Source organism: Schistocerca americana, chromosome 1, assembly GCF_021461395.2.
Source record: "Schistocerca americana isolate TAMUIC-IGC-003095 chromosome 1, iqSchAmer2.1, whole genome shotgun sequence".
NCBI lineage: Eukaryota > Metazoa > Arthropoda > Insecta > Orthoptera > Acrididae > Schistocerca > Schistocerca americana.
In genome coordinates this window covers 13326513-13398601 of record NC_060119.1, presented here as the reverse complement: position 1 = coordinate 13398601, position 72089 = coordinate 13326513, and positions in this window count along the sequence as shown.

Genomic DNA, 72089 nt, shown 5'->3' with positions numbered 1-72089 from the left:
GAGTCAGTCCTATAGTACTTAAGTCGGCATTGTGACTTTTGTATTTGATTCCGATGCCATTTCTGTGTTTCATCGTGAATAAGAAGGTCCAAGGGATACAGTAAACCTGAAGTAAAGCATCGGAATGTAAAACTGGTCTCACAGGAACGGTTCAACGCATAGACAGTAAGAAGAGTCAGTCTTCTTGTAGTTGAGTCGGCATTGTGCCTTTTGTATTTAATTCCGATGCAATATCTGTGTTTCATCGACAATAAGAAGGTCCAAAGGATACAGTAAACCTGAAATGAAGCATCGGAATCTAGAACTGGTCTCACATGAAAGGTTTCTAATTATAGAATGTAAGAAGAGTAAGTCGTCTTGTACGAAAGTCGGCATTGTGCCTTTTGCATTTAATTCCAATGCAATATCTGTGTTTCATCGTCAATAAGAAGGTCCAAGGGATACAGTAAACCTGAAGTAAAGCATCGGAATCTAAAACTGGTCTCACAGGAAACGTTCAAAACATAGACAGTAAGAAGAGTCAGTCTTCATGTATTTAGGTCGGCATTGTGCCTTTTGTATTTAATTCCGATGCAATTTCTGTATTTCATCGTCAATAAGAAGGTCCAAGGGATACAGTAAACCTGAAGTAAAGCATCTGAATCTAAAACTGGTCTCATGGGAAAGGTTCAAACCATAGACATTAAGAAGAGTCAGTCGTCTTGTTTTTATGTGGGCATTGTGCCTTTTGTATTTAATTCCGATGCAATTTCTGTGTTTCATCGTCAATAAGAAGGTCCAAGGGACACAGTAAACCTGAAATGAAACATCGGAATGTAAAACTGGTCTCACAGGAAAGGTTCAAAACGTAGACAGTAAGAAGAGTCAGTCATCTTGTATTTAAGTCGGCATCGTGCCTTTTGTATTTAACTCCGACGCTATATCTGTGTTTCATCGTCAATAAGAAGGTCCAAGGGGTACAGTATACCTGAAATGAAGCATAAGAATCTAAAACTGGTCTCACAGGAAAGGTTCAAATCATAGACAGTAAGCAGATTTAGTCATCTTGTACTTAAGTCGGCATTGTGCCTTTTGTATTTAGTTCCGATGCAATTTGTGTGGTGTCACCGCCAGACACCACACTTGCTAGGTGGTAGCTTAAATCGGCCGCGGTCCTTTTAGTACATGTCGGACCCGCGTGTCGCCACTGTGTGATCGCAGACCTAGCGCCACCACAAGGCAGGTCTCGATATACGATAGAGCACTCGCCCCAGTTGTACGACGACATTGCTAGCGACAATACGGACGAAGCCTTCCTCTCATTTGCCGAGAGACAGTTAGAATAGCCTTCTGCTAAGTCCATGGCTACGACCTAGCAAGGCGCCAATTGTAACAGTGCATGTATCTTACGAGTCGCATTTGTATAGTCGAGAGAGATGTATCACCAGGAGTGAATAAAGTTAAGTATATTCCAGCTACGTACCTTTCTTGCTACCATTCAATAGTTATCCTGTTCCAGACTTCACGCCCGTCTGCGATAGATAGCGTGCCTATCGGCCCCTTCAAAATAACACTGTGTCGGCACTTCCTGTCGACACATCAATTTGTGTGTTTCACCGTCAACATGAAGGTCCAAGGGATACAGTAAACCTGAAGTGAAGCATCGGAAGCTAAAACTGGTCTCACAGGAAAGGTTCAAAATATAGACAGCAAGAAGAGTCAGTCTTCTAGTTCTAAAGTCGGCATAGTGCCTTTGGTATTTAATTCCAATTCAGTTTCTGTGTTTCATCGTCAGTAAGAAGGTCCAAGGGATACAGTAAACCTGAAGTGAAGCATCGTAATCTAAAAATGGTCTCACAGGAAAGGTTCAAATCATAGTCAGTAAGAAGAAACAATCCCGTCGTACATAAGTCGGCATTGTTCCTTTTGTATTTAATTCGGATGCAATTACTGTGTTTCATCGTCAGAAGGAAGGTCCAAGGGATACAGTAAACCTGAAGTGAAGCTTCGGAAACTAGAACTGGTCTCACACGAAAGGTTTAAATCATCGAATGTAAGAAGAGTCAGTCCTCTTGTACTTAAGTCGGCATTGTAACTTTTGTATTTAATTCCGATGCCATTTCTGTGTTTTGTCGTGAATAAGAATGTCCAAGGGATACAGTAAAAATGAAGTAAAGCATCGGAATGTAAAACTGGTCTCACAGGAAAGGTTCAAAGCATAGACAGTAAGAAGAGTCAGTCTTCTTGCACTTAAGTCGGCATTGCGCCTTTTGTATTTAATTCCGATGCAATTCCTGTGTTTCATCGTCAATAAGAAGGTCCAAGGGATACAGTAAACCTGAAATGAAGCATCGGAATCTAAAACTGGTCTCACAGGAAAGGTTCAAAACATAGACAGTAAGAAGAGTCAGTCTTCATGTACTGAAGTCGGCATTCTGCCTTTTGTATTTAATTCCGATGCAATATCTGTGTTTCATCGTCAATAAGAAGGTCCAAGGGATACAGTAAACCTGAAAGGAAACGTAGGAATCTGAGGCTGGTCTCACAGGAAAGGTTAAAATCATTGACAGTAAGAAGAGTCAGTCTCCTTGTACTTAAGTCGGCATTGTGGCTTTTGTATTTAATTTCGATGTAATGTTTGTGTTTCACGTCAATAAGAAGGTCCAAGGGATACAGTAAACTTGACGTGAAGCACCGGAATCAAAACTGGTCTCACAGGAAAGCTTCAAAACGTAGACAGTAAGAAGAGTCAGACTTCTTGTACTTAAGTCGGAATTGTGCATTTTGTATTAAACTCCGATGTAATTTCTGTGTTCCATCGTCAATAAGCAGGTCCAAGGGATACAGTAAACTTGAAGTGAAGCATCGGAATCTAAAACTGGTCTCACAGGAAAGGTTCAAATCACGGAATGTAAGTAGAGTCAGTCCTTTTGTACTTAAGTCAGCATTGTGCCTTTTGTATTTACTTCCGCTGCAATTTCTGTGTTTCATCGTCAATAAGAAGTTCCAAGGAACACAGTATACCTGAAGCAAAGCATCCGAATCTAAAACTGGTCCACAGGAAAGGTTCAAATCATACACAGAAAGAAGAGTCAGTCTTCTTGTGTTTAAGTGGCCATTGTGCCTTTTGTATTTAATTCCGAAGCAATTTCTGTGTTTCATCGTCAGTAACAAAGTCCAAGGGATACAGAAAACCTGAAGTGAAGCATCGGAATCAAAACTGGTCTCACAGGGATGGTTCAAAACATTGACAGTAAGAGGAGTCAGTCTTCTTGTACTTAAGTCGGCATTGTGCCTTTTGTATTTAATTCCGATGCTATTTCTGTGTTTCAACGTCAATAAAAAGGTCCAAGGGATACAGTAAACCTAAAGTGAAGCATCGGAATCTAAAACTGGTCTCACTTAAAGATTCAAAACATAGACAGTAAGAAGAGTCAGTCTTCTTGTACTTAAGTCGGCTTTTTGACTTTTGTATTTAATTCCGATGCAATTTCTGTGTTTCATCGTCAATAAGAAGGTCCAAGGGATACAGTAAACCTGAAGTGAAGCATCGAAAACTAAAACTGGTCTTACAGGAAAGGTTCAAAACATAGACAGTAAGAAGAGACAGTCTTCTTGTACTAAAGTCGGCATTGTGCATTGTGTAATAAATTCCGACACAATTTCTGTGTTTCATCGTCAATGAGAAGGTCCAAGGGACACAGTAAACCTGAACTGAAGCATCGGAATCTAAAACTGGTGTCACAGGACACGTTCAAATCATGGAATGTAAGAAGAGTCAGTCCTCTTGTACTTAAGTCGGCATTGTGCTATTTGTATTTAAGTCCGATGCACTCTCTGTGTTTCATCGTCAATAAGAAGGTCCAAGGGATACAGTAAACCTGAAGTAAAGCATCGGAATCTAAAACTGATCTCACAGGAAAGGTTCAAAACATAGACAGTAAGTGGAGTCGGTCTTCTTGTTTTTGAGTCAGCATTGTGCATTTTGTATTTAGTACCGACGCAATTTCTGTGTTTCATCGTCAATAAGAAGGTCCAAGGGATACAGTAAACCTGAAGTGAAGCATCAGAATCTAAACTGGTCTCACAAGAAAGGTTCAAAATATAGACCGTAAGAAGAGTCAGTCTTCTTGTACTTATGTCGGCATTGTGCCTTTTTTATATAACTACGATGCAATTTCTGTGTTTTATCGTCAATATGAAGGTCCAAGGGATACAGTAAACCTAAAATGAAACATTGGATTCTAAAACTGGTCACACAGGAAAGGTTTAAATCATAGACAGTAAGAAGAATCAGACCTCTTGTACTTAGGTCGCTATGTGCCTTTTGTATTTAAATCCGATGCAATTTCTGTGTTTCATCGTCAATAAGAAAGTCCAAGGGATACAGTAAACCTGAAATGAAACATCGGATTCTTAAACTGGTCACACAGGAAAGGTTTAAAACATACACAGTAAGAAGAGTCAGTGTTCTTGTACTTAAGTCGGCATTCTGCCTTTTGTATTTAATTCCGATACAATTTCTGTGTTTCATCGTCAATAAGAAGGTACAAGGGATACAGTAAATCTGAAATGAAACATCGGATTCTGAAACTGGTCAGACAGGAAAGGTTTAAAACATACACAGTAAGAAGAGTCAGAGTTCTTGTACTTAAGTCGGCATTCTGCCTTTTGTATTTAATTCCGATGCAATTTCTGTGTTTCATCGTCAATAAGAAGGTACAAGGGATACAGTAAACCTGAAATGAAGCATAGGATTCTGAAACTGGTCTCACATTAAGGGTTCAAATCATAGACAGTAAGAAGACTGAGTCTTCTTGCACGTAAGTCGGTATTGTGCCTTTTGTATGTAATTCCGATGCAATTTCTGTGTTTCATCGACAATATGAAGGTCCAAGGGATACAGTAAACCAAAGTGAAGCATCGGAATCTAAAACGGGTCTCACAGGAAAGGTTCAAATAAAGACAGTAGGATCGGTCAGTCTTCATGTACTTAAGTCGCCATTTTGAATTTTGTATTTTATTCCGATGCAATTTCTGTGTTTCATCGTCAATAAGATGGGCCAAGGGATACATTAAACCTTAAGTCAGGCATCGGTAACTAAAACTGGGCTCACAGGAAAGGTTCAAATCGTAGAAAGTAAGAAGAGTCAGTCCTCTTGTACTTAAGTTGGCATTGTGCCTTTTGAATTTAATTCCGATGCAATTTCTGAGTTTCATCGTCAATAAGAAGGTCCAAGGGATACAGTAAACCTGAAGTGAAGCATCGGAATCAAAACTGGTCTCACAGGGATGGTTCAAAACATTGACAGTAAGAGGAGTCAGTCTTCTTGTACTTAAGTCGGCATTGTGCCTTTTGTATTTAATTCCGATGCTATTTCTGTGTTTCAACGTCAATAAAAAGGTCCAAGGGATACAGTAAACCTGAAGTGAAGCATCGGAATCTAAAACTGGTCTCACTTAAAGATTCAAAACATAGACAGTAAGAAGAGTCAGTCTTCTTGTACATAAGTCGGCTTTTTGACTTTTGTATTTAATTCCGATGCAATTTCTGTGTTTCATCGTCAATAAGAAGGTCCAAGGGACACAGTAAACCTGAAGTGAAGCATCGAAAACTAAAACTGGTCTCACAGGAAAGGTTCAATACATAGACAGTAAGAAGAGACAGTCTTCTTGTACTTAAGTCGGCATTGTGCCATTTGTATTTAATTCCGATGCACTCTCTGTGTTTCATCGTCAATAAGAAGGTCCAAGGGATACAGTAAACCTAAAGTAAAGCATCGGAATCTAAAACTGATCTCACAGGAAAGGTTCAAAACATAGACAGTAAGTGGAGTCAGTCTTCTTGTTTTTGAGTCAGCATTGTGCATTTTGTATTTAGTACCGACGCAATTTCTGTGTTTCATCGTCAATAAGAAGGTCCAAGGGATACAGTAAACCTGAACTGAAGCATCAGAATCTAAACTGGTCTCACAAGAAAGGTTCAAAATATAGACTGTAAGAAGAGTCAGTCTTCTTGTACTTATGTCGGCATTGTGCCTTTTTTATATAACTACGATGCAATTTCTGTGTTTTATCGTCAATATGAAGGTCCAAGGGACACAGCTAACCTGAAGTGAAGCATCGGAACCTAAACTGGTCTCACAGGAAAGGTTCAAAACATAGACAGTAAGAAGAGTCAGTCTTCTTGTACTTAAGTCGGCATTGTGCCTTTTGTATTTAATTCCGATGCAATTTCTGTGTTTCATCGTCAATAAGAAGGTCCAAGGGATACAGTAAACCTGAAGTGAAGCATCGGAAACTAAAACTGGTGTCATAGGAAAGGTTCAAAACATAGACAGTAAGAAGAGTCAGTCCTCTTGTACTTAAGTCGGCATTGTGCATTTTGTATTTAATTCCGATGCACTTTCTGTGTTTCATCGTCAATAAGAAGGTCCAAGGCATACAGTAAACCTGAAGTAAAGCGTCGGAATCTAAAACTGGTCACACAGGAAAGGTTCAAAACAATGACAGTGAGAAGAGTCAGTGTTCTTGTCTTTAAGTCGGCATTGTGCCTTTTGTATTTATTTCCGATGCAATTTCTGTGTTACACCGTCAATACGAAGGTCTAAGGCATACACTAAACCTGAAATGAAACATCGGAATCTAAAACTGGTCTCACAGGTATAGGTTCAAACATAGACCGTAAGAAGAGTCAGTCTTCTTGTACTTATGTCGGCATTGTGCCTTTTTCACATAACTACGATGCAATTTCTGTGTTTCATCGTCAATATGAAGGTCCAAGGGACACAGCAAACATGAAGTGAAGCATCAGAATCTAAACTGGTCTCAAAGGAAAGGTTCCAAGCATAGACAGTAAGAAGAGTCAGTCCTCTTGTACTTAAGTGGCTCTGTGCCTTTTGTATTTAATTCCGATGCAGTTTACGTGTTTCATCGTAAATAAGCAGGTCCAAGGGATACAGTAAACCTGAAGAGAAGCATCGGAATCTAAAACTGGTCTAACAGGAAAGGTTCAAAACATAGACAGTAAGAAGAGTCAGTCTTCTTGTTTATAAGTGGGCATTGTGCCATTTGTATTTAATTCCGTCTCAATTTCTGTGTTTCATCGTCAATAAGAGAGTCCAAGGGATCCAGTAAACCTGCAGTGAAGCATCGGAATCTAAACTGGTCTCACAGGAATGGTTCAAAACAGAGACTGTAAGAGGAGTTAGTCTTCTTGTACTAAAGTCGGCATTGTGCCTTCTGTATTTAATTCCGATGCAATTTCTGTGTATCATTGTCAATAAGCAGGTCCAAGGGATACAGTGAACCTGAAGTGAAACATCGGAATCTAAAACTGGTCTCACAGGAAAGGTTTAAATCATGGTATGTAAGAAGAGTCAGTCCTCTTGTACTTAAGACGGCATTGTGCCTTTTGTAATTAATTCCGATGCAATTTCTGTGTTCCATCGTCTATAAGAAGGTCCAAGGGATACAGCGAAACCTGAAATGAAACATCGGATTCTAAAACTGGTCTCACAGGAAAGGTTTAAATCATAGACTGTAAGAAGAATCAGTCCTCTTGTACTTAGGTCGCAATGTTCCTTTTGTATTTAATTCCGATGCAATTTCTGTGTTTCATCGTCAATAAGAAGGTCCAAGGGATACAGTAAACCTGAAATGAAACATCGGATTCTCAAACTGGTCACACAGAAAAGGTTTAAAACATACACAGTAAGAAGAGTCAGTGTTCTTGTACTTAAGTCGGCATTCTGCCTTTTGTATTTAATTCCGATGCAATTTCTGTGTTTCATCGTCAACAAGAAGGTACAAGGGATACAGTAAACCTGAAATGAAGCATAGGACTTTGAAACTGGTCTCACAGGAAAGGTTCAAATCATAGACAGTAAGAGGAGTCAGTCTTCTTGTACTTAAGTCGGCATTGTGCCTTTTGTATTTAATTCCGATGCTATTTCTGTGTTTCAACGTCAATAAAAAGGTCCAAGGGATACAGTAAACCTGAAGTGAAGCATCGGAATCTAAAACTGGTCTCACTTAAAGATTCAAAACATAGACAGTAAGAAGAGTCAGTCTTCTTGTACTTAAGTCGGCTTCTTGACTTTTGTATTTGATTCCGATGCAATTTCTGTGTTTCATCGTCAATAAGAAGGTCCAAGGGATACAGTAAACCTGAAGTGAAGCATCGAAAACTAAAACTGGTCTCACAGGAAAGGTTCAAAACATAGACAGTAAGAAGAGACAGTCTTCTTGTACTAAAGTCGGCATTGTGCATTTTGTAATTAATTCCGACACAATTTCTGTGTTTCATCGTCAATGAGAAGGTCCAAGGGATACAGTGAACCTGAACTGAAGCATCGGAATCTAAAACTGGTGTAACAGGAAAGGTTCAAATCATGGAATGTAAGAAGAGTCAGTCCTCTTGTACTTAAGTCGGCATTGTGCCATTTGTATTTAATTCCGATGCACTCTCTGTGTTTCATCGTCAATAAGAAGGTCCAAGGGATACAGTAAACCTGAAGTAAAGCATCGGAATCTAAAACTGATCTCACAGGAAAGTTATAAAACTTAGACAGTAAGTGGCGTCAGTCTTCTTGTTTTTGAGTCAGCATTGTGCGTTTTGTATTTAGTACTGACGCAATTTCTGTGTTTCATCGCCAATAAGAAGGTCCAAGGGATACAGTAAACGTGAAGTGAAGCATCAGAATCTAAACTGGTCGCACTAGAAAGGTTCAAAATATAGACCGTAAGAAGAGTCAGTCTTCTTGTACTTATGTCGGCATTGTGCCTTTTTTATATAACTACTATGCAATTTCTGTGTTTTATCGTCAATATGAAGGTCCAAGGGACACAGCAAACCTGAAGTGAAGCATCGGAATCTAAACTGGTCTCACAGTAAAGGTTCAAAACATAGACAGTAAGAAGAGTCAGTCTTCTTGTACTTAAGTCGGCATTGTGCCTTTTGTATTTAATTCCGATGCAATTTCTGTATTTCATCGTCAATACGAAGGTCCAAGGGATACAGTAAACCTGAAATAAAGCATAGGAATCTAAAACTGGTCTCACAGGAAAGATTCAAATCATAGACAGTAAGAGGAGTCAGTCTTCTTGTTTTTCAGTCTACATTGTGCCTTTTGTATTTAATTCCGATGAACTTTCTGTGTTTCATCGTCAATAAAATGGTCCAAGGCATACAGTAAACCTGAAGTGAAGCATCGGAATTTAAAACTGTTCACAGAGAAAAGTTCATAACATAGACAGTAAGGAGAGTCGGTCTTCTTGTCTTTAAGTCGGCATTCTGCCTTTTGTATTTAATTTCGATGCAATTTCTGTGTTTCATCGTCAATAACTAAGTCTGTGGGATTCAGTAAACCTGAAGTCAAGCATCGGAATCAAAAATGGTTTCACAGGAAAGTTCAAATCACAGACAGTAAGAACAGTCAGTCTTCTTGTTTTTATGTTTTCATTGTGCCTTTTGTATTTCATTCCGACGCAATTTCTGTGTTTCATCGACACTAAGAAGGTCCAAGGGGTACAGTAAACCAGAAGTGAAGCACTGGAATCTAAACTGGTCTCACAGGAAAGCTTCAAAACATAGGGAGTAAGAAGAGTCAGTCTTCTTGTACTTAAGTCGGCATTGTGCCTTTTGTATTTAATTCCGATGCAATTTCTGTGTTTCATCGTCAATAAGAAGGTCCAAGGGATACATTAAACCTGAAGTGAAGCATCGGAAACTAGAACTGGTGTCATAGGAAAGGTTCAAAACATAGACAGTAAGAAGAGTCAGTCCTCTTGTACTGAAGTCGGCATTGTGCATTTTGTATTTAATTCCGATGCACTTTCTGTGTTTCATCGTCAATAAGAAGGTCCAAGGCATACAGTAAACCTGAAGTAAAGCGTCGGAATCTAAAACTGGTCACACAGGAAAGGTTCAAAACAATGACAGTGAGAAGAGTCAGTGTTCTTGTCTTTAAGTCGGCATTGTGCCTTTTGTATTTATTTCCGATGCAATTTCTGTGTTTCATCGTCAATTAGAAGGTGCAAGGGATACAAGGAACCTGAAGTTGACCATAGGAATCTAAAACCGGTCTCACAGTAAAGGTTCAAAACATAGACGGTAAGAAGGATCAGTCTTCTTGTACTAAAGTCGGCATTGTGCCTTTTGTATTTAATTCCGATGCAATTTCTGTGTTTCATCGTCAATACGAAAGTCCAAGGGATACAGTAAAACTTAAATGAAACATAGGAATCTAAAACAGGTCTCATAGGGAAGGTTCAAAACATAGACAGTAAGATGAGTCAGACATCATGTACTTAAGTCGGCATTGTGCCTTTTGTATTTAATTCCGATGCTATTTCTGTGTTTCAACGTCAATAAAAAGGTCCAAGGGATACAGTAAACCTGAAGTGAAGCATCGGAATCTAAAACTGGTCTCACTTAAAGATTCAAAACATAGACAGTAAGAAGAGTCAGTCTTCTTGTACTTAAGTCGGCTTTTTGACTTTTGTATTTAATTCCGATGCAATTTCTGTGTTTCATCGTCAATAAGAAGGTCCAAGGGATACAGTAAACCTGAAGTGAAGCATCGAAAACTGAAACTGGTCTCACAGAAAGGTTCAAAACATAGACAGTAAGAAGAGACAGTCTTCTTGTACTAAAGTCGGCATTGTGCCTTTTGTAATTAGTTCCGACACAATTTCTGTGTTTCATCGTCAATGAGAAAGTCCAAGGGATACAGTAAACCTGAACTGAAGCATCGGAATCTAAAACTGGTGTCACAGGAAAGGTTCAAATCATGGAATGTAAGAAGAGTCAGTCCCCTTGTACTTTAGTCGGTATTGTGCCTTTTGTATATAACTACAATGCAATTTCTGTGTTTCATCGTAAAGAAGAAGGTCCAAGGCATACAGTAAACCTGAAGTGAAGCATCGGAATCTAAAACTGGTCTCACACGAAAGGTTCAAAGCATAGACAGTAAGAAGAGTCAGTCATCTTGTTTTTAAGTCGGCATTGTGCCTTTTGTATTTAATTCCGATGCAATTTCTGTGTTTCATCGTCAATAAGAAGGTCCTAGGCATACAGTAAACCTGAAGTAAAGCATCGGAATCTAAAACTGGTCTAACAGGAAAGGTTCCAAGCATAGACAGTAAGAAGAGTCAGTCCTCTTGTACTTAAGTGGCTTTGTGCCTTTTGTATTTAATTCCGATGCAGTTTATGTGTTTCATCGTCAATAAGCAGGTCCAAGGGATACAGTAAACCTGAAGTGAAGCATCGGAATCTAAAAGTGGTCTAACAGGAAAGGTTCAAAACATAGACAGTAAGAAGAGTCAGTCTTCTTGTTTATAAGTGGGCATTGTGCCATTTGTATTTAATTCCGACGCAATTTCTGTGTTTCATCGTCGATAAGAAAGAGCAAGGGATCCAGTAAACCTGCAGTGAAGCATCGGAATCTAAACTGGTCTCACAGGAATGGTTCAAAACAGAGACAGTAAGAGGAGTTAGTCTTCTTGTACTTAAGTCGGCATTGTTCCTTTTGTATTTAATTCCGATGCAATTTCTGTGTTTCATCGTCAATAAGAAGGTCCAAGGGATACATTAACCCTGAAGTGAAGCATCGGAAACTAAAACTGGTCTCACAGGAAAGGTTCAATTCATAGAATGTAAGAAGAGTCAGTCTTCTTGTAAGTAAGTCGGCATTTTGACTTTTGTATTTAATTACGATGCAATTTCTCTGTTTCGTCGTCAATAAGAAGGTCAGAGGGATACATTAACCATGAAGTGAAGCATCGGAATCTAATACTGGTCTCACAGTAAAGGTCAAAACATAGACAGCAAGAAGAGTCAGTCTTCTTGTACTTAAGTCGGCATTGTGCCTTTTGTATTTAATTCCGATGCAATTTCTGTGTTTCATCGTCAATAAGAAGGTCCAAGGGATACATTAACCCTGAAGTGAAGCATCGGAAACTAAAACTGGTCTCACAGAAAAGGTTCAATTCATAGAATGTAAGAAGAGTCAGTCCTCTTGTACTTAAGTCGGCATTGTGCCTTTTGTATTTAGTTCCGATGCAATTTCTATGTTCCATCGTCAATACGAAGGTCCAAGGGATACAGTAAACATGAAGTAAAGCATCGGCATCTAAAACTGGTCTCACAGGATAGGTTCAATACATAGACAGTAAGAAGAGTCATTCTTCTTGTTTTTAAGTGGGCATTGTGGCTTTTGTATTTAATTCCGACGCAATATCTGTGTTTCATCGGCAATAAGAAAGTCCAAGGGAAACAGTAAACCTGAAGTGAAGCATCGAAATCAAAACTGGTCTCACAGGAATGGTTCAAAACATAGACAGTAAGAGGAGTTAGTTTTCTTGTTCTTAAGTCGGCATTGTTCCTTTTGTATTTAATTCCAATGCAACTTCTGTGGTTCATCGTCAGTCAGAAGGTCCAAGGGATACTGTAAACCTGAAGTGAAGCATCGTAATCTAAAACAGGTCTCGTAGGAAAGGTTCAAAACATAGACAGTAAGAAGAGTCAGTCTTCTTGTACTTAAGTCTGCATTGTGCCTTTTGTATTTAATTCCGATGCAATTTCTGTGTTTTATCGTCAATAAGAAGGTCCGAGGGATACACTAAACCTGAAGTGAGGCATCGGAAACTAAAACTGGTCTCACAGGAAAGGTTCAATTCGTAGAATGTAAGAAGAGTCAGTCTTCAGGTTTTTAAGTCGGCATTGTGCCTTTTGCATTTAATACCGACGCAACTTCTGTGGTTCATCGTCAGTCAGAAGGTCCAAGGGATACTGTAAACCTGAAGTGAAGCATCGTAATCTAAAACAGGTCTCACAGGAAAGGTCCAAATCATAGGCAGTGAGAAGAGTCAGTCTTCTTGATATTAAGTCGCCATTTTGCCTTTTGCATTTAATTCCGATGTAATTTCGGTGGATCATCGTCAATAAGAAGGTCCAAGACATACAGTATACTTGTTGTGAAGCATCGTAATCAAAACTGGTCCCACAGGAAAGGTTCAAAACATAGAGAGTAAGACGAGTCAGTCGTCTTGTACTTAGGTCGGCATTGTGACTTTTATATTAATTTCCAATAAAATTTCTGTGTTTCATCGTCAATAAGAAGTTCCAAGGGATACAGTAAGCCTGAAATGAAGCATAGGAATCTAAAATTGGTCTCACAGGAAAGGTTCAAAATATAGACAGTAAGAAGAGTCAGTCTTCTTGTACCTATGTCGGCATTGTGCGTCTTGTATTTAATTCCGATGCAATTTCTGTGTATCATCGTCAATAAGCAGGTCCAAGGGATACAGTGAGCCTGAATTGAAGCATCGGAATCTAAAACTGATCTCACAGGAATGATTCAATTCATGGAATGTAAGAAGAGTCAGTCCTCTTGTACTTAAGTCGGCATTGTGATTTTTGTATTCAATCCCGATGCAATTTCTGTGTTTCATGGTCAATGTGAAGGTCGAAGGAATACAGTAAACCCTCACTGGTGCATTGGAATCTAATACTGGTCTCCCAGGAGCAGCTCAATGCACAAACTCTTAGAGGTTTAACTCTTCTTGTCCTTAAGTCGGCATTGTGCCTTTTGCATTCAATCCCAATGCGATTTCTGTGTTTCATGGTCAATGCGAAGATCCAAGGTATACATTAAACCTGCCTGGTGCATCGGAATCTAATATTGGTCTCCCAGGAGCCGCACAAAGCACAAATTCTTAGAAGATTCTTTCTTCTAGTACTAAAGTCAGCATTGTGCCTTTGGTATTCAATCCCGATGCAGTTTTTGAATTTAATGGTAATTGTGAAGGTCCAAGAGATACAGGAAACCTGCACTGGTGTATTGGAATCTAATACTGGACTCCCAGTAGCCGCTGTAAGCACAAATTCTTCGAAGATTCACTCTTCTTGTACTTAAGGCGGCATTGTGCCTTTTGTATTCAATCCCGATGCAATTTCTGTGTCTCATGGTCAATGTGAGTGTCCAAGGGATTTACTAAACCTGTACTGGTGCATCGGAATCTAATACTGGTCTCCCAGGAGCCGGTCAAAGCACAAGCTCTTAGAAGATTCACTCTTCTTGTACTTAAGTTGGCATTGTCCCTTTTGTATTCAATCCCGATGGAATTTCTGTGTTTCATGGTCAATGTGAAGGTCCAAGGGATACAGTAAACCTGTACTGGTGCATCGGAATCTAATACTGGTTTCACAGGAGCCGCCCAAAGCAGAAACTCCTAGATGATTCTTTCTTCTTGTACTTAAGTCGGCATTGTGCCTTTTGTATTCAATCACAATGCAATTTCTGTGTTTCATGGTCAATGTGAAGGTCCAAGGGATTCACTGAACCTCCACTGGTGCATCGGAATCGAATGTTGGTCTCTCAGGAGCCGCTCAAATCACAAAGTTTTAGAAGATTCACTCTTCTTGTACTTAAGTCGGCATTGTGCCTGTTGTATTCAATCCCGATGCTTTTTCTGTGTTTCATGGTCAATGTGAAAGTCCATGGGATACAGTAAACCTGCACTGGTGCATCGATTTCTAATACTGGTCTCCCAGGAGCCGCTGAAATCAGAAACTCTTAGAAGATTCGTTCTTCTTGTACTTAATTTATTTATATATTTATTTATTGATTTATTTAACCTGGCAAGATTAGGGCCATCAGGCCCTCTCTTACATCTAACCACGCATCCTACTTTTATTACATACATATGTTTAAGTAGGCATGTTAAACTACATTTCAACAAAAAGTTAAATAAACAATTAGAAAGGTACACCTGGAAAAATATATACATATAGAGTTTATATTCGTAGATCATAAGTACTGTTATAATTAGACATTATTGAAGAGACAAATTTTAGATAGGAGTGCTGGCAGCAGGGAGTATGAGGGACACTCATTGTGAACGGAGGAGAAGAATACACATGATGAAACATAATTAAGGAAATATAAAGGAAAAGAAGATTGCCTGGCTAATAGAGATAGATGAATGGGAAGGCATCTCAGGAGCAAGATGGGAGACGCTAGCTTTGCTATTTGACAGATGAGAGGATTGGCCTGGTACATTAATTTTGTGGAGAACTTTATGAGGATGATAGTAGGAAATGCTTCAACTTCTTCTTAAAAGCAGCTGGAGATTGAATTTTGCGCAAGGTAAGGGGCAGTTTGTTCCGGATGCTGACGGCGGCAACTGAGAAGGAGTTTGCAAAAGTTTTTGTTTTGTGAGTGGGCACAGTTAGGATACCAAATAAGAGTGACCTCGTGTTTCGATTATGATGGCACGACAGGTTTTTAATCTCTGAAGCAAGGTACTGGGGTGCTTGCGCGACGAAGAGTTTGTGAAGTAGACATAGAGTGTGGTAGTAACGCAATTTGTCCGGCCGCAGCCACTTTGCTCGGAGTATGAAGCACTAACATGATCATATCGGCGAATGTTGCAGGTGTAATGCACACAGGCATTCATGGTTATCTCTAGCCGTATTTTCTTTTCACTACCCGTGCCTTGTTGAATCACATCACAATAGTGGAGGTTCGGTAGAAAGAGTGCTTGCACGAGCTGGCGTTTCAAGTCCAGTGGAAATATGTTCTGAAACTTTTTGAGAGCATAGAGACAAGCAGACGTCTTTCGGCACACTGCGACTGTATTCTCCGCCCAGTTGAGATGCTCATCCAAAGTTACACCCAATTTTTCACTGTTTTCTGATATGGTATTGGAGTACCATCGAGCAGAATAGAAGGTAGCCATTCGCGGAGATCTGAACTTATTAATTTCTGACGGGCTGTTAAGATTACTTGCGTCTTTTTTGCATTTAGTTTAAGCCCCAGGCTTTTCGCCCATGTCACTACCGAAGACAGATCATCATTCATCTGAGAATTTGCAGTGTTTACGTCTTCAGGTCTGACGCTTAGGTAGAGCTGGAGGTCGTCGGCATAGAAATGATATTTACAGGACAGAACCGACGAAATATAGTTGACATATAAAGAAAACAAAAGTGGTCCTAAGACTGATCCTTGTGGCAGTCCCGAGGAAAGATGTTTCCAGGAAGATTTTTCATTTACGCAGACAACACATTGCTGTCTGTGTTTTAAGTAGCTTTCAAACCATCTCACTGCACTAACAGAGAAATTAAGCTGATGCATTTTTTTGAGCAATATGTCAAAGTTACCAAAGTCAAAAGCTTTGCTGAAGTCCAGTAGCGTCAATATTGCTGCCTTTAGATTGTCAATGGCACATTTCAGGTCATCTAATACTTTAATTAGAGCAGTGTTTGTGCTGTGATGTTTACGGAAACCGGATTGAAATTTGTGATATAGGCTGAATTCATGCAAGTGTTCAGTGATTTGGTCATGAACAATATATTCGAGTGCTTTGGAAACAGCAGGCAGTATGCTAATTGGTTGGTGCCTTTTGTATCCAATCCCGATGCAATTTCTGTGTTTCATGGTCAATGTGAAGGTCCATGGGATACAGTAAACTTGCACTGCTGCATCGGACTCTAATACTGGTGTCCCAGGAGCCGCTCAAATTACAAACTCATAAAATTCACTCTTCTTGTACTTAAGTCGGCATTATGCCTTTTGTATTCAACCGCGGTGCAATTACTGTGTTTCATGGTCACTATGAAGGTCAAAGGGATACAGTAAACCTGAACTGGTGCATCGGAATCTAATACTGGTCTCCCAGGAGCCGCTCAAAGTGGAAACTTCTAGAAGTTTCACTCTTCATGTACTTAAGTCGGCATTGTGCCTTTTACATTCAATCCCGATGCATTTTCTGTGTTTCATGGTCAATATGAAAGTCCAAGCGATACAGTAAATCTGCACTGGTGCATTGGAATCTAATACTGGTCTCCCAGGAGCCGCTCAAAACACAAATTCTTAGAAGATTCACTCTTGTTGTACTTAAGTCGGCATTGTGCATTTTGTATTCAATCCCGATGCATTTTCAGTGCTTCAAGGTCAATGTGAAGGTCCAAGGTATACAGTAACCTGCACTGGTGCATCGGAATCTAATACTTGACCCACAGGGGCCGCTCAAAGCACAAACTCTTAGAAGATTAACTCTAATTGCAATTATGTAGGCATTGTGCCTTTGGTATTCAATCGCGATGCAATTTCTGTGTTTCATGCACAATGTGAAGGTCCGAGGGATACAGTAACCCTGCACTGGTGCATTGGAATCTAATACTGGTCTCCCAGGAGCCGCTCTTTGCACAACCTCTTAGGAGATTCACTCCTCTTGTACTTCAGTCGGCATTCTGTCTTTTGCATTCAATCCCGGTGAAATTTCTGTGTTTCATGGTCAATGTTAAGGTCCAAGTGATACAGTAAAACTGCACTGGTGCATCGGAATCCAATACTGGTCACCCAGGAGCCGCTCAAAGCTCAAATTCTTAGATGATTCACTATTCTTGTACTTAAGTCGGCATAGTGCAATTTGTTCTCAATCGCGAAGCAATTTGTGTGTTTCATGGTCAATGTGAAGGTCCAAGGGATACATTAAAGCTGGAATAGTGCATCAGAATCTAATACTGGTCTCCCAGGAGCTTCAAAAAGCGGGCACTCTTAGAAGATTCACTCTTCTTGTACATAAGTCGGCATTGTGCCTTTTGTATTCAATCCCGATGCAATTTCTGTAGTTCATGGTCAATGTAAAAGTCGAAGGTATACAGTAAACCTGCACTGAAGCATCGGAATCTAATACTGGTCTCCCAGGAGTCGCTCAAAGCAGAAACTCTTAGAAGATTCACTCTTCTTGTACTTAAGTCGGCATTGTGCAATTTGTATTCAATCCCGATGTAATTTCTGTGTCTCATGCTCAATGTAAAGGTCCAAGGGATACAGTAAAGCTGGAATAGTGAATCGGAATCAAATACTCTTCCCCTAGGAGACGCTCAAAGCACAAACTCTTAGAAGATTCGCTCTTCTTGTACTTAAGTCGGCATTGTGCCATTTGTATTCAATCCCGATGCATTATCTGCACTTCATTGACAATGTGAAGGTCCATGGTATACAGTATACCTGTACTGGTGCATCGGACTCTAATATTTTACCCATCAGGCGTCACTAAAAGCACAAAATCTTAGAAGATTCACTCTTCTTGTACATAAGTCGGCGTTGTGCGTTTTGTTTTGATTCCCGATGCAATTTCTGTGTTCCATGGTCTATGTAAGGGCCAACGGATACAGTAAAGCTGGAATAGTGAATCGGAATCAAATACTCTTCCCCTAGGAGACGCTCAAATCACAAACTCTTAGAAGATTCGCTCTTCTTGTACTTAAGTTGGCATTGTGTCTTTTGTATTCAACCACGGCGCAATTTCTGTGTTTCATGGTCAATGTGAAAGTCCAAGGGATACAGTAAGCCTGCATTGGTGCATTGGAATCTAATACTGGTCTCCCAGCAGCCGTACATAGCAGAAAGTCTTTGAAGATTCACTCGTCTTGTACTTAAATCTTTGAGCCTCTTGTATTCAATCCCGATGCATTTTCTGTGCATCATGGTCAATGTGAGGGTCCAAGGGATTCAGTAACCCTGCACTGGTGTATGGGAATCTAAAACTGGTCTCCCAGGAGCCACTCAAAGCACATACACTTGGAAGATTCACACTTCTTGTACTTAAGTCGGCATTGTGCCTTATCTATTCAATCCCAATGCAACTTCTGTGTTTCATGGTAAAAGCGAAAGTCGAAGGGATACAGTATACCAGCACTGGTGCATCGGAATCTAATACTGGTTACCAAGGAGGCGCTCAAAGCACAAACTCTTAGAAGATTCACTATTATTGTATATAAGTCGGCTTTGTGACTTTTGTATTCGATCCCGATGCATTTTCAGTGTTTCATGGTCAATGTTAGGGTCCAAGGGATTCACTAAACCTGCACTGGTGCATCGGAATCTAATACTGGACCCCAGGAGCCGCCCAAAGCAAAACTCTTAGAAGATTCACTCTCCTTGTACTTAAGTCGGCATTGTGCCTTTTGTTTTCAATCCCGACGCAATTTCTGTGTTCCATGTTCAATTTGAAGGTCCAAGGGATTCAATAAACCTGCACTGGTGCATCGGAATCCAATACTGGTCTCCCAGCAGCCGCTCAAAGCACAAACTCGTAGAAGATTCACTCTTCTTGTATTTAGGTCGGCATTCAGCCTTTTGTATTCAATCCCGATGCACTATCTGTGTTTCATGGTCAATGTGAAAGTCCAAGGGATACAGTTAACCCACACTGGTGCATCAGAATCTAATACTGGTCTCCCACGAGCCGCTCAAAGAGAAACTCTTAGAAGATTCACTCTTCTTGTACTTAAGTCGGCATTGTGCATTTTGTATTCAACCCCAATGCAATTTCTGTGTCTCATGGTCAATGTGAAGGTCCAAGGGATTCCGTTAACCTGCACTGGTGCATCGGAATGTAATACTGGTCTCCCAGGAGCCGCTCAAAGCGCAAACTCTTAGAAGATTCACTCTTCTTGTACTTAAGTCGGCATTGAGCCTTTTGTATTCAATCCTGATGCAATTTCGGTGCATCATGGGCAATGTGAAGGTCCAAGGGATTCAGTAAACCTGCACTGGTGCATGGGAATCAAATACAGGTCTCCCAGAAGTGTCTCAAAGAAGAAACTCTTGGAAGATTCACACTATTTGTACTTAAGTGGGCATTGTGCCTTATGTATTCAATCCCGATGCAATTTCTGTGTTTCATGGTCAATGCGAAAGTCCAAGGGATACTGTAAACCAGCACCTGTGCATCGGAATGTAATACTGGTCTCCCAGGAGCCGCTCAAAGCATAAACTCTTAGAAGATTCACTATTTTTGTAGTTAAGTCGGCATTGTGCATTTTGTATTCAATTCCGATGCATTTTCAGTGGCTCATGGTCAATGTGACGGTCCAAGGTATCCGGTAACATGCACTGGTGCATCGGAATCTAATACTCGACCCGCAGGGGCCGCTCAAAGCACAACCTCGTAGAAGATTAACTCTAATTGTACTTAAGTGGGAATTATGCCTTTGGTATTCAATCGCGATGCAATATCTGTGTTTCGTGCACAATGTGAACGTCTGAGGGATACAGTAAACCTGCACTGGTGCATCGGAATCTAATACTGGTCTCCCAGGAGAGGCTCAAAGCAGAAACTCTTAGCACATTCACTCTTCTTGTATATAAGTCGGTATTGTTCCATTTGAATTAAATCCCGATGCAATTTCTGTGTTTCATGGTCAATGTGAAACTCCAAGGAATACAGTAAACCTGCACTGGTGCATGGGAATCTAACACAGGTCTCCCAGGAGCCACTCAAAGCATAAACACTTGGAAGATTCACACTTCTTGTACTTAAGTCGGCATTGTGCCTTATGTATTCAATCCCGATACAATTTCTGTGTTTCATGGTCAACGCGAAAGTCGAATGGATACAGTAAACCAGCACTGGTGCATCGAAATCTAATACTGGTCTGCCAGGAGCCGTTCAAAGCAGAAACATTTAGAAATTTTACTCTTCTTGTACTTAAATCGGCTTTGTGCCTTTTGTTTTCAATCCCAATGCATTTTCTGTGTTTCATGGGCACTGTGAAGGTCCAAGGGATACAGTAAATCTGCACTGGTGCATTGGAATCTAATACTGGTCTCCAAGGAGCCACTCAAAGCACAAACTCTTAGAAGATTCACACTTCTTGTACTTAAGTCAGCACTGTGCATAGTGTATTCAATCCCGATTCAATTTCTGTGTTTCATGGTCAATGTGAATGTCCAACGAATGCTTTAAACCAGCACTTGTGCTTCGGAATTTAATTCGGGTCTCCCAGTAGCAGCTCAAACCACAAACTCTGAGAACATTCACTCTTCTTGTACTTAATCCGGCATTGTGCCTTTTGTATTCAATCCCGATGCATTTTCAGTGCTTCTTGGTTAATGTGAAGGTCCAAGGTATACAGTAACATGCACTGGTGAATTGAAATCAAATTCTTGCCTCCCAGGGGCCGCTCAAAGCACAAACACTTCGAAGATTAACTACAATTGTAGATAAGTCGGCATTGTGCCATTGGTATTCAATCGCGATGCAACTTCTGTGTTTCATGCCCAATGTGAAGGTCCAAGACATTCAGTAAACCTGCACTGGTGCATCGGAATCTAATACTGGTCTACCAGGACAAACTCAAAGCACAAACTCTTCGACAATTCACTCTTCATGTACTTAAGTCGGCATTGTGCCTTTTGTATTCAATCCTGATGCATTTTCTGTGTTTCATGGTCAATGTGAAGGTCCAAGGTGTACTGTATAGCTGCACAAGTGCATCGGAATCTAATACTTTACCCATCAGGAATCGCTCAATGCACAAATTCTTAGAAGATTCACTCATCTTGTACATAAGGCGGCATAGAGCCTATTGTATTCAATCCCGATGAAATTTCTGTGTTTCATGGTCAATGTGAAAGTCAAAGGGATACAGTAAACCTGCACTGGTGCATCGGAATTTAATACTGGTCTCCCAGGAGTCGCTTAAAGCAGAAACTCTTTCAAGATTCACTCTTCTTGTACATAAGTCGGCATTGTGCATTTTGTATTCAATCCCGATGTAGTTTCTGTGTCTCATGGTCAATGTGAAGGACAAAGAGATACAGTAACCTCCACTGGTGCATGACCCCCAGGGTCCGCTCAAAGCACAAACTCTTAGAAGATTATCTCTAATTGTACTAAAGTCGGCATTGTGCCTTTGGTATTCAATCGCGATGCAATTTCTGTGTTTCGTGCACAATGTGAAGGTCCGAGGGATACAGTAAACCTGCATTGGTGCATCGGAATCAAAAACTGGTCTCCCAGGAGCCGCTCAAACCACAAATTCTTAGAAGATTCAATCTTCCTGTACTTACGTTGGCATTGTGCCTTTTGAATTTAATTGCTATCAATATCTGTGTTTCATGGTCAATAGGAAGGTCCAAAGTATACAGTAAACCTGAACTGGTGCATCTGAATCTAATACTGGTTTCCCAGGAGTTGCTAAAAGCGCAAAATCTTAGAAGATTCACTCTTCTTGTAGTTATGTTGGCATTGTGCCTTTTGTATTCAATCCCTGTGCAATTTCTGTGCTTCATGGTCAATGTGAATGTCCAAGGGTTACTGTAAACCTGCACTGGTGCATCAGAATCTAATACTGGTGCCCCAGAAGCCGCTCAAACCACAAACTCCTAGAAGATTCACTCCTCTTGTACTGAAGTCGGCATTGTGCCTTTTGTATTCAATCCGGATGCATTTTCTGTGTTTCATGGTCAATGTGAAGGTCCAAGGGATTCAGTAAACCTGCACTGGTGCATCGGAATCTAATCCTGGTCTCCCAGGAGACGCTCAAAGCACAAACTCATAGAAGATTCACTCTTCTTGTACTTAAGTCGGCATTGTGCCTTTGTATGCAATCCCGATTCAATTTCTGTGTTTCATGGTCATTGTGAAGGTCAAAAGGATACAGTAAACCTACACTGGTGCATCGGAATGTAATACTGGTCTCCCAGTAGCCGCACAAAGCAGAAACTCTTAGAAGCTTCACACTTCTTGTACTTGAGTCGGCATTGTGCCTTTTGTTTTCAATCCCAATGTAATTTATGTCTCTCAAGGTCAATGTCAAGGTCCAAGCGATTCAGTAAACCTGCACTGGTGCATCTGAATCTAATACTGGTCTCCCAGGAGCCGCTCAAATCACAAACTCTTAGAAGATTCACTCTTATTGTAATTAATGCGGCATTGTGTCTTTTGTATTCAATCGCGGTGCAATTTCTGTGTTTCATGGTCAATGTGAAGGTCCAAGGGATACAGTAAGCCTGCATTGGTGCATTGGAATCTAATACTGGTCTCCCAGCAGCCGTACATGGCAGAAAGTCTTTGAAGATTCACTCGTCTTGTACTTAAATCATTGAGCCTCTTGTATTCAATCCCGATGCAATTTCTGTGTTCCATGTTCAATTTGAAGGTTCAAGGGATTCAATAAACCTGCACTGGTGCATCGGAATCTAATACTGGTCACCCAGCAGCCGCTCAAAGCACAAACTCGTAGAAGATTCACTCTTCTTGTATTTAGGTCGGCATTCAGCCTTTTGTATTCAATCCTGATGCACTATCTGTGTTTCATGGTCACTGTGAAAGTCCAAGGGATACAGTTAACCCACACTGGTGCATCAGAATCTAATACCGGTCTCTCACGAGCCGCTCAAAGAGAAACTCTTAGAAGATTCACTCTTCTTGTACTTAAGTCGGCATTGTGCATTTTGTATTCAACCCCAATGCAATTTCTGTGTCTCATGGTCAATGTGAAGGTCCAAGGGATTCCGTTAACCTGCACTGGTGCATCGGAATGTAATACTGGTCTCCCAGGAGCCGCTCAAACCGCAAACTCTTAGAAGATTCACTCATCTTGTACTTAAGTCGGCATTGAGCATTTTGTATTCAATCCTGATGCAATTTCGGTGCATCATGGGCAATGTGAAGGTCCAAGGGATTCAGTAAACCTGCACTGGTGCATGGGAATCAAATACAGGTCTCCTAGAAGTGTCTCAAAGAAGAAACTCTTGGAAGATTCACACTACTTGTACTTAAGTCGGCATTGTGCCTTATGTATTCAATCCTGATGCAATTTCTGTGTTTCATGGTCAATGCGAAAGTCGAAGGGATACTGTAAACCAGCACCTGTGCATCGGAATGTAATACTGGTCTCCCAGGAGCCGCTCAAAGCAGAGACTTTTAGAAGTTTTACTCTTCTTGTACTTAAGTCGGCATTGTGCTTTTTTGTATTCAATCCCGATGCATTTTCTGTGTTTCATGGTCAATGTGAACGTTTAAGCGCTACAGTAAATCAGCACTGGTGCATTGAATTCTAATACTGGTCTCCCAGGAGCCGCTTAAAGCATAAGCTCTTAGAAGATTCACTATTCTTGTAATTAAGTCGGCATTGTGCATTTTGTATTCAATTCCGATGCATTTTCAGTGGCTCATGGTCAATGTGACGGTCCAAGGTATACAGTAACATGCACTGGTGCATCGGAATCTAATACTCGACCCGCAGGGGCCGCTCAAAGCACAAACTCGTAGAAGATTAACTCTAATTGTACTTAAGTGGGAATTATGCCTTTGGTATTCAATCGCGATGCAATATCTGTGTTTCGTGCACAATGTGAACGTCTGAGGGATACAGTAAACCTGCACTGGTGCATCGGAAACTAATACTGGTCTGCCAGGAGCAGCTCAAAACACAAGCTCATAGAAGATTGACTCTTCTTGTACATAAGGCAGCATACAGCCAATTGTATTCAATCCCGATGAAATTTCTGTCTTTCATGGTCAATGTGAAAGTCGAAGGGATACAGTAAACCTACACTGGTGCATCGGAAACTAATACTGGTCTGCCAGGAGCAGCTCAAAACACAAGCTCATAGAAGATTGACTCTTCTTGTACATAAGGCAGCATACAGCCAATTGTATTCAATCCCGATGAAATTTCTGTCTTTCATGGTCAATGTGAAAGTCGAAGGGATACAGTAAACCTACACTGGTGCATCGGAATTTAATACTGGTCTCCCAGGAGTCGCTTAAAGCAGAAACTGTTACAAGATTCACTTTTCTTGTACATAAGTCGGCATTGTGCATTTTGTATTCAATCCCGATGTAGTTTCTGTGTCTCATGGTCAATGTGAAGGTCAGAGAGATACAGTAAACCCGAACTGGTGCATCGGAATCTAATACTGGCCTCCCAGGAGAGGCTCAAAGCAGAAACTCTTAGCACATTCACTCTTCTTGTATATAAGTCGGTAATGTTCCATATGAATTCAATCCCGATGCAATTTCTGTGTTTCATGGTCAATGTGAAACTCCAAGGAGTACAGTAAACCTGCACTGGTGCATGGGAATCTAATACAGGTCTCCCAGGAGCCACTCAAAGCACAAACTCTTAGAAGATTCACACTTCTTGTACTTAAGTCAGCATTGTGCATATTCTATTCAATCCCGATTCAATTTCTGTGTTTCATGGTCAATGTGAATGTCCAACGAATGCTTTAAACCAGCACTTGTGCTTCGGAATTTAATTCGGGTCTCCCAGTAGCAGCTCAAACCACAAACTCTAAGAAGATTCATTCTTCTTGTACTTAAGTCGGCATTGTGCCTTTTGTATTCAATCCCGATGCATTTTCAGTGCTTCTTGGTTAATGTGAAGGTCCAAGGTATACAGTAATATGCAATGGTGAATTGGAATCTAATACTTGCCCCCCAGGGGCCGCTCAATGCACAAACACTTAGAAGATTAACTACATTTGTAGATAAGTCGGCATTGTGCCATTGGTATTCAATTGCTATGCAATTTCTGCGTTTCATGCCCAATGTGAAGGTCCAAGACGTTCAGTAAACCTGCACTGGTGCATCGGAATCTAATACTTTACCCATCAGGAATCGCTCAAAGCACAAATTCTTAGAAGATTCACTCATCTTGTACATAAGGCGGCATAGAGCCTATTGTATTCAATCCCGATGAAATTTCTGTTTTTCATGGTCAATGTGAAAGTCAAAGGGATACAGTAAACCTGCACTGGTGCATCGGAATTTAATACTGGTCTCCCAGGAGTCGCTTAAAGCAGAAACTCTTTCAAGATTCACTCTTCTTGTACATAAGTCGGCATTGTGCATTTTGTATTTAATCCCGATGTAGTTTCTGTGTCTCATGGTCAATGTGAAGGTCAAAGAGATACAGTAACCTGCGCTGGTGCATCGGAATCTTATACCTGACCCCCAGGGTCAGCTCAAAGCACAAACTCTTAGAAGATTCAATCTTCTTGTACTTACGTCGGCATTGTGCCTTTTGAATTTAATTGCTATGCAACCTCTGTGTTTCATGGTCAATACTAAGGTCCAAAGTATACAGTAAACCTGAACTGGTGCATCGGAATCTAATACTGGTCTCCCAGGAGTTGCTAAAAGCGCAAAATCTTAGAAGATTCACTCTTCTTGTAGTTATGTTGGCATTGTGCCTTTTGTATTCAATCCCGATGCAATTTCTGTGCTTCATGGTCAATGTGAATGTCCAAGGGTTACTGTAAACCTGCACTGGTGCATCAGAATCTAATACTGGTGCCCGCCCCAGGAGCCGCTCAAACCACAAACTCCTAGAATATTCACTCCTCTTGTACTTAAGTCGGCATTGTGCCTTTTGTATTCAATCCGGATGTATTCTCTGTGTTTCATGGTCAATGTGAAGGTCCAAGGGATTCAGTAACCCTCCACTGGTGCATTGGAATCTAATCCTGGTCTCCCAGGAGACGCTCAAAGCACAAACTCATAGAAGATTCACTCTTCTTGTACTTAAGTCAGCATTGTGCCTTTGTATGCAATCCCGATTCAATTTCTGTGTTTCATGGTCATTGTGAAGGTCCAATGGATACAGTAAACCTACACTGGTGCATCGGAATGTAATACTGGTCTCCCAGGAGCCGCTCAAATCACATTCTCTTAGAAGATTAACTGTTATTGTAATTAATGCGGAATTGTTTCTTTTGTATTCAATCGCGGTGCAATTTCTGTGTTTCATGGTCAATGTGAAGGTCCAGGGGAGACAGTAACCCTGCATTGGTGCATCGGAATCTAATACTGGTCTCCCAGCAGCCGTAAATGGCAGAAACTCTTAGAAGATTCACTCTTCTCCTACTTAAATCATTGAGCGTTTTGTATTCAATCCCGATGCATTTTCTGTGCATCATGGTCAATGTGAAGGTCCAAGGGATTCAGTAGCCCTGCACTGGTACATGGGAATCTAAAACTGGTCTCCCAGGAGCCACTCAAAGCACATACACTTGGAAGATTCACACTTCATGTACTTAAGTCGGCATTGTGCCTTATGTATTCAATCCCGATGCAATTTCTGTGTTTCATGGTAAACGCGAATGTCGAAGGGATACAGTAAACCAGCACTGGTGCCTAGGAATCTAATACTGGTCACCAAGGAGCCGCTCAAAGCACAAACTCTAAGAAGATTCACTATACTTGTATTTAAGTCGTCATTGTGAGTTTTGTATTCAATCCCGATGCATTTTCAGTGTTTCATGGTCAATGTTAGGGTCCATGGGATTCACTAAACCTGCACTGGTGCATCGGAATCTAATACTGGACCAAAGGAGATGCTCAAAGCACAAACTCTTAGAAGATTCACTCTCCTTGTACTTAAGTCGGCATTGTGCCTTTTGCTTTCAATCCCGACGCAATTTCTGTGTTTCATGTTCAATTTGAAGGTCCAAGGAATTCAATAAACCTGCACTGGTGCATCGGAATCTAATGCTGGTCTCCCAGCAGCTGCTCAAAGCACAAACTCGAAGAAGATTCTATCTTCTTGTATTTAAGTCGACATTCTGCCTTTTGTATTCAATCCCGATGCACTATCTGCGTTTCATGCTCAATGTGAAAGTCCAAGGGATTTAGTTAAACCACACTGGTGCATCAGAATCTAATACTGGTCTCCCACGAGCCGCTCAAAGCAGAAACTCTTAGAAGTTTCAGTATTCATGTAGTTAAGTCGGCATTGTGCCTTTTGTATTCAATCCTGATCCAATTTCTGTGTTTTTTGGTCAATGTGAAGGTCCAAGGTATACAGAAACATGCACTGGTGCATAGGAATCTAATACTTAACCCCCAGGGGCCGCTCAAAGCACAAACTCTTAGATGATTAACTCTAATTGTACTTAAGGCGGAATTATGCCTTTGGTATTCAATCGCGATGCATTATCTGTGTTTCATGCACAATGTGACCGTCCGAGAAATACAGTAAACCTGCACTGGTGCTTCGGAAACTAATACTGGTCTGCCAGGAGCAGCTCAAAGCACAAGCTCTTAGAAGATTCACTCTTCTTGTACTTAAGTCGGCATTCTGCCTTTTGTATTCAGTCCCGATGCATTTTCTGTGTTTCATGGTCAATGTGAAGTTCCAATGTGTACTGTATACCTGCACTGGTGCTCGGAATCTAATACTTTACCCAACAGGAATCGCTAAAAGCACAAACTCGTAGAAGATTCACTCATCTTGTACATATGGCGGCATAGAGCCTATTGTATTCAACCCCGATGAAATTTCTGTGTTTCATGGTCAATGTGAAAGTCGAAGGGATACAGTAAACCTGCACTGGTGCATCGGAATTTATTACTGGTCTCCCAGGAGTCGCTTAAAGCAGAAACTCTTACAAGATTCACTCTTCTTGTACATAAGTCGGCATTGTGCATTTTGTATTCAATCCCGATGTAGTTTCTGTGTCTCATGGTCAATGTGAAGGTCCAAGGGATTCATTAAACCTGCACTGGTGAATCGGAATCTAATACTGGTCTCCCAGGAGCCGCTCAAATCACAAACACTTAGAAGATACACTTAGAAGATTGTGTCTTTTGTATCAAATTGCGGTGCAATTTCTGTGTTTCATGGTCAATGTGAAATTCCAAGGAACACAGTATACCTGCATTGGTGCATCGGAATTTAATACTGGTCTCCCAGGAGCCGCTCATAGCAGAAAACCTTAGATGATACAACCTTCTTGTACTTAAGTCGGCATTGAGCCTTTTGTATTCAATCCCGATGAAATTTCTGTGCATCATGGTCAATGTGAAGGTCCAAGGGATTCAGTAAACCATGCACTGGTATATGGGAACCTAATACAGGTCTCCCAGGAGCCACTCAAACACAAACACTTGGAAGATTCACACTTCTTGTACTTAAATCGGCAGTGTGCCTTTTGTTTTCAATCCCAATGAATTTTCTGTGTTTCATGGGCACTGTGAAAGTCCAAGGGATACAGTAAATCTCCACTGGTGCATTGGAATCTAATACTGGTCTCCAGGGAGCCGCTCAAAGCACATACTCTTAGACGATTCACTCTTCATGTACATATGTCGGCATTGTGCCTTTTGTATTCAATCCTGATGCATTTTCTGTGTTTCATGGTCAATGTGAATGTTTAAGCGCTACAGTAAATCAGCACTGGTGCAATGGAATCTAATACTTGTCTCCCAGGAGGCGCTCAAGGCAGAACCTCTTAGAAGATTCACTATTCTTGTAGTTAAGTCGGCATTGTGCCTTTTGTATTCAATCCCGATTCAATTCCTGTGTTTCATGGTCAATGAGAATGACCAAGGAATGCTGCAAATCTGCACTTGTGCATCGGAATTTAATTCTGGTCTCCCTGGAGCAGCTCAAAACACAAACCCTTAGAAGATTCACTCTTCTTGTACTTAAGTGGGCATTGTGCATTTTGTATTCAATCCCGATGCATTTTCAGTGTCTCATGGTCAATGTGAAGGTCCAAGGTATACTGTAACCAGCACTGGTGCATCGGAATCTAATACTTGACCCCCAGGGTCCGCTCAAAGCACAAACTCTTAGAAGATTATCTCTAATTGTACTAAAGTCGGCATTGTGCCTTTGGTATTCAATCGCGATGCAATTTCAGTGTTTCATGCACAATGTGAAGGTCTGAGGGATACAGTAAACCTGCATTGGTGCATCGGAATCAATAACTGGTCTCCTAGGAGCCGCTCAAACCACAAATTCTTAGAAGATTCACTCTTCTTGTACTTAAGTCGGCATTGTGCCTTCAATATTTCATCGCGATGCAATTTCAGTGTTTCATGGTCAATAGGAAGCTCCAAAGTATACAGTAAACCTGAACTGGTGCTTCGGAAACTTATACTGGTCTCGCAGGAGTTGCCCATAGCTTAAATTCTTAGAAGATTCACTCTTATTGTACTTAGGTCGGCATTAAGAATTTTGTATTCAATCCCCATGCGATTTCTATTTTTCATGGTCAATGTGACAGTCGAAGGGATACAGTAAATTTTGCACTGGTGCATCGGAAACTAATACTGGTTTCCCAGGAGCAGCTCAAAACACAAGCTCTTAGAAGATTCACTCTTCTTGTACATAAGTTGGCATTGTGCCTTTTGTATTCAATCCCAATGCATTTTCTGTGTTTCATGGTCAATGTGAAGGTCCAAGGTATACTGTAAACCTGCACATGTGCATTGGAATCTAACACTGGTCTCCCAGGAGTCGCTTAAAGCAGAAACTCTTAGAAGATTCACTCTTCTTGTACATAAGTCGGCATTGTGTTTTTTGTATTCAATCCCGATGTAGTTTCTGTCTCTCATGGTCAATGTGAAGGTCCAAGGGATTCATTAAACCTGCACTGGTGCATCGGAATCTAATACTGGTCTCCCAGGAGCCGCTCAAATCACAAACCCTTAGAAGATTCACTCCTCTTGTACTTAATACGGAATTGTGTCTTTTGTATCAAATCACGGTGCAATTTCTGTGTTTTATGGTCAATATGAAGGTCCAAGGGATAGAGTTAAGCTAGAATAGCGCATCGGATTCTAATAATGGTCTCCAGGGAGCCGCACAAAGCACAAAGTCGTAGAAGATTCACTCTACTTGTACTTAAGGCTGCATTCTGTCTTTTGCATTCTATCCCGATGCAATTTCTGTATTTCATGGTCAATGTTAAAGTCCAAGGGATACAGTAAACTAGCAGTGGTGCATTGGAATCTAATACTGGTCCCCCAGGAGAGACTCAAACCACAAACTCTTAGAAGATTCACTCCTCTTGTACTTAAGTCGGCATTGTGCCTTTAGTATTCAATCCCAATGCAATTTCTGTGCTTCATGGTCAATGTGAGAGTCGAAGGGATACAGTAAACCTGCAGTGGTGCATTGGAATATAATACTGGTCTCCCAGGGAGCGCTCAAACCAAAAACTCTTAGAAGTTTCACTGTTCTTGTACTTAAGTCGGCATTGTGCCTTTTGTATTTAATCGCGATGCGATTTCTGTGTTTCATGGTCAATAGGAAGGTCCAAAGTATACAGTAAACCTGAACTGGTGCATCGGAATCTAATACTGGTCACCCAGGAGTCGCTCAAATCACAAACTCTTAGAAGATTCACTCTTATTGTAATTAATGCGGCATTGTGTCTTTTGTATTCAATCGCGGTGCAATTTCTTTGTTTCATGGTCAATGTGAAAGTCCAAGGTATACAGTAAGCCTGCATTGGTGCATTGGAATCTAATACTGGTCTCCCAGTAGCCGTACATGGCAGAAACTTTTAGAAGATTCACTCTTCTTGTACTTAAGTCGGCATTGAGCCTTTTGTATTCAATCCCGATGCATTTTCTGTGCATCATGGTCAATGTGAAGGTCCAAGGGATTCAGTAACCCTGCACTGATGCATGGGAATCTAAAACTGGTCTCCCAGGAGCCACTCAAAGCACATACACTTGGAAGATACACACTTCTTGTACTTATGTCGGGATTGTGCCTTATGTATTCAATCCCGATGCAATTTCTGTATTTCAGGGTAAACGCGAAAGTCGAAGCGATACAGTAAACCAGCACTGGTGCAACGGAATCCAATACTGGTCATCAAGGAGCCGCTCATAGCACAAACTCTTAGAAGATTCACTCTCCTTGTACTTAAGTCGGCATTGTGCAATTTGTATTCAATCCCGAAGCAAATTCTATGTTTCATGGTCAATGTGAAAGTCCAAGGAATAAAGTAAACCAGCACTGATGCATCGGTAACTAATACTGGTCTCCCAGGATCCGCACAAAGCACAAACTCTTAAAACATTCACTCTTCTTGCGCTTAAGTCGGCATTTTGCCTTTTGAATTCAATCTCGATGCAATTTCTGTGTTTTATGATCAATGTGAAGTTCCAAGGGATACAGTAAAAATCGATTGGTGCATTGGAATCTAATACTGGTCTCCCAGGAGCCGCTCAAAGCACAAACTCTTAGAAGATTCACTCTTCTTGTACTTAAGTCAGCATTGTGCCTATTGTATTCAATCCCGATTCAATTTCTGTGTTTCACGGTCAATGTGAAGGACCAACGAATGCTATAAACCTGCACTTGTGCATCGGAATTTATATCGGGTCTCCCAGTAGCAGCTCTAAACACAAACTCTGAGTAGACTCACTCTTCTTGTACTGAAGTCGGCATTGTGCCTTTTGTATTCAATACCGATGCATTTTCAGTGCTTCATGGTCAATGTGAAGGTCCAAGGTATACAGTAACATGCACTGGTGCATTGGAATCTAATACTTGCCCCCCAGGGACCGCTCAAAGCACAAACACTTAGAAGATTATCTACAATTGTAGATAAGTCGGCATTGTGCCATTGGTATTCAATCGTGATGCAATTTCTGTGTTTCATGCCCAATGTGAAGGTCCAAGTCATTCAGCAAACCTGCACTGGTGCATCGGAATCTAATACTGGTCTACCAGGACAAACTCAAAGCACATACTCTTAGACGATTCACTCTTCATGGGCTTAAATCGGCATTGTGCCTTTTGTATTCAATCCCATGCATTTTCTGTGTTTCATGGTCAATGTGAATGTTTAAGCGCTACAGTAAATCAGCACTGGTGCAATGGAATCTAATACTGGTCTCCCAGGAGCCGATCAAAGCACAAACTCTTAGAAGATTCACTATTCTTGTAGTTAAGTCGGCATTGTGCTTTTTTGTATTCAATCCTGATCCAATTTCTGTGTTTCTTGGTCAATGTGAAGGTCCAAGGGATACACTAAACCTGTACTGGTGCATCGGAATCTAATACTGGTCTCCCAGGAGCCGCTCAAAGCACAAACACTTAGAAGATTCACTCTTCTTGTACTTAAGTCGGCATTGTGCATTTTGTATTGAATCCCGATGCATTTTCAGTGTCTCATGGTCAATGAGAATGTCCTAGGAATGCTGCAAACCTGCACATGTGCATCGGAATTTAATTCTTGTCTCCCAGGAGCAGCTCAAAACACAAGCTCTTAGAAGATTCACTCTTCTTGTACCTAAGTCTGCATTGTGCCTTTTGTATTCAATCCCGATGTTTTTCTGTGTTTCATGGTCAATGTGAAGGTCCAAGGTATACCGTAAGCCTGCACTGGCACATTGGAATCTGACACTGGTCTCCCAGGAGTCGCTTAAAGCAGAAACTCTTAGAAGATTCACTTTTCTTGTACTTAAGTCTGCATTGTGATTTTTGTATTGAATCCCGATGTAGTTTCTGTCTCTCATGGTCAATGTGAAGGTCCAAGGGATTCATTAAACCCGCACTGGTGCATCGGAATCTAATACTGGTCTCCCAGGAGCCGCTCAAATCACAAAGTCTAAGAAGATTCACTCTTTTTGTACTTAATACGGCATTGTGTCTTTTGTATCAAATCGCGGTGCAATTTCTGTATTTCATGGTCAATATGAAGGTCCAAGGGATACTGTAAAGCTAGAATAGTGCATCGGATTCTAATACTGGTCTCCAGGGAGCCGCTCAAAGCACAAGCTCGTAGAAGATTCACTCTTCTTGTATTTAAGTCGGCATTCGTCCTTTTGTATTCAATACCGATGCACTATCTGTGTTTCATGCTCAATTTGAAAGTCCAAGTGATTTAGTTAACCCGCACTGGTCCATCAGAATCTAATACTGGTCTCCCACGATCCGTTCAAAGCAGAATCTCTTAGAAGCTTCACTCTTCTTGTACTAAAGTCGGCATTTTGCATTTTGTATTCAACCCCGATGCAATTTCTGTGCCTCACGGTCAATGCGAAGGTCCAAGGGATACAGTAAACCTGCATTGAAGCATCGGAATCTAATACTGGTCTCCCAGGAGCCGCTCATGCACAAACTCTTAGAAGATTCACTCTTCTTGCACTTTAGCCGGTATTGTGCCTTTTGTATTCAATCGCGATGCCATTTGCTAAAATTCGTGATCAATGTGAGTGTTCAAGGGATACAGTTAGCCTGAACTGGTGCATCGGAATCTAATACTGGTCTACCAGTTGACGCTCAAAGCTCAAACTCTTAGATGATTCACTCTTCTTGTACTTAAGTCGGCATTGTGCCTTTTGTATTCAATCCCGATGCAATTTCTGTGTCTCATGGTCAATGTGAATGTCCAAGGGATACAGTAAACCTGCATTGGTGCATCGGAATCTAATACTGGTCTCCAAGGAGCCGCTCATGCACAAAATCTTAGAAGAATCACTCTTCTTGTACTTAAGTCGGCATTGTGTGTTTTGTATTCAATCCCGATGTAATTTCTATGTCTCATGATCAATGTGAAAGTCCAAGGGAATCGGTAAAACTGCACTGGTGCTTCGGAATCTAATACTGGTCCCCCAGGAGCCGCTCAAATCACAAACTCTTAGAAGATTCACTCTTGTAGTACTTAAGTCGTCATTGTTCCGTTTGAATTCAATCCCGATGAAATTTCTGTGTTTCATGGTCAATGTGAAAGTCCAGCGGATACAATAAACCTGCATTGGCGCATCGGAATCTAATACTGGTCTCCCAGGAGCCGCTCAAAGAACAAACACTTGGAAGATTCACACTTCTTGTACTTAAGTCGGCATTGTGCCTTATGTATTCAATCACGATGCAATTTCTGAGTTTGATGGTCAATGCGAAAGTCGAAGGGATACAGTAAACCAGCACTGGTACATCGGAATGTAATACTGGTCTCCCAGGAGCCGCTCAATGCAGAAACGTTTACAAGGTTCACTCGTCTTGTACTTAAGTCGGCATTGTGCCTTTTGTATTCGATCCCGATGCAGTTTCTGTGTTTCATGGTCAATGTGAAAGCCCAAGCGCTACAGTAAATCTGGACTGGTGCATTGGAATCTAATACTGGTCTCCCAGGAGCCGCTCAAAGCACAAACTCTTAGAAGATTCACTATCCTTGTATTTAAGTCGGCATTGTGCCTTTTGTATTCAATCCTGATCCAATTTCTGTGTTTCATGGTCAATGTGAAGGTCCAAGGGATACAGTAAACCTGCACTGGTGCATCGGAATCTAATACTGGTTTCCCAGGGGCCAATCAAAGCACAAACACTTTGAAGATTCACTCTTCTTTTACTTAAGTCGGCATTGCCCCTATTGTATTCAATCCCAATTCAATTTCTGTGTTTCATGGTCAATGTGAAGGTCCAAGGAATGCTGCAAATCTGCACTTGTGCATCGGAATTTAATTCTGGTCTCCCAGGAACAGCTCAAAACACAAACTCTTTGAAGATTCACTCTTCTTGTACTTAAGTGGGCATTGTGCATTTTGTATTCAATCCCGAATCATTTTCAGCGTTTCATGATCAATGTGAAGGTCCAAGGTATACTGTAACCTGCACTGGTGGATCAGAATCTAACACTTGACCCCCAGGGGCCACTCAAAGCACAAACTCTTAGAACATTAACTCTAATTGTACTTAAGTCGGCATTGTGCCCTTTGTATTCAATCCCGATACAATTTCTGTGTCTCATGGTCAATATGAAGGTCAAAGGGATACAGTAAACCTGAACTGGTGCATCGGAATGTAATACTGGTCTCCCAGGAGCCGCTCTAAGCACAACCTCTTAGGAGATTCACTCCTCTTGTACTTAAGTCGGCATTCGGTGTTTTGTATTCAATTCTGATGCAATTTCTGTGTTTCATGGTCAATGTTAAGGTCCAAGGGACACAATAAAACTGCACTGGTGCATCGGAATCCAATACTGGTCTCCCAGTAGTCGCTCAAAACTCAAATTCTTAGATGATTCACTCATCTTGTACATAAGGCGGCGTAGAGCCTATCGTATTCAATGCAGATGAAATTTCTGTGTTTCGTGGTTAATGTGAAAGTCGAAAGGATACAGTAAACCTGTGCTGGTGCATCGGAATCTAATACTGGTCCCCCAGGAGCCGCTCAAATCGCAAACTCTTAGAAGATTCATTCTTCTTGTACTTAATTCGGCATTGTGTCTTTTGTATTCAATTGCGGTGCAATTTCTGCGTTTCATGGTCAATATGAAGGTCAAAGGGATACAGTAAACCTGAACTGGTGCATCGGAATGTAATACTGGTCTCCCAGGATACGCTCAAAGCAGAAACTCATGGAAGATACACTCTTCTTGTACTTCAGTCGGCATTGTTCCATTTCAATTCAATCCCGATGCATTTTCTGTGTTTCATGGTCAATGTGAAAGTCGAAGGGATACAGTAAACCTGCATTGATGCATTGGAATCTAATACTGGTCTCCCAGGAGCCGCTCAAAACTCAAATTCTTAAATGATTCACTCTTCTTGTACTTAGGTCGGCATTAAGCCGTTTGTATTCAATCCCGATCCAATTTCTGTGTCACATGGTCAATGTGACAGTCCAAGGGATAGAGTAAACCTGCATTGGTGCAGCGGAATCTAATACTGGTCTCCCAGGAGACGCTCTAAGCACAACCACTTAGGAGATTCACTCCTCTTGTACTTAAGTCGGCATTGGGTGTTTTGTATTCAATCCCGATGCAATTTCTGTGCATCCTGGCCATGTGAAGGTCCAAAGGATTCAGTAAACCTGCACTGGTGCATGGGAATCTAATACACGTGTTACAGGAGCCACTCAAAGCACAAACATTTGGAAGATTCACTCCTCTTGTACTTAAGTCGTCATAGTGCCTATTCTATTCAATCCCGATCCAATTTCTGTGTTTCATGGTCAATGTGAAGGTACAAGGCATACAGTAAACCTGCACTGGTGCTACGGAATCTAATACTTTACCCCCAGGAGTCGCTCAAAGCACAAACTCTTAGAAGATTCACTCTTCTTGTACATAAGTCGGATTAGAGCAAAATTGTATTCAATCACGATGGAATTTCGGAGTTTCATGGTCAATGTGAACGTCCAAGGGATTCTGCAGACCTGCACTGGTGCATCGCAATCTAATACTGGTCTTCCATAATCTGTACAAAGCAGAAACTCTTAGAAGATTCACTCTTCTTGTACTTATGCCGGCATTGTGCCTTTTGTATTCAATCCTGATGCATTTCTGTGTCTCATGGTCAATGTGAAGGTCCAAGGGATTCAGCAAACCTGCACTGGTGAAACGGAATCTAATACTGGTCTCCCAGGAACCGCTCAAAGCACAAACTCTTAGAAGATTCACTCTTCTTGTATTTAAGTCGGCATTCTGCCTTTTGTATTCAGCCCCGATGCAATTTATGTGTTCCATGTCAATCTGAAAGTCCAATGGATACAGTAAACCTGCACTGGTGTATCTGAATCTAATACTGGTCTCCCAGGAGCCACTCAAAGCATAAAATCTTAGAAGATTCACTCTTCTTGTACTTAAGTCGTCATAGTGCCTATTCTATTCAATCCCGATCCAATTTCTGTGTTTCATGGTCAATGTGAAGGTACAAGGGATACGGTAAACCTGCACTGGTTCGTCGGAATCTAATACTGGTCTCCCAGGAGCCGCTCAAAGCACAAATTCTTAGAAGATTCACTCGTCCTGTACTTAAGTTGGCATTGTGCCTTTTGTATTCAATCCCGATGCAATTTCTATGTATCATGGTCAATGTGAAGGTCCAACGGATTCAGTAAACCTACACTGGTGCATCGGATTCTAATCCTGGTCTCCCAGCAGCCGCTCAAAACACAAACTCTTAGAAGATTCACTCTTCTTGTACTTAAGTTGGCATTGTGTTATTTGTATTCAATCCCCACGCAGTTTGTGTGTTTCATGGTCAATGTTACGGTCCAAGGGATACAGTAAACCTGCACTGGTGCATCGGAATCTATTACTGGTCTCCCAGGAGCCGCTCAAATCACAAAGTCTTAGAAGTATCACTCTTCTTGTACTTAAGTCGGCATTGTGCCATTTTTATTCAATCACGATGCAATTTCTGTGTTTCACGGTCAATATGAAAGTCCAAGGGATACAGTAAACCTGCACTGGTGCATCGGAATCTAATACTGGTCTACCAGTTGACGCCCACATCACAAACTCTTAGATGATTCACTCTTCTTGTACTTAAGTCTGCATTGTGCCATTTGTATTCAATCCCGATGCAATTTCTGTGTTTCGTGGTCAATGTGAAAGACCAAGGGATACAGTAAACCTTCATTGGTGCATCGGAGTCTAATACTGGTTTCCCAGGAGAAACTCAAAGCACAAACTCTTAGAAGATTCACTCCTAATGTACTTAAGACGGCATTGTGCATTTTGTATTCAATCCCGATCGAATTTCTGTGTTTCATGGTCAATGTGAAGGTATAAAGGATACAGTAAACCTGCACTGGTGCATCGGAATCTAATACTGGTCTCCCAGGAGCCGCTGGAAGCACAAACTCTTAGATGATTCACTCTTCTTGTACTTAACTTGGCATTGTGTGTTTTGTATTCAATCCCGATGCAATCTCTGTTTTTCACGGTCAATGTCCTGCAAAGTAGTGTTCCACGGCCTGCACAATCTAGAGAACATACTTGTCCGCCACTAATCCTGTGAGTGACCCAGGTGCAAGACCTGTCCCACAAATCCACCCACCACCTCCTACAGCAGTCCAGTCGCAGGCATCTCCCACCATATAAAAGCCACGATCATGTGCAAAAGCAACCTGTTAAAAATCAGCTATGCTGCAATTACCATACAATTTTCCATGTAGGGATGACAAGTAACCAACTGTTCACTCGCAGTAATGTCTAGCACCAAACTGTGGCAAACCACAGACTTGACATTGCAGTTGCCAAGAGGCTGTACACCACTTCAACAACTGCTTCACTAGACATACCATTTGGATATTCCCTTCCAGTGCAAGTTTCTCTGAACTACACAGGTGGAAATTGTCTCTCCAGCACATCTAGTGCCATCCACTTGATCTAAACCTCTGCTAATTTGTTTCCCACTGTATCACTTTACCTTATCCCTTCTCTCTTCTGTACCCACCAATCTTTTCCCATTCAGACCATGTACTGTCTTCTCCAATCACTCTGCCCCCCCCCCCCCCCCACCCCCAGCAGCTACTGCGGGTGTGTACATTTGGCTGTTTGTGTGGTTTCCAAACTAAACCATGTGCATTTTAGATATGTTAGATCCATATACTTTACCTGAAACTAATTCTCTGAGGTACTAAGACTACTGCTTCCTGGCTCAGGGTTTCTATTTTCAGCTAACACAGTAGTATTTTCTACAAACAAAAGTGTATGGGACAGGATATTTACCAGTGAATCATTCACACTGGACACCAAAAAGACTGTTGTGGGGCATGTAGACAACCCCTGAGATGGTGCACCAAGGCTGTGTGACTGCAGGAGCAGACAGCAAAAACTCTACACAAAGGATGGTCCAGCACGTCTCAGAGCTTACAGTCAAAAATTATCAGGCAAGGTGTCCATATTATGCAAATTAACGTAGGATTAACAAGTGACAAATGCAGTTACCAAAGCAAATTAAATGATGAGCATGCCATCAGTATTATAGCTCTAAAGGAAATGCATTTAGGTGATAATTCAGCAGCTACATGCAAGATTACGCAATATAAAGCAATATCAATACTCCTCTCAATTGTTAGGTGCATCCACAATAAATGAAAAAAGAAACAGCTCTTGGATTATGCTGGCTTAAGCTGTCAGAAAATTAGTGATGTAGAAGTAATTAGGATAAAACTCAAAGGCCTGGTTATTACATCAGTCCACAAATCACCTAACGGAAAGTGTCTGACACTAGTCTTACACACAGCAACTAGACAGCACGTATATGTTTAAGATTTTAATTCCAAAACACAACCTGGAGATACATAAATAGAGACAAAAATAGAGAACCATTGTTCGAATGGATCAACACACAAGAAATTATCTAAGTTTGATGCCAAGGAATTTAAAAAGTTTTGGGCAGGCAGATGGAAACTGATACAAAACCTGACCCATCCATCTTTTCCACTGATGAGAACAAATTACCACTGAATCACTCAATAGTAGTACCTAAACATTTTTCAAGGAGTGTACATTGGCTCACAAAAGTTATCATTGGTGCTGAAATATCAGTTACAAAATACATTGATAAACCCTCATGGAAATTTGAAAAAGCTAACTCGATACAATACACCCAGGAAGTGGAGAGCAACCCACACTGGACACCTCAAAAGTCAGAACATTGGGAATTATTGTAGATGTAGCTAAATTGAATATCTGAAGGGAAGTAACAAAATAATGTGTACTAGGATGGGACAAACCTGCCCAAGTCCTCTACAAAGGATACCAAGTGTCTAAATAATGTTTTGATAACATTTTGTATTTAAAAATATGTGTGTGTATAAATTGTTCATGTTGATGTAAATTTGACAATTTAAGAAATGGTCATGCTTAGGAACAATGGAAGAAATAGGTGTTATGTAAAAACCAGTGTGCTTTTGTTTGAAACGAAAATGGCTGTGGCGCACGGAAGAGGTGCGAAGGCAAATTGGCGTGCTACCTTGAGCAAGTTCGGGAAGTAAGTCACACAGTCTGAAGGCAGCAGTGATTGAGGTAACTCCTTTGTGGAGCAGAAGCTTTGCCTGCAAATTTTCATAAAAATGCCTCGGTTGAAGACTGCAAACAGCTTACAGCATAGCTGCGAGTTGTTGAGCTACTGTATGTAAAACTGAATGAAGCCAAGAAGAGAAATTGAGCCCATACAGCAAGAAACTTGCAGGCCGTAGTGTGGGTAGTGTAGCCATCATAACTGTTCACCACACCCAACCCTACAGCCACCAGATAAGATTTTTTTCTATTTTTACCTTTGTACAGCATGAACCATTAATTTAAACTGTGTTTTAATAATCATTCTTGAACTTTACGGAAACTGGCTCACCCTGTTATTTCATCCTAATCATACATCTGTATAGGGTTCCTTCCTGGTGTTTGATTAATCCGAGTGACCTGTTTTACAGACTTATGAAGTGCCAAGTTAATATAAAGAGGCACCATTTAAATTGCTTTAGTGTAAATAATAAAAATGTTTTCTTAACTATTGCAAAGTGTTATGGTTTGATTACATAAAATTCAATCAGAGTGAAGCCAAGTTACTAGAACCTGTTAGATGGCTACACAGAATTAGTTCAAAGAATAATAGCTTTTGAAAGTAAATTCCACCAAGAAAGAGGTTTTCTTTAAGTGAAATGTTCAGTTAAAAAGTGTGTGCTTTAGTGTCTAAGTATTTAAGTTTCTTGATTATGTAAAGTGCTTTTCTAAAGGTAGTCCCCCCCACCCCGGCTAATTTTTTTTACCTTCCTTGAAGTTATCTACTGGGCTTTTTCTTTTTTAAAAACATAATGTATAAAGATGTAGCCCAAAATTGTTTAAGTGGGGTAATTTATTTGAAGAGCCAAACTAAACAGTAGCAAGAAAGTAGGCAAAATTCACATTTCTGCTTCTCCAATACTTCACTATTTCATTGCCAGGATAGGTTGGTGACCATTAAGTACATGTTTTAAACCACTAAATGAACTTGGAAATGAGTTTTCCTAGCTTCAGTATATTATTATTCATACTGTGTTCCTATCTAGCCACTGGGTAAGATCTTAGGAAAAGAAGTGAATAGTCCAATTTACTTATCCATTAGACGCAACACACGGTAAATCCTGTAAGTAGGATAACTCTATTGATTATCTTTTCCTGTAAACAGGACTATCCTTCGATAGTGTATTTTATTTTAAAACTAAACTAAATTTTAGTAAGAGGGTTATACGTGGCAACATAGAGACAGGGTTTCTGTTATTTACGTAAAAGCATACTAATATCATAATGGTAGTGTTATAAGGTCCTATTAATGTGTGGTCATGACATTTGTTAAATGTCTCACCACATTCCTATTGAAACTATTTACTCTTCTTGTAAATAACACCTATGACAATTTTATACAAATGTCCACTAAGACTTTGCTCGTCAACTTTCATTTAGGTAACAGCGATCTTTTAGATGTATTTAAATCAGTACTGTTAAGAAATACTGACTAGCTTTATTTTCAAGAATCTCAAGTTTAAGTTATACATACTGTTATCCTCCAATAAGAATCATTGGCCGATTCTTCATCTTTGACAGGTTCATCATGCCTGCAATGCAAAACATTATCTTTTGTATTAACAGATGAAATCCAACTTTTTAAATTTAATAAATGCTTATACAAACATAAAGTTTCTTCAAAAAATTTATTTATGACAACTTCCTGTCACAGATAATTTTCACTGAATGTTGCAACCCAGTTATAATGCTGATGAGAAGCAAATGTTGATCTTTTCCCTCTCTTCCTTCACCATCTCCTGTTTTGTTCACCTTGACATATTTCTACCAAACAGACTACCCCAATGGATCCACTGCTTATATTTAACACACAGTAAATTCAGTGCAAATATTTCCTTAACACAGGATGTGCATTGACGAGCTTGAATTAATCAGAAAAATATAAACAGATACTAACCGTTCCACAGCTCTTACAAAATACTTGCATTAAGTAATCATCAAAGCTACTTTTTGTACAGCAAGAGGACTAAAAGTCAAAATGGTGCTACATGCTACAGGCAGTGCAATACAATTTATTTTACTCATTGCTACAGCAATAAATGTACTTATAAAAATATTCAGACTTAGATATAATCAAATACAGAGAGAGAAAATATTCTAACTAAAGAGATATAGCAGCCATAGGCAGAAACAAATAAAAAAGCTGATACTAATCTTAGCTTTGAGGACCAAAAGTTTCTTCATCTGGAAAACACAAAAAGAGAAATGAGACTGTTCAAGAATTAAGGATGAAAATTCAGGATCTTGAGTCAAGGAAGATGGACATGATGAAATTCAGTTGCGAAAGAGCAGCAGATGATGTAATTTTAAATGCTGAGAAATAAGATCTCTTCAAGAGGAGCCACCAAAAGGTCAAATAAGTGAAGAACAAGCTGAAAATACCGGTAAATGGGCTAAAATGGCGGCAAATAGATAAAGGAAACAGAAAGAAAGTGCTGAAGAACAGGCAACCAAACAACAACAACAACAACAACAACAATAACAGCACATTGTAGCAATACATAATAGCAGTCCCACAACATCTGGAGGAAGATTTTCCACTAACAGAGCAATAAATTCATGAAGCCATCAAATCTTCCAAAACTTCAAAGCAACAAATGAAGACTCCACTACAGCAAAATTATTGAAATAGTCAGAACACACAAATGATCTACAACTGCTGTTTTAGAACATTTGGAAAGCTGAAGAGATTATGGAAAGCATTAATCCACAGCTATGAAAAAAAGGGGACACTCAAAATGTCAACAATGGCAGAGATGCCTCACTTCTGCCAGTGGTATACAAAATATTATCGAAAATTCTCTGGACAGAGTTGTAGAAACTTTAGACAAATAACTGGAAGAATCTCGAGGAGCTCTAGAAAGGGAAGACCCTGCACAGAGCAGATGTTTATTAGAAAATCGATAATCCTCCACAGACTGCTAATCACCAAACCTATAATAGTATCATGTATTGGTTTCAAGAAAACTTTTGATTTGGTAGGCAGAGAAATTATAGGTAAAATCATCAAAGAATTTTGTATTAAAGCAAACATAATCCTCAAAACACTAGCAAATAGGATGACTGAAGCTAAATTTATGGGAGAAGTATCTCAACCATTTGAAATAAAAACTGGTGTTAGACAAGGGGACAGTTTATCACCTTTACTGTAACACTGCATTCTAGAAAAAATAGAAAGTATCTGGAATTTGGAGAAAAAAAAATTACAAAATTGAACCAATAATTTTAGGACGAATAACAAATGGAATTAAGGTAAACTGCCTGGCTTCTGCAGATGATTCTGATATACTTTCAAAAAATCTGACAGACAGTTATTGAAAGAAATCTTTTGGAAGAAATAGCAAAGAGAGCTGGTCCCAAAATTTCAGCCGAAAAAACAACATTGATGACAATTTCAAACAATGCATCAACATTCTTAGAAAAACGAAAATGTAAAATAGCATTAGTAAGTAAATTTAAATATATTGGACAAACTGTACAACAAAATGGACTAGAAGAATTAACAGTAGATGCAAGAGTCAGCAAACTGGAGAGAGCAAATCGTTTTACAAAGGATATTTACAACAAGAAATGTGCAACTAAAAAAACAAAACTAAAACACTATCCCACAGTGGTATGACCAGGATGTTTATATGGATGAGGATGCCTAATGATGAACTATAAGCTGGACAGAACAGAGGTTCCTCAAAGGAGCATTATTAGAAAATAATGGTTGCAATACAAGCTACAGATGGCTGGAAAATGAGAAGTAATGAGGAGATCTACAAAAATTTTGAGAAAATATCAGAAGTAATGGCTAAAAGAAGATTAATCTTTTTTTAGAGACCTCTACTGAATGAGTAGTTCTGGAAGAAGGACTCAATGATAGCATGGATTACAGAAATAAGAAAGAAACAACATCAAACAATCAGAAATAATAGAAAGAAACATTTTTACAGATAAAATACTGAATTTAAAAGGATCATCACCTCTCCAAGATCAAAATTAATTTCATCCCTCTCAATAAGACCGTGAAAACCGGAAATAAAATTCATAAATATGATATTGCGAAGCTCAAATTCAATCAAAACATATTGGAACAATGCCACCAGTAACTGACAGTTGAATCCCATAAATGGGCAGACATTGCCTCCATGATCCAACAAGCAGCTAATACTACAATCCTGACAGCTAAAAAGAGGAATCATACATGGTGGAATGAGGTTTGTGGTGAGGTGGTGGCCCAAACAGCAAGTGCATGGAAAAAGTGGAATTCTACCAGGAGTCCTGATGATTTTGATGTATTCCATGAAGTTCGATAATATGCAGCCAGAACTCTATGAAGGTCTAAGCAATTGCATGAGAAACAGCAGTTAGAATAGATCGATCAGCGTTTCCAGATAAACAATGTCAGAGACTTCTATCAGACGTTCAAATCGAATTTGAAAGGATACCAAGCCCCTAGTTTTTGTTTTAGAGACGAAAATGGAAAGCTCAGTGTTGTGTACATAGTTCCGCATATTCAGCGCGTACACAAATTTCCCACTAGAGTGCGCGCCGCTAAGCAAAACAGCGCAGGCGCAGCGCTCGTCCATCTCCGCACTATGAGATGGCGCTGCCATAGAGACGGACCAAATTCTGCTTCCGCCGATCCACGTATTAATATGTAACGCAGCCAATGAGATTGCTGCTAACATAGAACATTTTCTCCTCGCGCATCACACTCGCGCAGTGATACATGAACGTGCGAGGTATTATAACGAGTGTAAAGACCTTCGATCAGTCAGTCTGCATTTGTCTGCACCAGTCTGTATGAGTCTGCATTAGTCTGTACCAGTCTGCATTAGTCTGTACCAGTCCGTCGAGTTCTACAATTGTCTGTACCAGTCCATAGTCAAGATTCAGTCTGCGCCTGATAAGATTACCATATTCCTGTACATAGCCATGAAGATAAATGTATAGACACTTTTGTCAAGTATCTGAGATATATGTGAGAATAAGATTAACGTACCAATCCCAAAGAACTTCAGATTGTCAATTGTAAATAGCATCCAGAACCAAGTTAAGTAATTTTTATATTTGTTATTATTTTAGTAAATGTGTGTGAAAATTAATCAAATTCTGTTTAAAGTTGGTCACCGTCAATCTGCTACTCTAAGCATGCAAGTGGCATTTCTATCATCTGACCGAATGGCAGAAGATAAACACACCATGATAAGACCACGAGACATATTGCTGACACTCGCTTACTTCGTTAGAGCAACAAGTCAAATAATCTGATGGTGTGTGTACTGAAGGTCTTACAGTATGCACACCACACTCGGCCTGACCAACAAAGAAAACTGCAAGATCATGTCTCGTTACTTTGAAAACCTACTTAATTGTGATGAACCAAAAGAAAGATTCCCTGCATGTGCCCCAATCCACAAACTACCCCTAATCTCCATCCAGTAAAGAGGAGACCAAAGAGATCATCAACAACTTTAAGAATAATAAGGCAGCTGGAGAGGATTCAATAGTGGTGGAACTACTGAAGCTGGCAAATAATGAAACTCTAGATATACTAGTCCAACTTTTTGAGGAGATCTGGAGAGCTGGGATGATACCAACTGAATGGCAGTCAGCTTTAATCCATCGTCTACACAAAAAAGGTGATAAATAGAATGTCAATAACTATAGGGGTACCTCATTAGTATCTGTTCCATATAAGATTCTCTCCAAAGTGATACAGAATAGAATAGAAGGTCATTGTAACCAACTGATTGGGGACTATCAAGCTGGTTTCCGAAAGGGCGATTCTTGCACAGAACAGATCTTTAACCTGAAGTACATCATCAGGTCCAAAAAACTGGAAGAAATAACTATGTGGTCATGTTTGTTGATTTTCAAAAAGTATATGACTCCATCGACTGACAGGCATTAATGAATATTTTGGAAAAGTTTGGGATGGATAATACCTCAAGAAAGCTGATCAAACAAACTCTTACTAACACAGTGTCAAAAATTAAATTTATGGGTGAGGTATCTGAACCCTTTACAATCAGAACGGACATAAGACGAGGAGATGGACTATCCCTCTCCTTTTCAATTGTCTCTTGGAAAAGGTCACTCGAGAGTGGAGAAAGTTATTAGCCCAAGAAGAAACAAATGAAGAGTGGTTCAGACTTGGTCTTAAGAACAAAGGGGTGTGCATTGACTGCTTAGATTTTGCGGCTGACCTGGCCATTTTTGCTAACAACATAGAGTCAGCAGTCAACAAGATAAATAGGCTGTCAGAAATTGCTGAAAAATGTTAGACTCCAGATCTCTATTCAAAAGACAAAATATATGACGAACATCTGTAACGGACCTGAATGGATGATAACCAACCTGGGAAAAAATCGGCTGAGTTAAGAATTTCAGGTATCTCGGTGAAGTCATCCACCAGGAGAATGGATTAAAAGAAGAAGCAATTGCCAGGATGAGGAAGTTAGACCAAGCATACCAACTGACAAACAATACTTATAACAAAAAGTCTATGAGTATGTGGGCCAAGTTCCAACATTATAATACAGTTGTAAAACCTGAGGGCTTATAAGCATCCAAAACTTTGACCACGAATAGACAAGGTCAAGCTGAGCGGCTGGAAAAGCGTGAGTGTAGGATATTAAGGAAAATCCTAAGGTAATAGATGGGTCGATGGACAATGGCAAATGAGAGCAAATGAGGAATCGTGCAGCAAGACAGAACCTATCACAGCATCCATTACAAAGAAATGATTGTTATTTTATGGTCATCTCATGAAAATGGACGGTGATCGACTATCAAAAAGAATACAGAGTTTCATCCTATCTAAGAAAACGAGGCCGAGATGGTTCAAAGAATGTGAAAAAGATCTTAAGCAGATTGGTATCTCAGAGAGAAATTCCTGAAAGGAACAAATTTAGAAGATTGGTGACCAACTACCAAGGTTTTAACATGGCATCAACATCCGAAAGACAGTGAGGACCTTTATCTGAAGGGCATAAAAAGGTACTTCTTGGAGGGGCTCAGAAGATACTGGCAGGAAGTCAAAGCTGGAGCAAGAACAAGACCTGGACACTACAGTGAAGTCGGTTGTTACCACGCAGTCCATAATGACTCACCTCGATAAAAAAAAAAAAAATAAAAATAAAAATAAAAGGCTTTCGATGCAGAAGAAATAGGGGATTGAGAACAACACGAATAGAATAAAGGGGGAAAAACATGAGGAGGAGATGGACGAGTACTGGAAAAACAGGAGACGACAAGGGAAGAAGAAGAAGTGAAGTTATTACATGATGAGAGATGGTGATTGCATTTGATTTGATTCAGTTTTCGTTACATACACCGAAAAAATGAGATGATTCTCAAGGGTGTGGAACATGTCAGAATGTATAACACAAAACATTTTAATATAATGAATACTACCCTGATCATTTGTCACGAGGTTGTCAAAATAGGTGAATACAATACAGTAAACTGGAGAAGCTAATATTTACAGAATTAATACGCTGTCAGAATGAAATATTGTTGTTGTTGTTGTTGTTGTGGTCTTCAGTCCTGAGACTGGTTTGATGCAGCTCTCCATGCTACTCTATCCTGTGCAAGCTTTTTCATCTCCCAGTACCTACTGCAACCTACATCCTTCTGAATCTGCTTAGTGTATTCATCTCTTGGTCTCCCTCTACGATTTTTACCCTCCACGCTGCCCTCCAATACTAAATTGGTGATCCCTTGATGCCTCAGAACATGTCCTACCAACCGATCCCTTCTTCTGGTCAAGTTGTGCCACAAACTTCTCTTCTCCCCAATCCTATTCAATACTTCCTCATTAGTTATGTGATCTACCCATCTAATCTTCAGCATTCTTCTGTAGCACCACATTTCGAAAGCTTCTATTGTCTTCTTGTCCAAACTATTTATCGTCCATGTTTCACTTCCATACATGGCTACACTCCATATGAATACTTTCAGAAATGACTTCCTGACACTTAAATCTACACTGGATGTTAACAAATTTCTCTTCTTCAGAAACGCTTTCCTTGCCATTGCCAGCCTACGTTTTATATCCTCTCTACTTCGACCATCATCAGTTATTTTGCTCCCCAAATAGCAAAACTCCTTTACTACTTTAAGTGCCTCATTTCCTAATCTAATTCCCTCAGCATCACCCGACTTAATTAGACTACATTCCATTATCCTTGCTTTGCTTTTGTTGATGTTCATCTTATATCCTCCTTTCAAGACACTGTCCATTCCATTCAACTGCTCTTCCAAGTCCTTTGCTGTCTCTGACAGAATTACAATGTCATCGGCGAACCTCAAAGTTTTTATTTCTTCTCCATGAATTTTAATACCTACCCCGAATTTTTCTTTTGTTTCCTTTACTGCTTGCTCAATATACAGATTGAATAACATCGGGGAGAGGCTACAACCCTGTCTTACTCCCTTCCCAACCACTGCTTCCCTTTCATGTCCCTTGACTCTTATAACTGCCATCTGGTTTCTGTACAAATTGTAAATAGCCTTTCGCTCCCTGTATTTTACCCCTGACACCTTTAGAATTTGAAAGAGAGTATTCCAGTCAACATTGTCAAAAGCTTTCTCTAAGTCTACAAATGCTAGAAACATAGGTTTGCCTTTCCTTAATCTTTCTTCTAAGATAAGTCGTAAGGTCAGTATTGCCTCACGTGTTCCAGTGTTTCTACGGAATCCAAACTGATCTTCCCCGAGGTTGGCTTCTACTAGTTTTTCCATTCATCTGTAAAGAATTCGTGTTAGTATTTTGCAGCTGTGACTTATTAAGCTGATAGTTCGGTATTTTTCACATCTGTCAACACCTGCCTTCTTTGGGATTGGAATTATTATATTCTTCTTGAAGTCTGAGGGTATTTCGCCTGTTTCATACATCTTGCTCACCAGATGGTAGAGTTTTGACAGGACTGGCTCTCCCACGGCCGTCAGTAGTTCCAATGGAATATTGTCTACTCCGGGGGCCTTGTTTCGACTCAGGTCTTTCAGTGCTCTGTCAAACTCTTCACGCAGTATCATATCTCCCATTTCATCTTCATCTACATCCTCTTCCATTTCCATAATATTGTCCTCAAGTACATCGCCCTTGTATAGACCCTCTATATACTCCTTCCACCTTTCTGCTTTCCCTTCTTTGCTTAGAACTGGGTTTCCATCTGAGGTCTTGATATTCATACAAGTCGTTCTCTTATCCCCAAAGGTCTCTTTAATTTTCCTGTAGGCGTTATCTATCTTACCCCTAGTGAGATAGGCCTCTACATCCTTACATTTGTCCTCTAGCCATCCCTGCTTAGCCATTTTGCACTTCCTGTCGATCTCATTTTTGAGACGTTTGTATTCCTTTTTGCCTGTTTCACTTACTGCATTTTTATATTTTCTCCTTTAATCAATTAAATTCAATATTTCTTCTGTTACCCAAGGATTTCTACTAGCTCTCGTCTTTTTACCTACTTGATCCTCTGCTGCCTTCACTACTTCATCCCTCAAAGCTACCCATTCTTCTTCTACTGTATTTATTTCCCCCATTCCTGTCAATTGCTCCCTTATGCTCTCCCTGAATCTCTGTACAACCTCTGGTTCTTTTAGTTTATCCAGGTCCCATCTCCTTAAATTCCCACCCTTTTGCAGTTTCTTCAGTTTTAATCTACAGGCCATAACCAATAGATTGTGGTCAGAGTCCACATCTGCCCCTGGAAATGTCTTACAATTTAAAACCTGGTTCCTAAATCTCTGTCTTACCATTATATAATCTATCTGATACCTTTTAGTATCGCCAGGGTTCTTCCATGTATACAACCTTCTTTCATGATTCTTAAACCAAGTGTTAGTTATGATTATGTTGTGCTCTGTGCAAAATTCGACCAGGCAGCTTCCTCTTTCATTTCTGCCCCCCAATCCATATTCACCTACTATGTTTCCTTCTCTCCCTTTTCCTACACTCGAATTCCAGTCACCCATGACTATTAAATTTTCGTCTCCCTTCACAATCTGAATAATTTCTTTTATTTCATCATACATTTCTTCAGTTTCTTCGTCATCTGCAGAGCTAGTTGGCATATAAACTTGTACTACTGTAGTAGGCGTGGGCTTCGTATCTATCTTGGCCACAATAATGCGTTCACTATGCTGTTTGTAGTAGCTTACCCGCATTCCTATTATCCTATTCATTATTAAACCTACTCCTGCATTACCCCTATTTGATTTTGTGTTTATAACCCTGTAGTCACCTGACCAGAAGTCTTGTTCCTCCTGCCACCGAACTTCACTAATTCCCACTATATCTAACTTCAACCTATCCATTTCCCTTTTTAAATTTTGTAACCTACCTGCCCGATTAAGGGATCTGACATTCCACGCTCCGATCCGTAGAACGCCAGTTTTCTTTCTCCTGATAACGACATCCTCTTGCGTAGTCCCTGCCCGGAGATCCGAATGGGGGACTATTTTACCTCCGGAATATTTTACCCAAGAGGACGCCATCATCATGTAATCATACAGTAAAGCTGCATGCCCTCGGGAAAAATTACGGCTGTAGTTTCCCCTTGCTTTCAGCCGTTCGCAGTACCAGCACAGCAAGGCCGTTTTGGTTATTGTTACAAGGCCAGATCAGTCAATCATCCAGACTGTTGCCCTTGCAACTACTGAAAAGGCTGCTGCCCCTCTTCAGGAACCACACGTTTGTCTGGCCTCTCAACAGATACCCCTCCATTGTGGTTGCACCTACGGTACGGCTATCTGTATCGCTGAGGCACGCAAGCCTCCCCACCAACGGCAAGGTCCATGGTTCATGGGGGGGAAACATTGTTATGCACTATTACTAAATTTATGTTATGCACTATTAATAAATTTAGCATACACAAAATACCTAATATTGACTGTTGCAACCAAGTACTGTCAAAACTTAAATCTAACATATTTTTACTTACGCTGGCCTAACAGTCTCTGTTAGGATATTCATCTGTAGAGTAGAAGGCATTGCCTATCAAAAAGTCATTCAAACTCTGTTTAAACTGTGCTTTATCTGAAACCAAGTTTTTAATGGTTGCTGGTAATTTATTGAAAATGTGTGTTCCTGAATATTGGGCCCCCTTTTGGACCAACGTAAGTGATTTTAGGTCTTTATGTAGATTGTTCTTATTCCTAGTATTGATAATATGTATTGAGCTATTTGTTGGAAATATAGATATATAACTTGCATCAAATTTCATTAAGGAGTAAGTATACTGAGAAGCAATGTTTGGAATTCAAAGTTCCTCGAATAGGTTCTACACGATGTTCTTCAAAGACTGGTCCCAGATACTCCATTGCACCATTCACCGAACCTGATAACCCCGAGCCATCAGTAACAAAAATTAAGTCTTGCTTAAGAGATTTACAGCACTACATGCACTTGTTACCAAAGTCTCATTTACTTTTAGAGCTATGTGTTCCACTTCCTTTTTGGCCCCACTTCTCTCTGTCTTCACTATATCCCATACAGTTCTTATTTTGTTGCCTGATACAATTATCTTTTTCTCTTAATAAAGCTATTTCGATTTCTGGACTACTTGATTCAATATTTTGCAGTATTCTTTGCAATGCATTACAATTCTAATATCAGAAATGTTCCTAGATAGTAGATACAGTCTCCTTTTTGCCCCACATGATATCTTTATTCCTTGTGTAATCCATGGTTTATCTTTTGACTTCTGTGTGATCTGAGTTACCTTTAAGGGAAAACAATTTTCAAAAGAGGAGGTAACTTTATTAATAAATGCTTTGTATTTTCCATTTGAGTCAGGTAAACATCTCTCCAGTTCATGTCTTTGAGCAATTTCCTGAATTCCTCAATTTCTGGCTAATTTATTATCCTCCTGTACTCAGATTTAATATTTTTTTATCCTGACAAGTTTCAACATTTAACACAAGATGCTGCACGTCGTGATCAGATAGTCCATTTAGTATTGGATTTGTGATATGACTTTTTTCCCCTAGATTTGTTCATAAAGATATTATCAATAGCAGTCTCAGAGCATTTACATATCCTAGCTGCAAAGTTCACAGTAGGAACTAAATTGAATGATAGTGTTAAAAACACCAGCAACCACTATTTCCTCTTCTTTTTTTTTTACACAAGCTATTCCTTTCGCTTTGTGAAATGAAGCACTGCCTAGTTCCAAAACACAGGACTACTATGACAAGGTGAAATGTTCTCAGAGTGCTACATGTATGATAGTAAATGTAATCCGCACTATAGTTGTTTTCTGAGTAGTTATGCTGTGTGTGTTTCATTCAATCAGATGAAATGGAATAAAATCATCAATTTATTTATTTTGGCTCTTTATCACCAAGATACATTCAATGTTGGTTGAGGTTTATCTTTTGAATTCACTCCAGTGTAGATTGTCAAAATTTTATCAGTTGTCAAAGTACTTGTAACACAGTTTCCGAATTTACTGCCATCCAGGAAAGTCTCCCACTCAAATTATTCTCAGAGACTGAGAGCTGGCTGAAACCCAGAGTAGAAAGCTCTCACATATTTAGTGATTAATGGAATATATATCGGAAAGGCAGGTTAGACACTGTAGGAGAGGGAGTGTCCATTGTCTCTATTGAGGTCAAAGCTGATTGTGACAGTGAAGTTACCTGGTTGCCTATAACAAGTCTATGTGAAATCACGTTAAGTAATGGATGTTTTAATCATCCACCCGGTTCTGCTATGACAGTTTTGGAGCCATTCAAAGAAAGTCTACAGACAGTAGCACGTAAATACCTAGATCATGCAATGCTAGTTGGAGGTTAATTTAGCCTACTGAGTATAGATGGTAGCCTATGGCTTTATTTCAGGGGGTGCAGTCAATCTTGTGAAGCACTTTTGAATGTGGTTTTCGAAAATTGTCTTGAGCACCTAGTTTGGCACGCCACATGCAATGGAAATATCTTAGACCTTGTAGTTACAAACAGCCCAGATATCATCAATGACTTCAGCATAGAGATGGGGATTAATAATCATGATAACATCATAACAACTAAGATTACAAAAATTAATAAATCAGTCAAGAAGGCTAGGAAAATGTTCATGCCAGAAAGAGCAGATAAGCAGATGTTAGCATCTCACTTAGACAGAACTGACATCACTTAGTTCCATTAAGATGGACGTAGAGAGATTATGGTCAAAGCTTAAATAGATCGTGAATTGCACTCTCAACAAGTCTGTACCTAGTAAACGAATTATGGATGCAAAAGAGCCACTGTGGTTTAACAATGAAATTCAGAAAATACTGAGGAAGGAAAAGCTACTGCACTCTTAGTTCAAAAGAGAATGCCAAATGCCAACAAGGAAAGGTTACTACCACTGTCATACCTCAGCAAAAGATCTGGCTGAGAAGCAGGGGAAATTATTGTCCTATGTAAAATCACTAAGTGAGTCAAAGTTTTCCATCAAGTCACTTGACCAGTCTGGTGTGGCAGTAGGAAATAAATGTTTTAAATTTTGCATTCAAGAAATCATTCATGCAAGAGAATCATATAAACATACCGTCATTTGACAATAGCACAAAGACACCTAACAACAATCACCACAAGAGGCCAGCGCTTGCATAAGTTGTTCACATGATATTCGTTGGACTGTTGCCTGTAAACACATGCCATGTCAGTGCTCTTGGAAGAGAGCTGTGGCAGTGACACGGCTCTGTTGTTGTTCCTGTGTAGTGATCTGCAATGATGGGACGGTACAGGGGGGGGGGGGGGGGGTCGAGATTCAAGCAGTAATTAAGAACTTCATAAAGAAAGGTATGAAAGCGAAGGACATTCATGACGATTTCCAGAATACACCAGGGGACTCTGCTCCTTTGTCTTCAACTGTTGCCAAGTGGATAAATGAATTTAAATTTGGTCAGGAGAGCTTAGATGATGATCATCCATGAATAGGTCAGCCAAGATGTGTCACTACTCTAGAAATCATTGCAAAAGTGCACATAATGATCAAGGAGGATCACCAATTTAGAGGGCATGAAATTGCTCACGCTTGCCAGATGTATCTGAAAGGTATTCACAAGATGGGTGCCGCGACTCTTGACGCTGGGTCAAAAACGCGTGAGAATGGACATATCACAACAATGTTTGGCCTGTTTTAGGAGAAACAAACAAGATCTTTTGTGCTGGTTTGTGACCACGAAGAAACTTTGTTTTACTACTATACCCCAGAGACAAAGCAACAATCAAAGCAGTGGAAACATGCTGAATCTCCGCCGCCAAACTCCTTCAGCGGGGAAGGACTTGGCGTCAGTGTTCTGGGATGCGCCACCAAATTCCTTCAGCGGGGAAGATCATGGCATCAGTGTTCTGGGATGAGAAGGGGATTCTGTTTGTACATTGTCTCCCCACTGGGCAAACAATTACTGGAGAATACTATGCTAACCTTCTGGACAAATTATAACAAAAGGTATGCGAAAAAGGCCAGGTTTAATAAGGAAGAAAGTCATCTAGCATCAAGCCAATGCACGCTCACACGCGTGTGCCATCGCCATGGTAAAATTACACAAACTAAGGTGTGAATTGTTGCCACACGTGCCTCTTCCCTAAACTGAAAATTTTTCTTTGTGGATGAAGATTCACTTAAATGAAGAATTGGTAGCCTGAGATGACAACTATTTTGTAGGCCTGGAGGAAAATCATTGTCGAGATGGGATCAAGGTATTGTAACACTGTTGGACCAAGTGAATTAATCTACAAGCAGGGTACATTGAAAAACAAAAAAGTTTCAGTGACATAAGTACTTTTTTTCTATTCTGTTTCAAGAACTTTTCAAACCACCCTCGTAAGCATCCCTGACACCTGAAATAATTAAAAACAAATAAGTCGCCAGTTGCAGATGGAATCTCAATTTGGTTTTACAAAGAGTGCTATATGGCACTGGACCCTTACTTAGCTTGTATTTATTGTGAATCTCTCACCCAGCAGAAAGACCTAAGCAACTGGGGAAAAAAATACAGAGGCGTCTCCTGTAAATACGAAGGGCGAAAGAACAGACCTACGAAATTACAGACCAATCCGTAACATCAGTTTGCTGCAGAATTCTTGTACATATTCTGGGTTTGAATCTAATCAGTTTCATAGTGACCAATAAGTTTATGTCCACAAATCAGTACAAAGCATCACTCATGGGCAACTCAGCATGCTCTTTTGTCATACGACGTCTGTTCAAAAAATTCCAGAACTTTGTCCACAAAATTTTCTATGCTTATCTTTTAGTTACTATGGATTGTCTCCTTCGAAATACTCTCCTCCACAATTGATACACTGCTCCCAATATCATTTCCACTTCCAGGAGCAGTCTTGACACACCTCTTGCTGGGTCGCATAAAGTGCCGTCTGCGAATTTTCTTTTATCTCATCTACCATTGCAAAACTTCATCCTTTTCAACTTTGGAAATAAAAAGAAGTCTGCAGGGGTCATACTATTCTCATATGGAACATCTCATTCTCTTTTGTGAGATCCAAAAAGTTTTTTTGGTTTTGACTCATGAGCCGTGGAATGAACTTGGCGGCAACACAATGCATTCCAAGATGCTGTGTCATTTCATAACATGATCCAATTGAAATGTTACATTCTTCTACAATCTCTCGGACAGTGAATCTTCGACTGGCACACACAATTTCGTTGACGTTCCTGACACAAGCGTCATCAGGGGACATCTAAGAGCGTCCTGAACAAGGATCATTTTTGACTTTTGTAAAGCCATTTTTAAAACGTGTGAATAATACGTAACACCGAGTATGGCTTAAGCACTCATCGCTATAGGCTCCCTGCATCATTTGGTGTGTCTCTGTAAAGGTTTTCTTGAGTTTCACGCAAAATTTAATGCAGATGCTTTGCTCCTCTAACTTTGCCATCAAAAATTCACAAACCCAGATTCCATATTTCTTGATTTCCGAGAAGCATTTGACATAGTGCCTCCCTGCAGACTTTTAACAAAGGTACAAGCACATGGAATAGGTTCCCAGACATGTGAGTGGCTCAAAGACTTCTGAAGTAATAGAACCCACTACATTATACCGACGGTGAGTGTCCATCAGTGACTAGGGTATCATTAGGATCGTTCCAGGGATGTGTGCTAGGAGCGCTATTACTCATATTTTCTATGTGCATAACTGATCTGATGGACAAAGTGGACAGTAATCTATGGTTGTTTGCTGATGATGATGTGGTGTATGGAAGGTGTCATTGTTGAGTGATTTAGGAGGATAAAAGATGACTTGGACAAAGTCCCCAGTTGGTGCAATAAATGACAGCTAACCCCAAATGTAGAAAAATATAAGTTACTGCAAATGAGTTGGAAAAACAAATCCATAATGCCAGAATCCTGCATTAGTAGTGTCATGAATGAAGAAGTCATATTGTTTCAATATCTGGACATAACTTTGCAATGTGGAACAAACTTGTGAGGGTCATGGCAGGGAAGGTGAATAATCATCTTTCGTTTGTTGGGTGGATTTTACTAGTGTGGCTCAGCTGTGATGGACATCACATATAGGGTGCTAGTGTGATCTCTTCTTGAGTACAGTTTGAGTGTCTGGGATCCGCAAGGGGTCAAATTAAAGCAGACATTGAGGTATTTCAGAGGCAGGATACTAGATTTGTTAACAGTAGGTTGAAACAACAACATACAAGTATTATGGAGATGTTTCTGGAACTCAAATGGGAATCCCTGGAGGGATTTTGAGGAACACTGTGCTGACTGCAGAACAATTCTGATTGCACCAACATACACTACGCATAGGGACCACGAAGATAAGAGACGACAAATTAGGACTCATAGAGAGGCATATAGACATTCACTTTTTCCCCACTCGATTGGCAGATGGAACGGGAAAGGAACTGACTACAGTCGAATTAAAATTACTTGATAGTTGGCACTTCAAACGCCAATAAGAGTTGTCAGCGTCACACTTGAACTGTCTGCTGTTGCCAAACTCCACCAAAATTGGCCAGTCACTTCCAATTCCTGGTACAGCATTCTTTCTTGATGTATTTGTATCCCGAATTATGAGCCCGATACTTTTATTATGTATTTCATGACACATGATAACTACACCAAAAACAACACACATTAACAATGCTAATGAAAGACATATTTCATTCATAGCACTAACCAAACACTACTGAATAAATCAGCACAAGGTGTAATTCAGTATCATACTTATAGTTATCATATTCACAGAGATCATCTTACATTAGATAAGCTTTTCACTACACTGCGTGAAACTGAAATTTTTAAGGTTGCAATTCATAGTTGGAACTGGGTCACTACATTCACATATATAAATACTTCATGCAGTGCTGTGGCATAGCACAATGGTTGGCAGATTAATCTAATGTGTAGCATGTCGTAGGTTTGAATCTCATCAATGTAGCAAAATTTTTAATTCTAAATCTAACCAAATGAGTGTGATTATTATTTTCATTCAATTAATTGGTTTAAATGTATTTTTTTATTTTTAATACTTCGTTGCATCATTTTTCATCATTGTTTTGACTGTTTTATTTGGTCTTATTTTTCATCTTGTCATTATTTCTTCATTTGGAATCTGTCTCAGTCATCTATAATCCACGACTAAGGGCCCACACAGACTGTTCACTGGTTTCAAACATGGCAGCATGTGCAGCTAGTTTAAGGATAGTTACAGGTAACAAATGACACGGAGAAATTTCAATTTGCTTTCAGCCCTGAAATTGAGTTTTTGTTGTCTTGAGTTTACCCTTAAGGGTTAGCTTTAATCGCCATGAACAAAGCGATCATGATATTAGTACTGCTGCAGACTGTTGACCACAATTTTCTCAGCTGGGTTAGGACACAAGTTTACAGTCAGGGATACAAAACGCGTTATCTGCCCCAGTTCAGTCACTGGTCACTTTAAATCAATAGTCAACAGAGTATCCAACATTTCTGACATACCTTGCACCAGCCACTAGAAAAATTGCTCTGTGTTAAACATTTAACATAATTTGTGAAGTGAGCCGCTTGTTTGTTGTCACCTGTAACCAAACGGTAGCTGGTAGCCAATGTGGCAACATTGTTGCAGCAAGTGATTGATGTCAACTATCAAGTAATTTTATTCAGACTATTTTAGTGAGACAGGGTACCTTCAGCCATGCACCATATGGTGGCTAGTGGAGTATGTATGCAGATGTGGAATCAGTCTTTCCTTCTCATCCCATCTGGAAAGTCTTCCCTGATCTGCAGTTCTGGGTAACTTTCTCAAACTCTAACCTTTTTCCTAGACCTATCCTTCACCCCTCTTCCTTCCACTTCAACCCTTCTGCCTGAAGAATGAGCTACTGGCTCTGAAAGCTCGCCTAATTATAATCTTCTTTTATGTGTGTGTTCTGCCGCCACTTAGCGAGTAGATTGTTTATCTATCCAATTCAATTATCATGTAATCAAAAGCTGCATTTAACACGCCAAGTCTCTTTTACCAATCATTTTTAATATGTCCTACAGAATGTGCTGTCCTTTTTTGAGATTACTGTTTTGCTGTACTTTTCTACAGGCATCATCTTACTTATTAGGAGTCAGTTCATTCATGTTGTTGTTGTTGTGGTCTTCAGTCCTGAGACTGGTTTGATGCAGCTCTCCATGCTACTCTATCCTGTGCAAGCTTCTTCATCTCCCAGTACCTCCTGCAACCTACATCCTTCTGAATCTGCTTAGTGTATTCATCTCTTGGTCTTCCTCTACGATTTTTACCCTCCACGCTGCCTTCCAATGCTAAATTTGTGATGCCTTGATGCCTCAAAACATGTCCTACCAACCGATCACTTCCTCTAGTCTAGTTGTAGAGCTGCATGTCCTCGGGAAAAATTATGGCTGTAGTTTCCCCTTGCTTTCAGCCGTTCGCAGTACCAGCACAGCAAGGCCATTTTGGTTAATGTTACAAAGCCAGATCAGTCAATCATCCAGACTGTTGCCCCTGCAACTACTGAAAAGGCTGCTGCCCCTCTTCAGGAACCACATGTTTGTCTGGCCTCTCAACGGATACCCCTCCACTGTGGTTGCACCTACGGTACGGCCATCTGTATCGCTGAGGCACGCAAGCCTCCCCACCAACGGTAAGGTCCATGGTTCATGAGGGGAGTTCCTTCATAGTCAACAGTTAAGGAATGGGTGGCTGAATTCATATGTGGCATATGTCTGTAAGATGACTCATGAACAATTTCCTAGAATTACAATCAAATATGAAAATGCTGAGAAAGAACACAGTGTGATATTGCAAGATCAGTAATTAAAAAGATGTGCAAAACAGTTGATGCCGTGGCTGTACCAGAAAGTGAGTGGCATATCTGTTGAAGCCTCACTACAACCTAATGTGAAAAACAATTTGGGACAATCTGACACACAACTGATTCTATGCACCAATCTGTTCCCGTGGATGAGAGATGACCGAAATGAAACAGCAGTTGCACAAAAATAGCCAAGGTGACTTCATCGGAGAGAAAGAGTGGTCATTGTTTTCTAGGATGCAAAAGGGATTTGTATTTTAGATTAGCTTGCAAGACTGAAACAATACCTCACAAATACTATGCAAGTATTCTGACTCAACTGGATGAAGAAATATGGAGCCAAGACCCAGGGGGAAAAAAAAAAGTTTATCGTCAGTGAAATGCATATGGTCACAAAGGCACTTTCACAATAGGAAAACTGGGAGTTTCAAGTGTGAAGTCTTCAAATATCTATTCCATTCTCCAATTTTTTCACATTCTGACTTTAGCTTCTTCTTCTTTTCTTTTTGTATGAATGATTCACTTAAGACTATATGCGTCACAGCTCAAAACCATTTTGTGAGTCAACAACTGGATATGTTTTCACTGCTCTGTCTCTTGTAACTCCGTTGGACATGGAGGTAGCAAATGAGGATATAGGATGTTCATGACATACTGCTGTGCTGTCAGAGTGACCTGAAGTCATATCCGATGCTGCCCCACATGCCCTCTCCCTATGTCGTTGTCATACTGACTGACAACTGCAATCGCGGGTCTTGCAGAACGTGACTCACTGCTGATCACATGACAGGTGCAGGTGTGAAAGGGTTACAATGTGCTCGGTGTACATTACAGCGATTCTCCCATGGGCTCGTCAGACACGGTCAACTGGAAGCTTGCTGACAAGCACGCCGCCCTTACGTTCCCAAGCAGTCCAACATGGGGCCACTACCACATCTGAAAGTCTCACAAATCTGCATATTGCATAATTCAATCAGCCTGGCAAATGGAGACACACAATTAGGCCCCTTCAAATTTTGTTACGTGCTGATAATGCTGACTCACAGAAGTACAGGGCACCTGTGTCCTTCACAGGGATCACTCAACATCTTACACTCTTCACATCTCTTATAGCTCCTACCATTCATGGTAACAATCCGAGACACAAACAAAGCTAATGCAATCTGGTGGCCTTTGTATCCATTTCAGAGAGTTGCGACTCTCATAATTTACCACTGGTATGCACACTCGTGAAACTACGTTGCTTCAGGGAGCTTCCCTTTTTTTTCTTCAAGCAGTTTAGTTCTTTGAATCCATTTTTCTTGTAGCTCAGAATAATTATTTTATTGTGTAGCAAACTTACAGACTAGCATTCTGCTCTGAGCTGTCAGAGTTGGCGGTCATGTGCGTGTGAGGTGTGCTTGCTTGTGTGAATGAATGGTGTGTATTTCTATTTCTTTTTCTGATGAAGGTTGTGGCCAAAAGCTTATGTGTAAGTGTCTTAACTGTGCCTGTCTGCATTTTAACGTGCCATCTTTATGGTAATTAGCACTCTATCTTTTCCTACACTGCTGATATTCCAACCTGGAGTTTCCATTGTTTGAACTTACGGTCTACTGTTTTATGTTGCAGTGCACTTCTACAAGTGTAATACACAAATGTTGCCTTAGGAAAGAGTCACAATAACATCCATGTCTACCGTTTGCTATTTTTTACGAAATAGCATGTCACACTCGAAATTTAACTTAGCCAATGAAATAAATTTGAAGATTTATTGTGTGTAAAAGACACTATGGCCCACTGTGTGGGAAATGTGGGAAGTTCTGTGCAGAGACGGAGTTATCCACAGACGTGGTAAGTCTGGGGAGCTATACGGGTGTTAAAACATCGCCACCTGCTGGGATGAGGGGCCACTTACTCTGTGGTGGCACTGTGCCAGCAATGAGATCGACCCATTGGTTAGCACCACACATGACAATGACCAACCAGCTGCTTCTCTGTGCAGAGATATAAAATTTATCGATTTTGGACGTCGGGTGACAATCTGTCACATGGAGAACAATGTTTACTCTGGCAATTTTAACACTAATCTAGTGTTCTGCAACATATTAATGTGAAATGTTGTCTATGATGTTGAAGCGTGTAAGTTAAACTGATATCTGAGAATTTGTTGTTTTTGTGGCACTATCTGGAAAATGACCTCTCTTGCAGCTCCAAGCATAAATGTCAAGTGAAGAAGAATAATTAGCACAGCACACTGGAACCGAGTAGGGATCTGGTTTACTGCTCGGCCACTAAATTAGCATATTGTGAGTACACCAGAATAGACGCTGTACACACTTGCATATACTACATACACAAGTACAAGCATCGATCAAGCTACTGTGAAACTGCACTCTGTGTGACTCATCACTACATCAGAATACTGTAAATGTAGTGATTCCAATTTCTTAAGGTCTCTTCCTGTCTGTTTTCATCAGTTGGATCTTATTTTTCAAGTATGTGGGAATCCAATGAGCTGCCTGTTTGGACACATTCTTTCTGTATGTCCCACAAGTTGGATTCTTTGGAGACACGTTGTAACAAGAGTTTTTAGGAATTTGCCTGGAGATTTCACGCTGGGTTCTGTGTGATGTGTTCCATCTTTTATTCTTGGGCCTAAGATTTTTACTACAATTTTACATTCTTCTAATTCAGTTTGCTGTTTTCATGTCTTGTGTTGGACAAAGAGTCTCTCTCACGCATAAATAAATTCTAATTTGATCACTGTTGTACAATGTTAGATTTTAAAGTTCCAGGAAAAGTACTTTTAGTTAACTGAGAGACAGTTTGTATTTTCTGAAGTCTGGATTCTATGGCCTTCTTTTCATTATGATGTTCAGTGGTCTTTTTCACCTAATTATTTAAACTCTTTAACACCAAATACTATGTTGTTGCCCATATAAGTTCAACTAGTGCCATTTTGGTATCAGCCAAGAATTTTTTCTCCAGGTGAAATTAGTAGTCCAATTTTCCTAGCTTGCTCCCTCAATATTTCAAATTGCTTTAGCACATCAGTAATGTTTTTGTCAATTAGTATTATGTCATCGGTATAGGTTACACAATATAATTCTATCTTTAAGTTTACGTTCTAGTCAGTGTAATAGTGCACCTGCTCTTCTCCATTACCTTACAATTTTCTTAGGGGCATAGTTGAATAGCAATGTGATATGCCATCCCATTTTCATATTCTTATGTCTGTCTTAAATTACACTGCTTGAAAAAAAGTGAGACACTCAGAAGGTGGGGAGAAAACAAATTGAAACATAGCGAATTTAGAGGATATGTGATGTTATTTCAGTGATAACAAAACAGAGTCAAATTTACACAGAACTTATCAGTTTGAGCCCACTTATCAATACAGCAATGTACCCTGTCTGGCCTGGACAGTGCGGGAGGATGTCGTAAAGCTGCTGCATACCCTCCTGAGAAAGGTGATCCACAACTGTTGTAACTGGACATTGCAATCATGGATACAGGCAGTGGGACAGAGTTGACATCCATGTTGGTCCCATAATGTTCTATCGGGGACAGATATGGGGATTTTGCTGGCCACCGGAGTATATCAACATCACACAGACAATTTAAAGAGACACATACTACATGTGGACAAGCACTGGCCTGTTGAAAAATAGCACCACAATACTATTACACACTGCTGTACCATCAGAGTTCCCTCGGCCATTACAAGCCGTGACTTGAAGTCATACCCAATGGCTCCCCACACCATGGGACTCCTTTGTGAAACCCCCCCCCCCCCCCCCCAAAACCCCCCCCCCAAAAATGTGGAAGAATGGGACCTCTCCCAATCTCCCCGGGTCACTGTCAAACTTCTCCACGATAGTCATTTGGAGCAGTGCAGGACTGGGACTCATTAGTGAACATAATGTGACACCATTCATTAGCAGTCCATACTTCTCGATCATGGCACCACTTCGCATGCAGTCATTTGCTTGAGTGTTAATGGCAGCCTATGCGCAGGATGGCAATGCCATAGTCTGGCTGCTCCTAGCTGTATGACACAGCATGTTGCAAGGAGTCTATTACAGTGAACTCCTGTTTATCGGAAATGATCAGGACGGTGGCCGGTTCCGATAACGAAAATCTCAGATAAATCAAAGTCCCCCTGTTTTCACATGTGAACACTCCAAATTGTGTCAATATTGCCAAATACGATCGTAAAACGTGCGTAGGGTATGTAAAACGTTTCTGATACGGTTGCAAATAACCCTGCACTTTTTTACTGAAAAAATTGTGTTGACATGTTAAAAAGGCACCAAACTATGATTGAAAACTCAAAGTTTTTAAATGCTGTATAACAAAGCTCGTTTATTTTGCATTCTTACAGAAAAAAATCTCCCTTATTTGGCAGCAGGAAAAAACAGGAGTTTTAATTTTATTACCTGCTCTTTTGAATAAAAAATAAACTACTGAACAAAATTGTGAAACAAATCTAGAGATTACTCAAAGGAACGAAAAGTCTGTCTAGAGGAACTTTCAAGAAAATTAAAAAAAAAAAAAAAAAACCTTTTAAGTTATGGACATAGAAGTTCTAGGATGCTTCATTAGAGTTTATTTTTTGGTAACGAAGTCACGAATGTCTTTTTTTTTTTTTTTTGTTTTTTTGCTTGAGAAACTATTGCTGCAACAATACATCTCCAACATTGAAATCAAACTATTTCAAGATAAATCGTCTCCTCCTGTTGGCTGATGCACTCCAGGGCAGTTTGGATCACTTCATAACAGAATGTGTGAGGAATATTTTTCTCTGATTCATCATCAGAAACATAGTCTTCTAACGCTTTATGATCGGTCACAATTTGGACGATTTCATCCTCAGTCACATGAAAAAATGCCATTTTCCATCCACTCTTCAATGTCTTCGAAGTGTGTGTCTTTACAACCAGCTTCTCCAGTAAATTCACCAAAATTATGTCAGCTTGAGTTTCGGTGTTGCCTCCTCCTTCCCACCACTTAGGTTGCTTTACGATCTAAGAGTTTTTTCCAAGACCTAACAAGAGGAACTGGAGGAATTAGATTCCAAGCTTCAGCAATCAATGAATGACACTTAAAACATCGATTTTTTTAAGAGCTTCCACAAAATCATCTGCAGCATCAATCACACCTATTAAGTATTCCAGCATCTTGCGTCTGTAATGTTTTTCTATCGCCTCAAGAATACCTTGGTCCATCGGTTGACATAGAGATGTGACATTTTGTGGGAGAAATACAACTTTGATATCCCCATCTTGCAGATCACCTGGGTGATAAGGAGCACTGTCCACAAGAAGTAGCGCTTTTCAAGAAAGTCCATTTCCTTCCATGTAATTTACTACAGCTGGAACAAACTCTGCCTGGAACCACTCTCTGAAGATGGCACTGTTCATACATGCCTTAAGACTGATTCGTGTACCTCAGTGGCAAAGCTGGTTGGTTGGTGTCTAAATGCTCTTGGTGTTTTGGATTTGCCAATTAAAGTAAGACGCAGTTTATGATTGCCAGTGGCATTACTGCAAGTGAGGACAGTAAATCTTTCTTTGATTTTTTTGTATCCGGAAGCCATTTCTTCTTCTTTAGAGGCAAGGGTTTTCGTTGGCAGCATTTTGTAATTCAACTCAGTCTCATCACATTTGTAAAGTTGATTGCCAGTATAACCTCCTTTGTCAATGATTGTGTGCAGTTTCTTCTTAAAATCAGCGTAGCAGCTTCATCCCCAGATAATGATTTGGCACTGATGGCAATTTCATGAATGCCATGCCGCTTCTTGAAACAATCCTGCCGGCCATTACTTCCGAGGAATTCTTGCTTCTTTCCTTCAATCAGCTCATCAGCTCACTTTGACAAAGTAGAGGACGTGAAACTGACACATCTTTGGCTCTTATTTATTCGTGCCACAAAAATAATGCCTCTTCTAACTGAGGATGTGCACCTTTTCTCATTGTTTTTCAAGATTTCACTGCGCTGCCCAATGCTTGGATGGAACAAAATTTTTCAATTCCTGATCGATTTGTCTTCCGATCAGTAATTGTACTCCTACTCTGCAGCAAATTTTGTGGGTGGCTCACCAGCATCAATTCTCTGCAAAGTGTGAAGCTCTTTTTCCAACAAGATCACATTCGTTTTATGTTTTGTGCCCGTAGTCACGTTCAGTGTTCTTTTTACAGACACTCGACTGAGTCCTTTATGGTTTTTGGCCCCTTTTATCTCTGGACACTTTAAGGCACATAGTGGGAGCACAAAACCTCAAATCAGATACACACAGATGCAAAACTTGACAACACTCGAGATGCACTAGACAAACTTTTGATTTTTGAAACAAGGCTGTGGCAGCCATCAAATGAAAGCATTCGATACATCTATGCCATTTCCTCTGTTCTACCCAAGCCCACGTGGCAACACAGCAGGGTGTTGTACGTTCACTGTTAAACTCTCAGCTTTGATGTACCGACAACAAGTGGAAGTGTTAGGCGGCGCACTCTAATTGTCGGTTTCGACAGGGCTACGTTGCGCTGCATAGAACAATACTGTATGTACTGTACTTCCAAGGAGTTCCAATAGATGGCAGTGGCATACGAATAAGAAACACACTAGAGCTTCAACCAACACACACACGAATTGATGATACTTGGACTTTTGACACGCACCAGTGCACTGATTAGCAGTAGATTGCCAAAAAACACTAGCAAATGCTTGGCTCCAGGTGCATGCAAATTGAAACTTGTCAAGCGTCAATCTAGCTAGCCAAAAGTGTAGCTGCACGAGAGTTTACTGTACTTGTTCTCAGATGGCAGTCACAGACATGAACAGATTACAATGTACTCAGTACACTACACAGTGATGCTCCCTTGTAGAGGTCTGATGTAGTCAACTGGAAGATTGATGATGAGTATGCCCTTACTTTCCAACATCAGGCCACTGTCAGATCCAAATACTCCAAAAAAACAGATGTTGCAAGGTTTAACCAGGCGACCAAATGGACATCCACAATGAGGTTTCTTTCAAACTCTCATCAGATAATGCTGTCTCACACCAATATGCAGCACCTTCATATCCTCCTGAGTGATGATTCAACATCTGACGCTATTCACATCCCTTATATACCACACGATGCTTGCTAAACAGCAATAAAAACAAAGAACACTAATGAATAATGAAGGAAAAGACAGACTGTTACTTACCATAAAGAAGATACCTTAGGTTGCAGATGGGCAGAATTAAAAGACACTTACACAAAGCTTTCAGCCACAGCCTTCATCAGTAAGTAGTAATCTGTCTTTTCCAACATTGTTGATATTCCTACTGGAGTTTCCATTGTTTCAAGGACACTGATGCTTTTCTGTGAGTGTTTCCTTTATGATGTTTTCTGCATTTTAGCTATTTTTAAAAAAAGAAAAAAGAAAGAAAGAAAGAAAAAAAAAGATTTGTTGCTGGAAAACTTCTGAAGTCCAATAAAGGAGTTACAACAGCCATATATGGTTATCTGGTGGACCTTGCAGAACCAAATTCTAGGGCTGAAATATACTGTTGACCAATGGGCATTAATCAGAATGAATACTAAATAAAAAATTAAATCCAATTTTACACAAAAAACTCAGGTTCTATCACTGTTGTTTTTCGTTCTATTTTGCTCTTATGTTTGCTATGACTTGTTAAGCAGAAATTTTCTTTCTATCTATAGAGTTACATTTGCTGTAATGTATCTTACCTGCATGTTGTTTCATCTTTCTTCTCACTGCTGCCCCAATCATGGCAAGCAAGTCATCCTCACTGCATTTGCTTCATATTGCATCTCTGAAACAACAGTTAAAACACCCGTTAAACAGTACCAGGCCAACACCACACAGTGAAATGTTGGTACACTAAAAAGGAAGAAAAACTTTGCAGAAATCTTCAACAGTAATCTTGTAGTCTGCAGTAGGCAACAGCAGGATAACAAACCCACTGGACAAAAATGGGAAAGTCATGATAGAAGTTACTTTTATTTTTATAAATAAACAGATATCTTACACAAATGCTCAAGAGTATACATAGGATCTCGGGCTGAAGAGGTGGAGCAGAAACTGACATTAGTTTTGTTGAAGAGGGAGTAGTGGAACACAGCACAATTTCTTGCAAAATGAAGCCAAATTTATTGATAAACTGTTAATTAATTGCCAAGCTCACTAATGTGACCATTTTACAACAGGTACTTACTGCTTGGAGTATATGTGACTTTTCAGGCTTGCCTGATAGATCTGTTGCAAAAACACTTTGGGTTCCCCACCAGATAACATTATGCAAGTCCCTCCCTCAATATTTCAGTGACACAACGTTTTGGCATCTTCAGGTGATGGTGATTTCCACCATCACTGCTGCAAGATGGAACTGGCAATTTCCACATGACAGCTTTGAAATTTATCATGTGGATGACTATGACCATCATATTTAGAATTCAGAGGATTTCATAGAATACCTGAAGATGCTTAAACTAGAACTTTCAGATCTTTTAGTTAGCTCAAATGTCATATCATTACTTACAAAAGTGCCCTGCAGCCCTCATTAGAGGTTATTAGCAGCAAGTTTGAGAAAGAAATTGTGGTGCTGTTTAAAAATGTGCATACCTCATCCTATTTCTTATGTAACACCAACTACTTTAATCAAGTGGACAGTGTTCCCATGGGAGATCCTCTATTTCCCTTAGTAAATATCCAACATTCCTCCTTCTGGCAGAATGCTGAAGAGACATTTGTGGTGTGGCCCACATAATACAGACACTACCTATGTTCCTGCAGCATTTGCACTCGGTCCATCTAAATATTCAGTTCACTGTGGAAGTACAAAAAGATAGCAGCTTACCATTCCTGGATGTCACGGTTAGAAGAAAAGCTGACAGAACACTGGGACTTAGTCTCTACTGCAAACTGATACACGCAGAGTTATATTTGCGGTCCAAAAGTTGCCATCACCCTCCACAATGTGGTAGTGTCTTACACTCCTTGGCACATAGAGCACACGTGATCTCAGATACCGACAGTCTGCCTGGTGAACTGTAACACCTAAGAACAGTGTTCCAGCAGAATGTTTATTCTTGTAAACAGATTTGCAATGTGTTCTGAGCAAAGCAAGTTCAGTGTAGGGATGTAAATGAAGTTACTTAGACAATCACTGCAAATGGCTTTCCTACCATATTTCAGCGGCATGTTTTCAAAAATAGAAAGAATCACTAAGAGAAACAGAATCAAGTGTGTTTTTTGTCTACCAGCAAAACTAAGGAATTGTTTGTGTTCAGTTAAAGACAATCTTGACCTTAGAAAACACAGATCATATATAAGATCTTATGCCATTATGGGAAATCTTATATAGGGCAGACACCTCACATTGTGCAAGAACACTGTGTTCAACAGCGCTGACAAAAATGCCACCCAGTAAATTAGTGGTAGCAGACCACTGCCTGAATACAGGGCACCACATGTTTCCCAAGAGGACTGAAATTTTATTCTCAGGATCATCACTCTAGGATTGTGTTTTTAAGAATGAGGCATGTATCCATACGGTGGGCAATCTTACCAACAGGAATATGGAATTTTGACTAAGCACTGCCCAGAATCCAGCACTGACTGCCATGAAATTAAAACAGTAGAAACCAGATCCTCCGATGTATGACCTGATGCAGCACCTTGCAGAGAGTTAATTCAGCGTTTAACCACACGAGTGTCCAGAAGTGCAGTCATTGCCAACAACACATAAGCAGAAGGCTACTATGAATGGCATTTCCATCCAACTGGGAGTGCCTTCGTACTCCTGCTTCTAGCCTGACAAATTTCAATTCTGCTGTGCAAATATCACCAGTCACATCTTGCAGCAGTGATGACAGGACCCACCACTACCTGAAGATGACGAACAGTTGTGTTGGTGAAATATTGTGAGGCTTGCACAAAGTTATTCAGTGGAAAATCTGAGAAGATTCGTATACATTATTTTTCTGTGACGCTGGTAATGTGCAGCCAAATGTGATAATTTTCTGCATTTGCCGTTTTGTACATTTCAAAATACCCCAAAAATTGGCGAGAAACGCTGAACATATGACATAACCAGATGACATACCCCACAGCATGTGCAGCAGTCGGGGTTGAGTGTAAAGGAATGATTGAGCAGTGCAATACTTTCATTTGAGCAAACAGAGCAAATTTCGAAAACATTTTGTAAATATGATCTGTTGTAAATGTAGATGATACAAAATTATTGTCCCTGCTGTAATCAAGCAAAAGCAGTTCTGATTTTGTGTTTTTTTCTTCTGTCCTCTTTTTGTTTACAGACATTAGTTAGTAAAGAAAACATAGGTCATTTAATGGCAATGATGCTATTCTGAAGTTTATACTCATCTACTTTTTATGCAATACGGTAGGTTTTGATTTGTACTGTACTTTGCAAGAAATCAAGGAAACTGCAAGATCGGTAAATAAAATAATAAACTTCAATATAAATACATAATTGTTAAACACAATGAAAAAATACTGCCTGCCAGATGCAAGACTCAAATCCTGAACGCCATCACTAAAGTCGCACATGTGTGTCCGTAGCCACAATGTTATGAATACTTGACTTGGGTTGGGATGATCAAGTGTGACAGACCGAGAGGCTCTACCACTGCAAGCATGACAAGGTACATCATCTGGTGACATTTATCATTCACTTTTGACACATTTCCCAACATTTGTATCATATCCAACATTTGTGATCCCATGTGTCTTGTATTAAATTACTTGTCTCAGGGTCATCTACAGTGCTTTGGAGGTTTTTAAATGTTAATACGCATCACCCTGTCTGTCTGTGTGTGTGTGTGTGTGTGTGTGTGTGTGTGTGTGTGTGTGTGTGTGTGTGTGTGTGTGGGTGTGTTTATATATATGAAACAAATACTAACAATGAGATAGAGGGCCTGGCCAGTACTTACCTCAGCTCAGTACAGCCGATACATACACAAAACAGAACAGAAAATTGACGTATCCTAGCTTTCGGAACTTCGTTCCTTCATCAGGGAGGAGAGAGGGGAAAAAAGGGGAAGAAGGGAAAGTGGATTCAGGTTTTGCATCGGGGTCGGTTACAGGGGTAGGAACCGCTGGGTAGAGAAGGTGGTCTGGGAATATTGTAGGGTTTGACAAGGATGATACAGAGGTTAGGGGGTTGGCAAAAGGCAACTCTGGGTGGTGTGGGGAGAATATTGTCAAGGGATGATCTCATTTCAGGGCTTGACTTGAGAAAGTCATATCCCTGGCGGAGTAGTTAGTTGATGTATTCGAGGCCAGGATAATATTGGGTGACAAGGGGGATGCTTCTGTGTGGTCTGGGGGTAGTACCATTGTTGTTGGGTGGGGAGGAATGTATTGCTTGGGAGATCTGTTTGTGGACAAGGTCTGCAGGATAGTTGTGGGAGAGGAAAGCACTGATATATAATATAATACAGGGAAACATTCCAAATGGGAAAAATGTATCTAAAAACAAAGATGATGTAACTTACCAAACAAAAGCATTGGTATGTTGATAGACACACAAACAAACACACACACAAAATTCAAGCTTTCGCAACCCACAGTTGCTTCATCAGCAAAGAGGGAAGGAGAGGGAAAGACGAAAGGATGTGGGTTTTAAGGGAGAGGGTAAGGAGTCATTCCAATCCTGGGAGTGGAAAGACTTACCTTAGGGGGGAAAAAGGACAGGTATACACTCGCACACACACACACATATATCCATCCGCACATATACAGACACAAGCAGGGAATATGTGTGGATGGATATGTGTGTGTGTGTGTGTGTGTGTGTGTGTGTGTGTGTGTGTGTGTGTGTGTGTGGCATACTGATCTGATCTGAACTATGCAGCCTTAAAATGGAAGTTTTTTGATCACTCCTTATTTTGCTCCCTGCCACCTTGGCAATATGTACCGCAAATCATCAGACAGACGACCTTCCTGCATGCTTCATGTTGTGTCTAGACAAGACAGCCTAGACACAATGAGAGGAAGCCGAAAGGCATGCTCTAAGTTAAAAAAGGAGGGCGTGAGGTCTGAAACAGGATACGTAATGAATGCTATAAAGAAAAGTACGTAGCTTCTGGAATACTTAACTTTAATCCATCCTTTTGGTACATCTGGAGATTGTGGTGATACAAGTGAGACTCTTTATATACATGCAATGTTACTAATGGCGCCTTGCTAGGTCGTAGCCATTGACTTAGCTGAAGGCTATTCTAACTATCGGCTCGGCTAATGAGCAATGCTTCGTCCATGTAGTCGCTAGCAAAGTCGTCCGTACAACTGGGTTGAGTGCTAGTCCGTATCTCGAGACCTGCCTTGTGGTGGCGCTCGGTCTGCAATCACACAGTGGCGACACGCGGGTCCGACATGTACTAATGGACCCTGGCCAATTTAAAGCTACCACCTAGCAAGTGTGGTGTCTGGCGGTGACACCACATTCCTCCCCTGCAAATCGGC